Consider the following 72,089-nt stretch of genomic DNA (forward strand, 5'->3'; position numbering starts at 1 on the left):
AGGTCAATGCAGCTGTCTCCATGGCAACGAGCAACTCCTGCCAAACTCCGCACGTACTAAATTTGGCAGAATCCGTGTTGTTTCAGAGAGCGGTGTTTGAGTTTGACTTCAATTAACGCATAGATGCATTTAAAAGAAGTACACTTTCACCAACATCTCTCTCTGTCATCAGGACTTCTCTGTCAGCTGCTCTCCAGTCAAACTACATGCAAAGGTGAGTGTGATACCATATGGTGTGAGGGTTACATGCTGCATGATGCTACTGAGACAGAGAATGAAAGGGTAGAGGGACTTTCGTTTTTGCAAGCATAAGCACTTTTTCAACCCCATCAGCTGTGTGGTAATTGACTCTTCTTAGACATCTCCAGGTTACTAATTAACAGCTCTTGTTAAGGACTACCTGCGTTAGATGCAAACATATGAATAAAACATCCAGTTGTTAGGAAAGACCAAGGTCATATATTGAGTCTTTACAACCTACTGTCCTTTCCTCTGTAGATGTGATGGTGAAACAGGATTCTACAGCACGCTAAGGCAACTACAAGCCAAGCCCACAAACTGTTTCTATGCTCTGCAGTTTATGCCCATATATATATATATATATACATCTGAATCCTTTGGTCACGTAATGTCACAGGCTCAAACTGGTGCTGAGTGCCCATGGAATTGATTGGTTGTACACATTTATACACATAGATTTCACCCAATATCGTTCAATTTACAAATGAGAGGTGCCATCGAGCTCAGATGGCTACAACAATGTCAGGACTTCAGTGGCAACAGGAGAATCTCAACACTGGTAGGCTTTATTCGCGGCACAGCGTCTTTGCATCTGTTCGCGTCTTTGCATCTGTTTGCGTCTTTGCATCTGTTTGCGTCTTTGCATCGACTGTAATCACGCTTCATGTTTGGTGTGAACGCCGCCATCAGAACAGAACATAGGCACATCTGTGCATTGAGCTAAATGCTTACATTGGCATGCTAACTTGCTCACAAAGTCTATGCTAGTATGTTTATCACGTATATCAGCCATCATCAAACATGCTAATTTGCACTAAACACAGTGAGAATTTCACTGTGTTTTGCAGATATTTTATCATAAAACAAAGCAAATGTTGATTTGACTAAAATATCGGGATCAATACAGTTATTAAAATTCAGTCTCAAAGAACCATAAAATAAAAGATTTGTACTAAGCCACCTTGGAGATGTTGACCATAGTAGTAGTATAGTAGTCTGTAAAATATATGTAATATTGTAAAATATTTGCGTATGATGTTTTAATACTAAAATTTTAAATATACTAAAATATGTGTTCTACATAAATATATACTGTTGATAGTAAATGGTAGTTGTATGGTGCTTTTCTCGTCTTTCCGAGCACTCAAAGCGCTTTCACACTACTTGTCATCATTCACCCATTCACACACTGATGGCAGGGGCTAAGTGCCACCTGCCATCAGACTAACTAACATTCACACACTGTAGGCACAGCAAAGGAAGCAATTTTGCCGTTAAGTGTCTTGCTCAAGGACACATCGACATGGACTAGCAGAGCCGGAGATCAAACCGACGATCCTCTGATTTAAGGACGACCCTGCTCTCCACTTAGCCACAGTCGCCCTAAAGCTGCATCCTGTCTTCTGTTTTGGTCTGACCACAGCACCTCATCAACTCACCAACATTCTCTCTGGCCATGTAGTGGGGGAAGTTACGCCTAGCATGGCATATCCAGCCCTGAAAAGCCTCTACAGCTTTGTCTCCACACACGTCTTCCATAGCCTGCATAACCCAGCCCAGCAGAAACTGAGGTCCCAGATGCTTTAGGCCAGCTATCTAGTCTGGTGGAATGAGCATGTTGCGTAGTGGGTCCACGAATGTGGCAGATGGGCAGTATTGTAGGGGCCATAAGGGCAATGGACACAACTCTAAAGCGCAAGTTCAATGCGTTGGCGGGATTGCATTTCACTGGAGTTATAGCTTACCTTGTATGATTGCGTGTGACAAAACCAGCTTCCTGTGAGTATTATTAAATTGCCTGAAATCTGTCTGATTAGAACAGCCTCATGGAAGTGATATTTGACTATCTTTCGGTGTTTAAGCAAACAGTATTTGTTAAAGCAAGTAATTTGATATTTTCAAAGTCATTCTATGAAGCTGAGATGGATTTTATGTTCTGTGTGTGCTGCCCTGCTTTACACCGGGCACAGCTGTACCGGGGTCAGGTATTTTTGTATTTCTGTAGTGATACCTACATGCATGTGTTATTTATTTTGGTTCAAGCCTAGAACGTAACTAGTTTATCCCCATTTTCTCGTTATATTTTCTGGGAAACGAGAAATAGTTTGGCTGTGTATTCCCGGGAAAGATTGGCTGCACCACAATCGTCCTGGATAATTGGATGATTGTGGTTTTATCCTCAAATCAGTCAACTGTCAATCCATGTTAACTAAGTAACTAGAATGTGACAATCGTGACATCAGTGACCACTTCTACTGTGCGTGTTGGACTGCATCGATCTGAAAAGCTGGGACATCATGACACTGATTTTTTAATGTCTCGGCGGTGAAATAATATTACCATACTGCCAAAAGGGTCATGGATAAGCAATAGTTTGTTTGAATTTCTGTTAAAGATGTATGCGATGACCATATATGAGTCAGAGAGCCCGTGCTGAATTCCAAACTCAATATTTGGAGCCTGAAAATGGAACCAATCTAACAGAATTGGATACTAAATCCCAGCGCTGAAGTTAGCATAACTTAACTGCTGTAATTTAATTTCCCATTTGGCTTATTGTGTCAGCCAGCTGGGGCTCTTGTGGAATATATAGTATGACAGAAGCTGCAAATGTCTCCAGTTAAATCTTCCTTTGTGTCGGCGCTGGTGTCACCTCTGCAGAGGTGTCTTATTCACACCTTAGAGAGGAGATGGTGAGGGTGGGTAACACCGAGGGTGAGATATAGAGCAATGAGATTACAACAGATGATGCCAGCAAAATGTCAATTTAAAAGAGAATATTTCTGGATATGACCTGGGAGTTGGCGACCCTGTTGTATAGGTAATTTGTTTGAATCAATAGCTTCCTTGAAAACGCATCATAAAATATGAATAATAATAACAGTCCGATTTTAATAGGGTCTCCAACAGTCGACTGCTGGTTGGTGCTCGGGCCCTAATGTGTGAACTTCTACATCAGGGGTATTCAATTAACATTCCAAAAGGTTCAGATTGAGAAAATCTCCTCAGGCAAAGATCCGGAACATTACAATAATATCTAACTTGCGCTATTTAGTGCCATATATATATATATATATATATATACAAGAAGCCTAGTAGTAGTAACGTCTCTGTGTAGCCAACAACTGTCAAATCAAATAAAGAAAGTACACATCAATTATATTTTAACAATTATTATTCTCAGTTTTCAAATTTAAGTGGATGGATTACAAATAATACATAGAAATACAAAAATAAATGTTCTTCTCATTTCAAGTAAAATAAGGGCTGGATTAAAGGATATCGCATGCATGAGCTAACTTCAAAAAACATTCATGAGACAATTTGTCTAATTACAGATGGGATTTTAGAGGAGATGGTGCATAGTTACACAATAATTTCACCTCAGGTTAATAGCAGACCATCTCAAGGTGTCACTCAGAGAGAACCAGGACATTCTGATGTAGCATTTCAAAATTAAAGCCCTTCAAAATCCATTGCATGAGCTAACTTCAAATCGCATTCATGAGACAATTTGTCTAATTTCAGATAGAATTTTACAGGAAATGGTGCATAGTTACAAAATCATTTCACATAGAAAAATTAATTTCACTGAATTGCCCTGCAGCTTTAAATACAGTTCATTCAGGTGTGAAAAAGCCACGATATTATATTTGTCTCATCTTCTAACAAGAGAAATGTGTGAGCATGGACTTTATCTGTGGTTATTAAACTACTTGTTTCAGCTCCATTATCTCTGTTAACATCATAGTTGGTCAGTGAATTAACATGTTAGGATTCTGATCATAATGGGCTCTTAGGTTTGTCTGGTTAAATCTGAGCTGGTTATCTACTGTCTTCATTTCAGATGTGAGTGGGTACGTCTGATCTAAAGAGTTGTGCTTTGTCTCGTAGTGGTGCTTCACATTACCGCTCTTAATAATCGTCACGGTCTCTGAACATATGAGACATACTGGTTTTAAACTGTCTGTGGGAAGAATTAACCTATGAAAGAGTCTGCTCATTCTTGGTTAAAGACTCTGGTCTCTCTGGTCTCTCTGACCACTTTTCTCTCTTTGGAGAACGTCATGTGAAATAACTTCTCTGATGTGATGTGATTTACGCCGCTGAACAAGTGCCGTAAAGGCTGAAAAAGCTGCGCCGGTTAAAATACAAGCCCTCCGTCAAAATGTAATAATTCTCAATTATCTATCGGTTTTAGGTCCTGGGTCCGGATACAACGGCGTCTGGGTCCGGATCCGGACCGTGGTCCGCCTATTAGTGACCCCTGTTCTACATGATAACTAGCTGTATGTTTGCAGACAAAATAGCATTACTAAAACCAAAGACCAGCTAATCCTGACAGTATAGCTGAAGTGCAGGGGCAGCTACATTAGTTTTATTTTGAGTCTAGGTTCTGAAAAGTGAAGCCGATGCAGAAGTGTGTTAAAGCTGCATTCTCTCTAGTGACCACCAGGGGACGACTCCTCTGGTTGTATAGAAGTCTATGAGAAAGTGACTCTTATTGTAAACATGAGTTTATGTTCTCAATCTCTAGTTTCAAGTCTTCTTCAATACAGCATGATGTTCATTTAGTACATTATGGTCCATTTAGAGTCAAACAGACCATGAAGCAGGAGATGCTTTGCCGTATAAGGCATCTATAAGTCACTTTTCCGAAGTCCAAATATGGTCACATCCGTTCACTGGTTGCAAAAATCCAAGTTGACGTTGGCCAAGTGACGAACTCGAGGCTTCAAAACCGCAGCCAACAAACCAATGGGTGACATCATGACGACTGTGTCCATTTTTTATATAGAGTCTATGGTTTCTTTGCTTGACAGTGTCTTCTAAAAATAGATAGCTTTTGTTGTTTTAAGAAATTGCAAAAGAACAAGCTTTGATATCCGCAAATTAAGCTTGAGAAACACTTGAAAAGAGTTTTGCATTTGAAGAGATTTGTCGAAAGATCTACGTAAAAGTGAGGCAATTAGTTAAACATTGTTAGAAACACTATTGAATTAGTAAAAATGTATCCTTCACAGTTTATCCAAAACTGCAAACTTCACTCACAAAAAAATTAACTGATTGCATTGAAAATTAGATTTTGACATTTAGACATTCATAGTTCCTAGGCAATGAGCCGTAATCGTGATCTTGCTTCAACCCGAGGTACTGAGCAACTACCATTGGATGGATTAACATTAAATTTGCTTCACACGTTCATGTCCCTGCAGGATGAATCGTGATAACTTTGGTGGTTTATGACCAAATTCCTGCCAAACCGACATTCCCATCAGCCTCAATTCAGTGTTGGAACCCACAACCCCTTTGGTAGCAAGGGGCTGTATTTTCAGTGTAGCCAGCTGACGTCCGGGCCAAGACCTCCTGTTCTGTACGTTGCTCATTGTTTACCGTCTGATTAGCAACTTGAGAGAGTTGGAGTGAAATTGAGTTAGGAGACGACGTGTACAACCAGATTATATCCCAAGTAGCCAGTTTACAAGCTATTTTTTTAGCAATAAAATCTAAATCATCGACGTCTTCAACGTGATCAATACTACTTAGACTACAAACAGAAACCACAATGCTTCTGATGGCAAAATCTTGACCTATTGCCTACAGATTCTAAATGTGAGTGAAGAATCTGTAGCATCTTATATGCTCAACTGTACTTTGCATGTTGTGCTAATTAGCAAATGTTTTTATACCAAACCAAGAAAGCTTCCATTTATTTTACCTTCCTCCAGATCAGCCAATAGCAAAATTAAATCGCAATAGTTGCACTCGCTATGCATTTTTATAACACAATATATATAATTCAAATACTTTGCACTAAAATATCAAGATTTGCACCATCATCGTTACTAAATAACCATATAAATTGGTTTTCAGCTGTTTTGGTGGTTTAGTTACTCTTCAACACTAAAATGAATCAGTTCCTCGACACGTTAGCATGCCGTTCATTTACAAAAATGAAATTCACACACTGAAATTCTACCCTTTTAACAGTGGAATGACTAAATGCTACCCTTTTAACAGTGGAATGACTGTAGGTTTACTAGATATGAAGCCAGAGAAAAGGAAGGTTGCCTATTAACGATATAACACAACACATAAGCCCATGTAGGAGCCTCATGCTCATGTATACTCCATGTAGGAGTATGCATCATGCAAAGCCCCACTGGAAAATCTGGCAATTTGTCTCTAATTTTAAACAAAGGCAGAAACCGTTTCTCTGAATCGTTGCCTTCAACCATCTGGTGCATCAGGCAACATTTTAAGGCTCGGTATTGACATTTTCTATTCTAATAGTAACAGTCTTCCATGCACCTCTGGCATTGATTCATAGTGGAGTTGAGATACACTTTTGTGTCATGCTCTATGGGATGACAATATATCTCATTGATTTTTGAAAGGACACATGAAGATTTATTGCCTTTGCTTTGGCCGTGAGAAACCGAGCCTCAGGGGAATACTCCCAAGCATCTTTTTCGGCCGAGGTCCACCTAAAGGCTAAGTCTGGCTGCTTGCCTGTCGGTTACCATGGGAACCCCATCCCCCATCCCTCCCTAACACACGCTGGAAGTGAGTGGAGGTGAGTCTATTGGATGGCCTTTGTTCTTTTAATTTTGCTGTGTGTGTGTTTTATGTGTTTTAACGTTGTGAAACCAAGGAGGGAGGATTTTCTGGTAATACGATAACATCATCATATCATTTCCTTGGGCCCACTGTCCTGTTTGTCCCCTTATCTTGCTGTTGCATGTAACACACAGCAAGAGACAGCAGAATGTTGACATAAGTGTGAACAAGCCACCAACGAGCTCTGATTCCCCACTGAGACCGATGAGTGGGACTCCACTAAATAGATATTATAGAATATCTGCTGTGTCTGCCTCTGTGTCATTTTCTCCTTTTCCTCACCACATATCCCTTTCTTTTTGTCTTCTTCTCTTTTGTCTCCAGTTGGGTGTATTTTCTCTCTCCTCTAACCCTCGGTGTCTCCGTAGCTTCAGGCTATCGCAGCGAGGTGTTGAAAACAACTGGTGTCAACGGAGGTGTCTGACTACCAGACGACTGTCACACCAGATAAACTCTACTCAGTGTCAGAGACAACACCACGCAACAAGGACATCTACCGAAACTTACTGACAGCAGACAGACATGGACACACACAGACGGTTTGATAGTTGTGATAGTTTCGGGGCACTGACTCAGTCACGGATTCTCTCGTTGTGTTGCTAACGCAGTCTCAGCTGAGTGCAATTCACTGATAATTAGTCATCGGCTGTGTCCTATCTGGCACTTAATACTAACTATGAGGCAAAGAACCTCTGTCTATCTGTCTGTACCATAGACTGTATACTGTATAGGAAGTGGATTTAGTCATAGTGACCTCAGCCATTGGTTTGTGGACTGATGTTTTGAAGCCTTGAGTTCGGCGATTTTGCAAACAGAAGTGACCATGTTTAGAATAAGGAGGAGTGACGTATATGTCTCTGGTAGAGACCTGGCAATCACAGTAGCCCCACCTTAAAGCATCCCCTGCTTTATGGCCTGTTTGACTCTAAATGGAGCATAATGTACTAAATGAACATCATGCTGTATTGAAGAAGACTGTAAACTAGAGATTGAGACCATAAACTCATGTTTACAATGTTTACTGAGGGAATAAATCAAGAGAGAAGTAGAGTCATTTTAGACTAAACTTCTATACAACCAGACTTCTTTTTGCAACAGCTTCTCTCGGCAGAACTGGAGGTTGTCGCCTGAAGGCAATACGATCACTGGCACCTTCTTCAACAGGCCAGGCTACCGCTTGTGGCGCTTCCACATCCACTGTGAACCCGGTGTAAGTAACTGTCACGTCTTGTTCTGAAGTTACTGCTTCAGTAAGATGTTTGTAGGCAAGGAGGATTCGTCTTACTCAACAGGTACATGGATGGCCATTCATAAAAATGACTTATGGACAACAAGGCAGTGGAAACTCTGCACTAAAAATTGGAATTTGCATCAAACTCTCAAATGTGCTCGCATTGGAATTTGGATTGAAATTGCTTTAGGACCCTTGATGGCACAGTTCTCCATCTGTATTGAAAGCAGGTAGGTTCTATCTGACAACTTGTACAGTTTCTATGCTGGTCATGTTAAAGACAGCATTTTATGCTATGCTTGCTGGAGCAGCTGCTGGCCATCTTGTTACTCTGACACATTACACGACGGGCAGTATACAGTATGGCAAACGGAAAACAACTGTGATGGAGACAGGAAGCTGCTACTCTCTGTCCGTGCCTATCGACTTGACAGCTTTAGGAGTCCCAGGGCTCCATTAAAAATACCACAATTTGATGATAAAAAGACATTTTAAAAAAGAACGTGATTACCATTGAGGTCTACACATTAATTAGCAGTGCTATGAATTTCTGTGACAGAAGGGAATACATTTTTCATTGTTCTAGACATAAATGAACATTTACTGCTTTTGTTGGGAGGAAACACAAGTTGGAATGTGTCCTGTTGTGAATGTGCTGGTGTATAGCAGTCTGTGTGAATAAATCACAACCTTTTACTTTTGATGGGCAGCATGAGGTTAATACAGAAGGTAATACAATTGCAACTTCCTGAATGCTTGCTTGGAAACACATACTTTAAAGTTACAACCTCAAAGATCTTCGTGTTCCTCTCTTTGGCAACACCTGTGGCTATAAGCGGTAATTGCAGGTGTGTTTTTGGATCTGACTTTCCAGAGAGTCTCCATTGTGTTATCATTCAGCGAGGCATTTATTTACATGGCAATCTTTGAGATTATTACTTTAACAAAACTATTAGTTGTCACTTAAATAAATGCATTTCTATATTAGTACATCAGGCTTTGTCAGGTTTAATATTTGTCTTGTCGTGCCATTAAATATACATTATATATTTTTTATCTTTTTAGAAACCCTTTTATACAGTACCTTCATAACACCTTAAGCTTGTTAATGAAGAGCTTTTCAGAATAAGGTATTTTCAGCAGTTTGGTTTTCCCCTTTTCAAATGAATAGGGAAAGACTACCATACTGAGCACTGAGTTTGTTAGGGGTTAATTAAGGACCAATACTGTAACTCTGAGTGAGTAACAAAGTCATCTTATAGGATGCCTACATTCTCAACCACAGGGGATCACTGAACAATACAATGTTGTTGTATGTGCAGGTGAGGTGAAAACAAAAGACCTTTTACGCACACAAAAGCTTAATGCACAAATTTGTTAATATCCGTGTCAGTGAACACTTTCACCTATCTACCTGAAAGGTGTGGCATATCAAAATGCTAATTAGGCAGTGCCTCGATCTTGACGCAAAATTATATTTATTCGGACTTCAAATGACTAGAAATACAGAAATGCATTTTTTGGTCACAGATACCCTAAATCGACAAACATACAAATGAGCAGAAATTTGTGAGTTTGTGCAGAAATTCTTTGGTCGTGCAAACCCACAAAAAAACGGATGTGGAGGTGCTGGGCTGGTGTGGTTACTCATGGGGTTGTGAGGCCGGTGCAATATCCATGGCAGTGTGTTGTGTAATAAAACATTTTAGAGTGGCCTTTTATTATGAGCAGCCCTTCAGCGTCTTAATAAGCCACACCTGTTAGGTGGTTGGATTATCTTGACTAAGGAGAAGTGTTCACTAACATGGATTTTAACAAATTTGTCCGAAAAATTGACAGAAATAAGCTTTCTGCGCGCATAGAAAAAGTCTTATACTTCATTAGAGCAAATAGTGTTGCTTTCATATTTTTGTTGGGTGTATGTATCTGTGTTACGTGTGGGAGCGCCGCTCATTGCAGCGTTGACCTCAGACTCCGATGCCTCTAATCTGTTGAGGTGATCATGGCTCAATAGGCAGCGCCGCGCCACACTGTACCGGACGCTCAGCGTTAACACTCTTGTCTCTGTCATCTCCAGCAGCAGCTGCATCCGTCACGCAAGTCCTCTGCGAGTGGGAGGTCACGCTGCAGTCTGCATGAAGCACTGTCACCTGCTCAATGCACAACCATTTGTTTTTGTCGCTCAGCTTTTATCTCAGTTTTCTATTTGTTCCCTGTCGTTGTCTTGTCAAAAAAGATGTATATATTGTGTTACATGCTAAAATGTCAAGAAGACTAGCAGCAGTGATCTAAAGCAAGAACATCGCACACGTGGCAATTTTGGATTATAAGCAATTATGCATAAGAAGCGTTTGCTACATTGGAATGTTTATTTATTTGGGGATTTGGTCCCCAATCATTTTCCATAAAATACATTTGTGCTAAGAGTATAGGGCCAGAATGGAGAAGACTATTACTGTTACAAAGAAATCTACAAATATTTGTTCTTTGAGCAAGATACTTTAAAAAATGCAGCCACCAACATTGTTGTGCAGCAAGTTGCTTGCTTTTTATTTTGGGTGTAATGACAAAGCGGGTTCAGTTCTTCCAGCAAAGTCCCCTCCATATTAGTGAGTTTGTGGATGTACATTGTCTCACACCTTTGAAACCTTTGTTCCTCTGTTATTTAAATCTTTATCTCTGCTTCCCATTTTGCTTTTATGTAGAGCGTTGTATCCCCCCCGCTTCCCCCCAGAGCTTGGTAGAAAGCTGAGATGACCCGAGACCCCTTCTATTTCTATGCATCCACAATCATGCCACACTATTTGAAGTTTCATCTGACTCCAACCTTATCTCTTTTGTAAAGTAATCTCTTAACTGCAAGTATCTATTGTGTTTTCGAGACGTACTTTGCCTTTAAATCTTGAAAGCTCACAAGTTCACCATTTTTTTGAAACCGTACACATTGCCATTGTGCCTTTTTGTGCCATTCTTCGAATGTTGGCTCATACACCCTGGTTTAGATTTTGAGTCGTACGCATACCACTTCAGTTTGCCAACTCTTCTCTTAAATCCGTATTTTTCTGCTATACCATTTCACATTTCTTGCGTAAATGCAACTATTGGGTCCAAAACATGTTTGAAAAACCCTGTCAAATATTTGTCTCCCACCAAGACCTGGGTCTGAAAACCCTCAATTTCCCCCTAAATCACTTTTTTGGGCATATGGACAGCAACAATCCAAACCACATTTGGATGTGGTTGGAAATGCAATTCTAATTGTATTTCTACCCATCTGTCTCAGTCCGGACGCTCTGGCCGGACCATCGCATTGTATACAATATAATTCAAGTGGTGTCGAATAATGTCGTCCGTCAGAGAATTGAAGTGAAATACTTTGCTCATCTGGTGTCTCAGTAGGGTAAAGCAACCCTTTAAAAGTATATCCACGTAGCATTTCTATCCGGGTCTGTACTAAAAAAATATAACAATGTTAAATGTGGTATTTTTCCAGCCTCCCTAAATCATAGCCCTTCACTCCTCCTCATATATTTTAGTGCACAGACATGAAACAGGACCATGTCTCCAAATGACTGATATGTTGATCCTCCTTTATTCCAATACTCCCTGTAGCACATAGAGGTGAAGACGCCCTGACCCTGACAACCTCTCATTTGTACCTCTCACTACTTCTTTCAGCTTTCCCTCTGTCTCTGCCTCTCCCAACAGAGTTATCAGCACCACAGACTGTACTGAGTTATGATGTGGCGTTAACCACTGAACCCTGACATGTGAAAGGTCACGGCCAGGGGATAAAAAAATCCCTCCCGGCAGGGGAGATAAGTCCACTGGTCTGGCATGTGGCCGATACATCAACGGCCCAGTAGGAGAAGATTTCTGGAGCCTTTAGTAAACAGAGGTACAAACATTCTGGACTGCTGACGCAGACAAATGTAGGCTTCTCACTTTTAGAAGCACATGGTTAATTATTGTGTAGATTGACGTCATTGTACCGTCCCAATTTTTTTCCTACTATCTCAAAGGCATGACCCGCCCTACTCTGCCTCTGATTGGCTAATACTTGTTGCCATCGTTGATTTGGTTGGTAAAGTTAAGGCACCAGGAGTGAGGTCATGCCTTCATCAAAGTACGGAAAAAGAGTGTTTTTCTTTTCTTTTTTTGTGTTTTTCTGGCAACCAATGAACCGAAGTTACCATATTTGGAATGAGGAGGAGTGATGTAGAGACACTGTATACATCTCTGGTAACGGAAGCAAACTGTCAATCACAGTAAGCCCGCCCTAAAGCATACCCTGCTTTATGATCTGTTTGACCTAACTGGACCATAATTTACTTTAATTCTACATACATGATGTTATGCCCACTCAGCACTGTGTAATGATACAAAAAAGACTATAGACAAAAGCTAACAGGTCACAAGTAAAAAGTTTGCATCCTCACCAGTTGTGATAAGTCATGGACATACTTCAAATATATATGTATTTTCAAAGAATCCTTAGCCTAACATCTCAAGGTCAATGCTTAACCTCAACCAACCGTCTCTGCCTCATCCAGCTACACAGGGTCTTGAGGAGGGTCTTGCCAAGAAATGCAGATGGAGTCAGTCTACGCAGTGGTCAGACCTGAACCAAAGAAGAGCTTTCTGGAGCAGTTTGTTGAATATACATTTACAGCCTTTAAATTGTCAAAATTTGCATTTGCGAATCATATTTCTCATTTGCTGAGACTTGACCGAGTCTGTTATCTCACATCCAATTGGTCTTTGTTGATGCAAACATTTTTAAGTGTGATTGTACCAAATGTCACAGCAGTCCAAACCAGACTTTTTAGTACTCCCAGAAATTAGTTTTTTGATGTTATTTGTAGATAAAAACAATTATACTGGACTTGCCATTGTGAATCACTAAAAATACATATCTCATATGTTATTAATAAATGTCTAAGAATTAGTTTTTCTTCCTGAATTAAAAAAAATTAAATGTTTCAGTGAGCAGGCTTTTGGGATCTTTTTTTCTTTTTTCTCTTCTCCTCATTGATATGCAGTCCTTTTTTAGGCCACAACAGCTCCCAATACATCATTCCTCTCCGCCTTGCTGTGACAACTAACAGCTTGTAAACAACCTAGTCACAATGCAAACATCATCACATCAATTCTCTACAGCCCTCACTTCTACATTGTAAGCGCTCAACTCCTGTCTCCTGTTATTTCCCCAATGAGGAGAGGGGGAATTGCATTAATGAAGGAGGCCAAACTGATTTTCCATGGAAATCTTTTTCACTCCTTCTGAGAAAGCACCTAGAAGGCAGACTGATGGCTCCTTAATTAATGCCTCAAATGCTTAAAGAGAGCCCACGAATGAAAACACAGATAGAGGGTGTATTTGAAAGTAATTGAGAGCACAGCTATTGATCTGGTGACCTTCGACCTCTCACCTCATTGTTTAATATTGATCATCCCTAAGGTTTGACTAGGTGTTCTAATATAGAATTGCCAATAGTGAGGCAAATTCACTGTATTCATAAAAACAAGCTTGAAAGATGCAGTAATTAGAGAAGAATTCTGTACATGCACATCAAACGCTGAAATTAAAATTGTCACTTTTTTAACCAAGTGCTACTAAATGAAAGGTTGTAAGCTGTGTGTGTCCATGTCTTACATGAATCATGAATAAAAACAAAAGTGAACTGGCATTGCCCATTTGTGACCCAAAATGTAAAGGCAACCTTTTGGTGCAACTATTGTGATGTAAATATTCAAATTTCAAAAAAACATATGAACTTTGCAAGGGGAGCCTAACCCCCCATAGGCCTCCCCCTTTTCCCCATCAATAACCTTCTTACAGTCCATAAATAAAACACTGTTTGAATGCCTATTTTCAAATTTCCAGCCCAAACAACTCAGTAATGTACAGTAATTATGATGCCATCTTGGATGATAAGTTGTTCAAAGTATATTTCTTCTTCTTTTTTGTTAAGACTAACTAGCCAGGAGCCATCTGGTGTGACATCACTGTGGACAGTCTTCCATGTCAAAGGGTCACTGCAGCGGTTTGTGGTCTATTGATCTCAAGTAGGGAGTATCCATCCATCTTTATAAAGATGTATAGGTTTAGTTAATGAGGTCAAGACAGAGTCTAGGTGGCCATTAATGAAGAATGTCTTTCTACACTCTCCTGTTTAATGCTTTAAAAGTGCCCAAACTGTTTATAGTAGTTCCGATTTTAATGGGAATGCAATGTATTTATCTTAGGGTATAAATTTACTGTAAATAAATAATGCTGATGATACACTATTCAGTCAAAGGGAATATTTGACCACACGGGGGAAAACACTGTTAAATGCAAATTAGAGCTGCAAATTACAAATTTCATAAAGGAACTCTATACAACGTTCAGAGAATATCTATGATTCAGAGATTGCCTCCACACGGCTTTCAACATTGCGGAGAGAAGCTGACGGTGCCAAGGGACTCACCACAACAAAGGACAGAGAAGCTCAGATTAAAACCATGGACTGTATATAAGAAGTGGACGTAGTTAAGGTGACGTCACTAATTAGTGTGGACTGCCATTTTGGAGCCTCAAGTTTGGTATTTTGGTCATGGCAAACTTGGATTTTGGCCGTAGCCATCTTGTTTATTTTTGTATTTGTCAATCAGTGAATGGAAAGGACCTTATTTGGACTGCAGAGGAGTGACATGGTATGCGGAATGCGACGGTATACGGTATACGACTCTGGTAGCGGTAGCGACCTGTCATTTACCAATAGCCAGCCCTAAATACCCTGCTAGTCTATTCACTACTAAATGGGACCATAATTTACTTTATTGAAGAAGACTTAATTGAGACCATGAACTCATGTAGGTTAAAGTAGATTAATTTTCTCATAGACTTCTATACAATCAGACTTCTTTGTGCAACCAGAAGAATCGCACCCTGATGGCCATTAGAGAGAATGCAAGTTTAAGGCACTTCAGCATTGGCTTCACTTTTCAGAACCGGAGGTTGCCGCCTGACTATAACACACAGGAAGTGTGACTTAATTCTCTGCTCCGGTAGACATTACATTACTATATCTTTACATAGCACACAATGTTTGCTGCTATATTAATGTCCTGACTATTGTGTAGTGAACCTTAAATATGCATTATGTTGAAATTCCTAGTAAGATGGGGTCTATTAGTCTGTTTCCTCAAAAGAAATAACTGCCTTTGGCCAGTGGCCAAGTGGTTTCGTATTGCTGCTTTTTAATTGGTGGAGGAGCTTTGGTAAGGTCCTATCTTTCCCCAACACATTCTCATTCCCAACTGGTAACATACGGATTATTACGGTCAGGACCCCTTGGCAGCACATTTTCACGCACTGGGTACCTTGGTCTTAGGCAACAAAACTACTCGGTGTAGTTTAGGAAAAGTTTGTGGTTTGGGTTAAAATAACCATATTTTTGATAAATTGACACAGATATTCATGATGATTGTGCTACTAACCTTTTAGTAAAAACAAATCTGCAGCATTGTAGTTACAGGCTGCTTTTCCCATAGAAGCTCCATGTTGGTGGTCAACTTTGAATCCATAGTTATTAAAAATGAAATGTGTGAAAATTAGGCTTAAAAGTTGAGAAATGATGAGAAATCCAAGGGCAGCAAGTGAAACCTGGAGTAACCTGCAAGGTTGACACTGGTAGCAGAAGGTCTTTCCTCCGTTGGTGTGAAAGTTAGTAAAATATCTCTTTTCACTCGAATTAACGGTCTGAAACGCTAAGCTTTGTGAAGATTGTTTCCCCCCCACCAATACATTTTTATACTTAGCTCCAAACATTTGCAATCATAGCAGGTCTGCATTTCTCCAGAAATAAATATTATTTTTTATATTCGTTGACAGGCAAAGCTGGTAATAGAAAGCCTGGAAACGTTGGCAAAGCAGGTATGAGCCAAAGGTGAGAATCAAAACAGCTTGTGAGAACATACTGTATCTCACCGTTCAGACAGGATGCAAGCTCTACTCACTCTGCAAGGCAAGAAATAGGGAGCAGAGAGGAGAGGTGAGAAGGAGGGAGGCTGATGTGTAAAACTTGAGCAGTGGGAGATAATCTGAGAGAAAGAGTGAAAAGGAGGAGGTGTGAGAAAACCAGTCAACCTGTGAACCAGGGGTTTGCAACATTTTTGGTATGAAGTGCTATTTAAAATGTTCACAATCCAAAAAGTGTGTCACATCAACATTAAAGTTAACATTGAGTTTAATTTTGACAACCCATTCAAATTTAAATCTCACCATAAAAGGTCTTTAATTTGATCCCATCCATAAAGGCATATCCCACACGGCCATGTGGTTAATGTTGTGAATTCAAACAATAAGACTTAGGTTAAGGCAACAAAACTCTGGTCTCTTGGTTCAAAGTATTCTAATTGTTTGACTCATCCATCCAGAAATTGCAGGCCTCACAGCGCAACCCTGAAGCAACCCTCACCGCTTTTCTGTGTTTCTTTAATGATGGCATGTTGCAAATTGCAGGATTTCCTGGAATCAGTTTCGAGACATGGTCTCCTTGAAAATGCAAAGGAAAATGACTGCATTTTCGTCACTTTCTTCACAACTGTTGCCATCATAAATGACCAAATGGCGTAACCACTGACTATCACATACTACAACAGAACCACGCTTGAAGTAGATGTTCTTGATCATATGTCTAGAAAAAATACTCAGTGAAAGCATCCACACATAGATGGCCAGTGGCTGTATTATATAATATGTTTGACCTGGCTTCCATCCTGTTCAAGATGCAACACTGATGGTGCGAAAGCCACACCAGATGAAGAGGAGAAGGCAGCGCAAAGTACGGAGAAACTGCAATCCATCATTTGATTTTTGAAATTTAGTACATGGATTTTGAGCTCTTCCTCAAATGGCTTGGGTACTTTGTAAAGTACGCTCCTGAGGACTCCTCCTGACTATATTTACCACCCCCAACAACAGGTAACGCACTAGTTAATACTATGATAATTCATCCTCTAATGTTATTTGGATTAAATTGTAGTGTGCTCATGAGTTGTAACTATGCTTTACTAATTAATTGGTGAGAGTGCTCCAATCTGCACACCCTAATGCCACTCCATCCACAGCCCCCATTACTCCCTCAGCCACAACATCCAACACTCCATCCACAGCTCCCATTGCTCCCTCAGCCACAACATCCAACACTCCATCCACAGCCCCCATTACTCCCTCAGCTACAACATCCAACACTCCATCCACAGCTCCCATTGCTCCCTCAGCCACAACATCCAACACTCCATCCACAGCCCTCATTACTCCCTCAGCCACAACATCCAACACTCCATCCACAGCTCCCATTGCTCCCTCAGCTACAACATCCAACACTCCATCCACAGCTCCCATTACTCCTTCAGCCACAACATCCAACACTGCATCCACAGCTCCCATTACTCCCTCAGCCACAACATCCAACACTCCATCCACAGCCCTCATTACTCCTTCAGCCACAACATCCAACACTCCATCCACAGCCCTCATTACTCCTTCAGCCACAACATCCAACACTCCATCTACAGCTCCCATTACTCCCTCAGCCACAACATCCAACACTCCATCCACAGCTCCCATTACTCCCTCAGCCACAACATCCAACACTCCATCCACAGCTCCCATTACTCCCTCAGCCACAACACTCCATCCACAGCTCCCATTGCTCCCTCAGCCACAACACTCCATCAACAGCTCCCATTACTTCCTCAGCCGCAATATCCAACACTCCATCAACAGCTCCCATTACTTCCTCAGCCACAATATCCAACACTCCATCCACAGCTCCCATTGCTCCCTCAGCTACAACATCTGTGGGATATATATAAAAAACTGCTTTTCAGCTACTAGGCGTGGAGCGCTTTCAGCTTGATGGGTTTTATATCTTCTCATTAAGGTGTTAAACCCATCCCTTAATTTTGCCATGTATCATTTTCTATATGCATGTCTTTGCCTATGTGCATTCTACATTGAAAAAATAGAGAAATGTGCATTAGGAGTCATTTGTCCTGCAAAAACCCAACAAGCAGAACTTGTTAAAGCTCAAATTTATGGAAGTCTCAGCAAAAGCAGAACTGCCGTACATTTGCAGCTACATGAAAACATGGAAACGTGTACCGCAGGACATATCGCTGTGTAGTTTACCTGTGATGTTACAGTAGAAAATGAAATGGCTGCATGTTACCAACTTGACAGCTTTAACTATGCAGTTATCAACACTCCTTAGAGAACAGAGGTAATGATGGCTGCAAATTGTAATTTCTTTTTTTTTTTGCATTGTAGTGTACGCAGCATTGTTGAAACGGCCCTTCAGCGCGGCAGAGAGTAACGCTTTGCAGTGCTCATCACCCGTGTGTCTTTACAAGCCTGTTTGTGTCAGCGAAGGCCGGCGAACAATCTCTCAAAGGTCTTTATGACTGCACTCGGCTTCATAGATCTTCATAGATGGGCGATCACAGCCGGTGTGTTCTTTCATTTTATTCTCCCTGGGTTTGTGTGTGTGTGTGTGTGTGGGTGGGTGGCTTTGGAGTAAAGCTTTATGCTGGACGGAGACATAAAGAGAGAGGAAGAAATAGAGACATAAAGAAATTACAAGGGGCTTGAGAACAGGATTGTTCCCAAGCTCCAACAAGCAGATGACCAGAGGTCATAACTCCTGCACTGATGAGCATTTTTTTTTGTTTTACAGGACATTCATTTAGTGATTAAGAGGCAGATTCTGAAGGCAATAAATGAAGTGTTTCCGCTACATGTGACGGGATTCCACAACCATGCTACTCCTGTCAAAAATGTAAATATAATGATAAATGAGTTCATGACTGTGCATACTGTGTTTGGTCAAAAACATCTGCTTTTTTACTTGAAGATGAAGTACATTACTTTTCATTTGGTGCCCCCTGTCGTTCTGCCCAGTATTACCTTCTAATTCAACAATTAGTAGCAAAACCAAATGAGACATTTTGAGGAAAACAACAAAACCAGCTCTAATACCAACCAGTACAAGGGAAACACTGTTTGCAATTACAGCTTCAGGGCCGACATATAATAGACATTTCCTCATTTACTGACCCGTTGGCTGCAGTAAGCAACATTGTTTCTTTATGTCTCTGTTTCTGTCTCATTCATGTCAGTGCTTTAGCTCAGTGCTTTGCAGTCACACCAGCCAAATAACACAAGTTTTACATTGGCAATCATTGCTTTGCGGTGAACAGTGTTGGCTGTTTTAAATCGTGCTGCATAATCTCATTTACAAAGTGGAATAATCTAGATGGGGCCCTAACATTTACCTCTTAGGGTCTTTTCACTTCTTTTCAAAGACCGACTTCGTATTAGCATCCGCATAACAAGATCACACTTTGAGTCGAAATCAATGTTGCAGTGTGTGCATTAACGTGATGAATACTAATGTCTTTTTTTGACATTTAGAAATACTGAGCTTCATGATCAGCCCATATTTTCTGATCTAGATGTCAACGTGAGTCAGATATACCTCATTATGGTCTGGTCAGTGAGAAGAATGACATCATTGGGGTAAATAATTGAAGTATTTCAACAGAAGCCAAGTCCCAGTAACCCCACGCTGATAGCAAATAGCTGCAAGGGATTGTGGTTTCACGAATGTGAAAAGCTTCGGATGCACATCTGAAGGTCAGTCTTGTTGTATGTGTGGGCCTGTCCACCAGTGTGTGTTCATGTGCTGCTCTGTGGTTGGATCACTGTGTGATAGACTTGTAAGTAATCTGATGCCATTCAGCCAAATTTACACTAACAGTAAATGACATTGGTGACAGCACAGAGCTGGCCCGCTGACTGGCAAAGACGCCCTGCTATTGATCCATGCTCACGCATTCTGCCTGTTGTCAGAGCTTCAATTTCACTAGAAATTAGCTGGATGACACCTTGAACATGTTCCGAGCTCTAGAAATTGCTTTGGAGAGGTGAGGGCTTACGAGTGAAAGCTGAATACTAAACACGGTCGGGCCCACCAGGGCTCTTCTCCGGCCCTCTCAGTCCCAGCATGCATATATGCAATGCTGATGCCCAAGTGGGTTTAAAAACTGAAACAAGTTTCCCTCAAAATGTAATTAACCATGCAGTTTAGTTCTATGGGGACGTCATTTTTGGGAGACCAGGCTGCATTGACAGTATCTCACTGGTTGGTCAATCCAACACAAAACTGTACATATTTCACATCATTTATATTACGAGTATTATGATATTTCAGGTAAAGAAAGGATTACGCTCTATGAGATAATGGATCATTTCAAAAAGTTGTAATGTTCAAGCTTTCAGTCCTGGTGGGCAACACCAGAGGTGACTGGTGGTAATGGCAAGTCAGTCCCAGAGTTCAGTTAGGAAATCACATGTGAGGAAACATTATTTTGGGATCAGTGGCTCTAACCTCCGTCTTAACACATTTCTGTGTCTGTTTCATAATAAAAGCCACACAAAGGCTCGTCAGTTGAACGCTCTTAATGTGAAGCAACTGTAGAGAATGATCATTGCACACTTAGAGGCCAATTCACAAAAGGATTGGGCAGCTTTTGTCAAAAAAAAAAAAGAAAGTCCAAAAGAAACTGTGTAATTCTCAAAGCACCTGCAAAGGGCGAAATACACTGCGCTACCTTTCTCAAGGGCTATTTGCACATATTTAACCGAGGTAATGTGCAGACATTTGGAGCAAAATTGGCCCCTTTCTAGGCAAATGACCACAAACCATACATTACAGAAACAGTCTAATTTACAAAGTCAGCGCTAATAGTCACACACAGATACAGTGGAATTGTCACATCTGTAAAGTGTTGGTGGTATACTGTATGTTGACAGACCGGGATATTAAATCCCAAATACCTCTGCACCTTGTCGGTCAGGACTGTATTATTTGGCCTACTGTGTTTATGGCACAAGGGCAAACATTTATACTTTGCCGCATGGAAAATTGTGATCAGACATGAAAAAAGGGTAAAGCAGCAAAACGTTTGTGGGCGTTGTCCTTCGTTTTGCCATAAACAGTGTAAAAAAAGGGTATGAAATGATGCACATTTTAAGAACTTTAATGTGAAAGTTTGCATCAAGCAAATTACAGGGACATGTCTTGCTTAAGTCCAATTAAATATACTAATAAATCCGAGGAAATTAGTAACAAAGGCCTGGATCTTTCAACAAAAATGTATCCAAACCAGACATCTTGATATGATATGATGAATCCATAGTCTCTTTTACACTTACTGGTCCACGATGACTTCGAGCTAATGCATTGCTATTAAAAGACACACATTTAAGGCTTTCTGTCTCCACTTTTCTTTGTGAGACTTTTATGACACGAAAGCAGTCAGTGGCCAGTTGGCTCGTGGGACATCATGGTTATTAAATTGATCTTTTATTGTGGACAATGGTCGTAGTTGGTCGGGTGAGCAGCGTCTCATGTGACGGAGTGATAAACAGACACTGCCAGGGAGGAAGAAAACAAGATTGAGACAGAGACAGAAGAGGAGGCAGCGAGAACGAGGGGGAGAAAGACAGAGACAAAGAAGTCAACAGTGATCATTACTCAGACGTCCTGAGTCACGTATTTCAGTTTGATCACATCTTCCTTTGGTTTTTAAGAGCCTGTAAGCTTAATGCACCCATATACAATGCTCTATTCTTCTACATGTGTCAGTTTTATAGATTGGACGTCTAACCAGTGACTCTACACATTCATTTAGTGCTCTGCAAATACTACTGACTGAACAGTGTGTGCCTCTCAATAGTACGTTTGTTCTGTAAAACCTATTTATTTTTCAATTTTTTTATTTCCACTTTTAATTTGTACCATTTTATCGCCCTCTTACATTTATCTTTTGTTGTCATTTTTTTCTGCAAGCATTCATGGAAACATGGTTGTCTATTTTTGGTCTTTTCCTCATAGTATAGAGCAACTGTCAGGGATGGTTAATTAATCTCTCTGTATCATTTAAAACAGAGGCGTTAGTTCAATATTACACGGGTAGGGATACATGGGCTCAAACAGTATGCAGCACACGCACCACCATTGTCTATTGTTTCGGCAGCAGCCAAGTTTAACACTGCACTAATCAATTTATTTCAACAATGTAATAAATGACTTTGTGTAAGCTGAAAGGTGTTGCTTTGTCCTTTTAACAATTGACAATTATTGTCAATGAATTGAATTATGTATAATTAAGTATACACATATTGATGTGTTTTGTATTTCACATTATTTCTTTGTTTGATTGTTTTTTCGCCAGGCTTTTTAAATATATAATAATAATAATATATGCGCTGCAGGTGTTTTATCCTTTTGGGTTGTTAGCAATGCGAAAGCAAAGCAATATTTTTTATTACCATTTACCACTGAGAGGCAGATGTCAATACATTGTTTGATGGATATGTGTGTGGGGGCTAACTAACATAAAGACAAAAATGAAAAATGAACAAGAAAGACAACCACATCACGGGCAAATCATAGAGTGATGTTGTAGAGTCTTCAGAGTCCCAGACACTTGCAAATGGTAAGGCTGTGGTTTTATTACAGTCACATACAACAATTTCAATTCAATGAAACAGTCTTAGTGGTACAAAAGCTAATACTCTCAGTCCTGGTTGAACAGTTTTTGTCTTCCTTTTGTTTTTCATGCTGTCTTCTGATAGCAGAAGTACAGTCTTCCAGTCTCCTCTAAGGGGACCTTTAAGCCTAGTCTTCTTATTAAAGAAGTTTAGTCCAGACTCTATGCTGGAAAACAACTCTCTCTCTCAGTTTTACTGCTGCTTTTATCTGAGGCTGGAACCTCCCTCAAAATCAAGTCATCTTGTTTGTAGGTCAACTTACAGGATGTAAGAATGATACAAAGTTTGATTGACTATTTACATAAAGCGTCTATGCAGTTTATACGTTAAATCACTTCTATCATGAAATAAAACAGGTTATATGTTTCAACGGTTATACTTTTAAATCAAACAGGTTCTCATCTCATCTCATCTTCAACCTCTTATCCGGGATCGGGTCGTGGGGGCAACAGCTCCAGCAGGGGACCCCAAACTTCCCTTTCCCGGGCCACATCAGCCAGCTCTGACCGGGGGATCCCGAGGCGCTCCCGAGGCGCTCCCAGGCCAGTTTGGAGATGTAGTCCCTCCACCTGGTCCTGGGCCTCCCTCGGGGTCTCCTCCCAGCCAGTTGTGCCTGCATCCTTACCAGATGCCCGAACCACCTCAACTGGCTCCTTTCCAAAAAAAGAGATCAAGATAAGAAGGAGAGAGAGAGAGAGAGAGAGAGAGAGAGAGAGATACTGGGAGTCTCGCTTCACTGTTGTCATCCAAGCAAATTGAGATGAATCGTCTCTACACAGAGGGGCAAAGGCTCAGTAACGTTTCAAAGGAATCGTGGCGTCAAGCAGACTGCAGAGCCTCAGCCACCACGTCTTAGATCTTGTCTCCTCTGTTTTACTTTCCATCATCCATCCTGTCCTCCTTCACGTCTTCTTTCAGTCATTTGAACTCTCGTTGTCTTTCATCTTCTCGCCGGATTTTCTCCATTTCCGCCATCGTCCATCTCTTCCTCACTGATTGGAATCTTTGCTAAGATGCTTCTGTAGTCGCATGCGTTTCATCTGAGGGAACAGGGTGACCAAGGGCAGAGGAGAAGAAGCTCTTAGTCCAACACCTTCCTCGCACACAGCACAACATGCACACCGATCAAACACGCAAAGGAGTCCATCTTTCCCTCATGTGCCGCGTCTCATTCTTTACCAGCGAGGCGTGTGTCTCACTGAACAGCTTCCAATCTAAGTATAGACACATAATAAAGATCCCAGGAGCTCACTCGCCAAATGAGGCAGCATCAGATGGCAACTTGGCTGAGAAGAATTATTGTGAAGCCCCCAAGATTCCCTCTGAGAAGGATGCATCATGGGATACATTGTGGGACCGAGACAGCTGTGTTGAAATACCTATATACCTATATAACTATATTATAAATCATCAGTGTGTGAAGCTGATATTGATTAATGACTTTAAATTGCTGGATTGACTTTGATCCCCTTACCCACCGTACTGTCAAATTGTTTAAACTGCACCTTCAAATACTGATGGCTCCATTTGTTAACAACACACCTTAAGGTGTATCATGCCAGTCCTTTTCTAAAAATGTTAAACATCATCATACAACATATAACTTTAAGTTAGAACAGAAAAAGCAAGACTAATGCACAAGGCTGGCGCCATTCTATATTTTTCCTGTTCACAAATCCCCATGAAATGACCAGAAGCAACAACTAGTTAGTCCGTCTCGCAGTGCTATCTGACTGTAACCCTGTCGGCGGTTCTCAGACCCAGGCTAATTTGCTCCCACACAAATGTCAAGACCATAGACTATATAAGAAGTGGACGTAGTCATGGTGACGTCACTCATTGGTTTGTGGACTGATGTTTTGAAGCCTCAAATTCTGCGATTTTGCCGTCGTCATCTTGGATTACGACCGCCGACATGTTTTATTTTGGAACATATGAACATAAATTACAATATTTGATAACGTTGTGACGCCGTATGCGTCTCTGGTAGCGGCAGCGACCTGTCAATCACAATAAGCCCGCCCTAAAGCATCCCCTGCTTTATGGTCTGTTTGACTCTAAATGGAGCATAATGTACTAAATGAACATCATGCTGTATTGAAGAAGACTGTAAACTAGAGATTGAGACCATAAACTCATGTTTACAATGTTTACTGAGGGAATAAATCAAGAGAGAAGTAGAGTCATTTTAGACTAGACTTCTATACAACCAGAGGAGTCGTCCCCTGCTGGTCACTGGAGAGAATGCAGCTTTAACACACTTCTGCATCGGCTTCACTCTTCAGAACCGCCGTTTGCCGCCTAAATGAAACCAGACTGAAGTAAAAACTAGACTCAAAATAAAACTAATGTAGCTGCCCCTGCACTTCAGCTATACTGTCAGGATTAGCTGGTCTTTGTTTTTAATAATGCTATTTTGTCTGCAAACATACGGCTAGTTTTCATGTAGAACAGGGGTCACTAATAGGCGGACCGGTTACAAAGTCATTTTAGACTAGACTTCTATACAACCAGAGGAGTCGCCCCCTGGTGGACACTAGCGAGAATGCAGCTTTAAGACACTTCCACATCGGCTTCACTCAGCAGAACCGGAGGTTGCTGCCTGGTCAAGTCTCATTTTTAGAAATATTATTTTCTAAAACGTTCTAAAGCAGTCACTGCAGTTTTTTTAGCAAACGTTACTCTAACACGAGGAAAGGGGGCAATTATTTGGGATTATTTTCAGCAGCGGATTAATCTACATTTGGTGCTCTTGTATTTGTGGCAGCAAGATGGCGTAGAGGGGATTGACTCAAAATAAACTACAGTGTGTTTGTACATGGTAATGAAGGAGCATGTCAGTGCAACAACGAGGCTCATTGATGTGTTTTGACAACAACAATGGAGCTCTGTGCCACAGAGGAAAAAGATGTATCAGGCTGGATACACAGACACACACACACACACACACACACATAATAATAATAAGAAAAGTGGGGACTTTTACCAGCTTTATGGTGCGTTCATACCAAACGTGCCGCAAATTATTCCCGCCGCGTTAATTGCGTGATTCGCGCCACCGGTCTCGTCGGGGACCATTTGTGTTCATTCGCGTGAACCGCGCTAGACGAGCCGGAGAGGGGGCGTGGCTTATCGCCCTGGAAGCCATTCAACTGTCCGCCATCAACCATGGACAAAATAACCTCTATTTCTGCTTAGTACGTGTTGTGGAAGTCCCAGATATCCCGGGAAAATAAACGCCGTCATGTCTGGGTTCATAACATAGTCCGGAGGAGCTCCGTGGATTTTATCGAGCTGTATTCACTGTGTCTAGCAAGCCACACGTCGGCTGGTTTACTACAGCTGTATGAACACAAAATAAACAGATTTGGCTGTGATTTAACTACAATAAACAGACAAATAGAGATGCCGAAATAACTATGTAATAATGCCGATTTGTAAAAAGTCTGAATTCATGTTCTCTCCGCAGGACGACAAGCAAATCACTTTTAAAATGCTTGTTTTCTCAATGGAGCTCAGATCGATCAGTGCTATGCTATGCTATGTCATTAAAATACGTCTAAGAATTGGCTGTTTTGATACTTTAGCTACACTGGAGTCACGCAGTAGATTGATTGAAGTGTTAGGGTTATTTTACTACCAAAAGTATTAAAATAGCCCTTACAGTTGCAACGCTACACTCATTATCGTATGGGTATGCTATTTTCGAGCCGAGGGCCTAAAAATCGGTCTAGGGTCCAAAAGGTTAAGAGAAATGATCTCAGCTGTTCAAGCAGAAAAACTCCTTAAAACACAATTGCTGTTTGTATTGCCGTGCCTCTTCTGTGATGGACCTGTGTCGGTGAAAGGTTGTGACTCCTGAGCTATGCCCCAGGTCTTTGCTTTTTAGAGGATAACTCAAAACCTTTTTGTGTGCTGTCAGCCTGCACTGCATTTACTGGCAATATTTTCACCTCATGAACATTATCTTTGGCCAGTCCACAGCAGTAAAATACAACTACAACAAATTGGGAGAGTGCATCAACAGTTGCTGTTTTGAGTATTGCAGATGGGATTTTTTTTGTCTTTTTAATGAAACAAACCACCCAGAAAATCCCTCTCTGTGCTTTCAAGTCATAGGAATACATCTTTCTGCTTCAAATACGACGATGCGGTGCAATGCGTGGATATGTAAATGTTAGCATTATATCAGCCCATTCATCACACCACCCCCCCAGTGTGCATTTGTGTCAGTGTGTATGGACACGTGTGCTCATTCAAGGGTAAAAATCACTGTGTATTTGTGTGCGAGAGAGAGAGACGAAAGGCTTACAATATGGTCACTGCACTTGTCATCGAGCATTGCGTTGTAGAACATGAAACACTGAGCATGAAAGAACGTTGTTTTATGCTGCTGTTGCATAAAAACCTTGTAACATCAGTGTGCGGAGTAACATTTTGGATTGTCCTGTAATTAATTGCCTTAAACAATCTAAAGACATTGCTAATTGCACTAGGCATAGCACCCTTAGTAAATGATGAGCATGTTTGTATATGGATGCAGAATAAAACAGCGGGGCACGGATAACGTACTTTTGTAGGCCAACCCCACAGAAAACACTGATTGGGATTTTCAATCGGATTTGGATTATTGCAGAAAATGAGCAAACACAAGTTTATGATACAAGATAATCTTCAAGTGAAAAGAAAATGTTAGGCTACAAGCAAACGTCTCCACGGTAGAAAGAGTGTGAATAAAGTCAACAAGGCTGTGAAGGTGGACTCGTTGGTGTGATGTTTTGTAGTCTCATTGAGACACTTGTTAGCAACTGCCTCTTATAAGACACGTATTAGAGTTATTTGTTACCGTATTTCATGCATTAAACAAAATGTTAAAACATCTTAAGCTTGTGTTAAGCACAGACCTTATTTATAACACATAACCAAAAACCCATTTACAAAACCCATGTTCTTTCAGACGAGGGAACTGGAAACTAATTTCCAGGTTTTAGGACTCGTTCCAGCACCACTCTATTCTCTAAAATAACTGCTCACTCTCTGGGACCACGAGCATTGTTTGAGAAACTTAATATTAACCAACGGCACCAGATTGAGATCATCAAACGACCCCCACAGGCTTTCTCAATGGCCCGACACAAACCTCTCCATCTCTCCTAATAGCCTAATGTCCTGTGCGGGTGGTTTGCAGAACGCTAAGCCAAAATTGTAGCTTGCGAGAGCCTGGAATCACAGTTTGACGTCTCAAAGGTATGTAATAAAATTTCAAGTTGGAGGCATAGGCCTAGTCGATTTGGCACCGAAAAACACAGGCAAGATGACATTTTCGATGTGTAACTCCATAAGAATGGAGATGAGAGAGGCCTAGGTCACAGGCACAAAGTTAAAGAATCAGCCTGGCATTTGGGGAAACACGTTTGCCAATAAACCCATAGTAAAGTGGGCGATGCTTATCATTCCACAAACCAGTACAAACTAAATCAATAGGCCTATATTACATCACAAATAAGTTACAATGTATTACATGTACAAACTATCAGAGGTGTTAAACCAGGAAGATGTAGATGACCCAGGAGCCCCATCACACACTCACACTGTTTACATATTATAGTACTCTCCTCCCCTCCCCAGGGGAAGCGTTAATGCGCTAACGCAGCATTTTCTGCAGCCTTAGACCAATTAGGCTTGATTGATATGGCTGAGATTACCATCCTAACTGTCGGGGTGGGGTTAACGGGAGGTAAGAGCTCACCCTCCCAAACACGACGCTGTCTGTGGAACCTCAGGCTGAATAGCAGCACGTAATGGAAGATGGCATCTGCCTTCATCGAAGGGAGAAGAAAAGCAAACCAGAAATTGCACGCCATCATCTGAAGGTTCTTTCTGAAGTCTCAGTACCACTAAGTGACACAGTGATAATGACACGCCATTGCTTATTTGGTGGCGCGTTTAAAAATAGAAACCAAGCCTGGGATTTACCAGGAATCCAGCTGTCATTGACCAGGAATCCCACAGCTTGTCTAATCAAATGTCTTGCTAACAAAAAGGAGCTGCTCCATTAAACGTGTGGAGCTCTGCAGCTATTTTTATCAACCACCCTGGTGTGTGTGCACATGTTTCTAGCATTTCAAACCTGCTAATTACAAACTCAGTAAGCATGCCATCGCCTCGAAAATAAAGATTAGTTTGGCTTTCAGGTGGTTACATCAAGTACATTTAGTATTAAGAGGTTATTAGCATTAGCTACCATTAGCTTTAGCATTAGCTTTTTAAAAGGGGATATATTAAAACAACTTGTGAGCATTGTTAGCTTTGCTTATTAAAACTGCTATGGCACTGTAATGCTTGCGCGGATGCCTGTAAATGATCATCACTTTTATTTTATTTTAATTTATTTTATACATTACATTACAGTCATTTAACAGACGCTTTTATCCAAAGCGACTTACAATTCAGTATCTGTGTATATATGTGTGTGTATATATATATATATATATATATATATATATATATATATATATATAGGGCTGGGCAAGTTAACGCTTTATTATCGCATTAACACATTCATTAATTAACGCCGACAATTGTTTTATTGCGCATTAATGCAGTTTTTTTTTTAAATGCAATACACACTGTTGATGTCAGCAAATCACCAAACAAGCGGTGGAGGAGTTAATCAGACTACGTTGATGCAGCGTGTGGAGAAGTAGAGACAAGCTAACAAACGCCACAGAGAAGTGGAGAGATACAAACTGCAGGACGACTAGTGTTGTGAAGATGTCGGTCTGAGGAACGTTCTCAGGATCATGAATGACGTCACGTAGGAGCCTCCCTCCAGACGCACCGTCACCAGAAGAACACACGAGTCGTATGAAGAGGAGGGGACTACAAAAGAGACGGAGTCACAACGCACACCGGCTGTTGCTCTCACCGGAGACTACCGGACATCTCCAGGTAACCGTCGTCACCTCGGAGTTACGGTGCATTATGTCGATGAACAGTGGGAGCTGCGTTCACATGCTCTGACTGTCATGAAAACAGAAGACACACATTTTGATGAAACGTGTGGAACATTGTATTCATGTTGCACATCAGCGGAACTTTTGAATAAAGTCACACACTGAGCACAGATAGTGAAGAAATATAACTGATACTGTGTAAAGAGTACTGCTGTTAAAAAGAACCTGATCTGTTTAAAGTGTTTCAAACTAAATGTTATTGTATTTTTGTTCATATAGCAGTACTTTAAAATAAAAGTGAGCAATACACTACTTTTGAATTCATTATTGAATTTTGCGCATAACAATGCGATTAATCATGATTAATGTTTAATCGTTGCCCAGCACTAATATACATACTATATATATATATATATATATATATATTTTTTTTTAGGGTTATGTGTGTAGATGTACAGTATTATTCTTTGTATGTGTAGATTGAAATGTGTCCCATATTACTACCTAACCTCTTTCTACACCCTTGTTTTGTACTCACTTTTCTACACAATAAAAAAAAGAAGATGATAATCGTGCTGAAAAATCACCAAAGTTGAATGCAAAATATGAGTTTGCTTTGCCAACGAATATAAATGATTCTCCACTTCTTCATCCTTCCTTCTCGTATTTCTGCAGAGATCGGACGGAACTCTACGTGTATAAATGTATTTGTAAAAATCAAGCCTGTCTACAATATGAGCATAGCTTAGCAATGATTGATCCAAACTCCATTTAAAAAACAAGCATTTGAAAAGTTCTTCTCTGACCTGACAAAGCATGAATTCTGACTCATCATGATGCAGTTATTTCGGGATCCTTTTGATCCGTTTATTGCAATAAAATCCCAGCAAAGTTTATTTTTGATTGATACCGCAGAAGTAACATGTCAGCTGACATGTTACTTGCAACATACAGTGAATGTGAGCTATGTGCGCCTCTGGATAATATTATGAACCCAGACAGGACGGCGTTTGGTTCTGTTTGGTTTTTGGTTTCGCAGTCGTGGTCATTTCAGTCATGGTTGATGAAACATTTTGGTATTCGTGGAAGTAAGCCCCTCTTCCTTTCTGGTGCGTCTTGCATAAGATATCACAAGCTATGTGTTAAGAGTGAGAAATGTGGAAGTCCGACCTTGAATTAGTACGTACTCGGGCTGTGTTCAACCTCAAAAAAAGATATTACTCTGAAAAGTGTAAATGTTAGGATTGGGTATTAATCACGATATTAAAATTACAATACTACTGCACTTGTACAATGGATATCAGTCATAATCGATCAAATTAAAGCAGTATTTGTACCACATGTAACATGATAACATGCATCAAGTAGCTAACTATATCTTATCTTGAGTGGTACAGACTGGGAAAGGACCATCATGGAGCCCCATTTGGGACTACCGTCTCATTCACTGCATGGAGGATCATCCTGGGTATTTCCATTGTGTGCTACCGTTTAAAGGAGGTGGGACATTTAACCAAACATACATTTGCCCAAGCTACTTCATCCTTGAAGTCTTGTCTCTATTGTTATACCCTGCAAGCCAAAGATGACCGATCTTCTGGTATCTGCATCATCATCTAACACTCCTGAACTTGAGACAAAAGCCATGGCACTTATTAAATCTGTATCAGTCATGTACCAATCAGTGACTTCAGATTGTGTTTGGCAGCCCCTCCTGGGACAGAACCACCGAAAGAGGAGCTTGTGATAGTGGTGAAGAAAATGTCAGCTCTCCACATCCCCGTGGTCTCATTCATTTTAAAGATTACTTTTATAGCATTTCCGCCTCATCTGACAGTAATGACGGGAGCATGACAGGAGGACACATGGGACTGAGGAAGTGCATGGCGACGAAGTGGGACAAACGCCAGATCTGATCCTGCGGTTCCCTGCTTTTTTCCCCGATGAGTGGGAAAGAGTGATGGAAGAAGGCAGGACAAAAGAGAAAGGAAAAGATGAACTCAGAGATGAAATTGAAGGAACATATAGCCGGCAATGCCTAGATCGGTTGATGGATGGCATTACAGGTTGATGAATGGACTGAAATGCACATCTAAAAAGCAGCACATTAATGCAGCAGAAGGTCGAGCCGTTCTGAATGCTCTGTGGCAGATTGTCATTTAAAGAAGTGTCTTCTCTGCTAAATATCATACGTCTCTCTTCCTCTCTGCATGGCTGACCCATCAGCAGCCAGAGCGGTTGAATGGCATCGTTTGTCATGATTACCTCCTTTTCAAGTCACTCATCGCCGTGCTTGACTTGGCATCAAAATGTTACCTCAAGCAAAAACACACACATGCTGCACACACACATGCTAAAAAATATGCGCACACATTGATGCATGGTGATCCGCAGTTTTTCAGTCCGACACAGTCTCACAGCAGTTCATGAAAGAGTCACAAAATGCAATCCATTGGTTTCGTGTAGAAGGACACGGATCTTTAGTGTCGCTCAACACGACTCCTTTTCTGAGACATTTATATCAGTTTAGGCAACAAATGCCGGAAAGGTCTATGAAAAACATCCTTGTGGTGCTCCAAATAATGGCGTACAGTTTTTGTTTAGGCAACACAAAGAACGGTCACGTTAGCATCACTTCACAACGATACGTTGGGACACTTGGAGTGGAATATCGACCTCACGGTTAAAAGTCCTGTCTTTGTTCAGGCTGGTCTCATCCAGCATCCGTGGCAATACCTACGAAAAATATTGGGCCATAATTCGTAGATATCCCACACAACAAATAGCGATCGTTCAGCCAGGAGACCGCAAACGTTTATCGCTTCAATCTACACAGAGCAGATCGACCCAGACAGGAAGTCAGACACCGAATAGGGATAGAGCATCCGGCCATTTTTCAAAATAAAACACTATGTGCAGCCGGATCGCGGCGCACACGTTCTCGGTGGAATCAAATATGTACTTTACCTATGTGTGTGTAAAGAATGCTGATATGAAATATGAAAAACAACCAGTAGTCAATGTGTAAGCTGCCCATTGAATGGTGATTTAAGGTGATTTGAGGATACGTCGGTTTGTTGGACCCATCCACCTTCCCTTCCGCCCATCATTTAGTAGCGTGTGGTCCATCTGCTGTCTTAAACGGGTTGATAATGAGGGAACTCCCCGCTGACCACGTGCCATGGACATGGCAGGCCATGGGGCAGGTCTGGGTCAGTGCAGGCTGACAGTGTTAGTGTCTAATGAGGGATACCGAGATATACAGGCGAGGTTAGGAGAGCGGTTGGAACACAAACTACTTTTGGGGGCGACCGTGGCTCACTGGGATAAGAGGGTCGTCTGCAAGGTCGGCGGTTCGATCCTTGGCTGGTACGAGTCCTGTGTCAAAGTGTCCCTGAGCAAGACACTGAACCCTTAACTGCTCCCCGGGCGCCTGTCATGGGCAGCCCACTGCTCCCTGTATACAGGGATGGGTCAAATGCAGAGAGAAATGTCCCCTTCCGGAATGAATATAGTGTATTCAAAAAAAGTAGTCTTTTTCCAAGATCTAATACTCTTCTCTGACCATTGCATAGTCATGTCGAGGCATGTCATTTGTGTTTCCACCAAGTATAAGAATCCTAATTGGCATTACACTGGCCTTGTTTAGTGCTGAGTGACATGAAAACATTGACTACCGTACACGTTGTATTGACTTATTCTTTCTATATGACTGCGGTCAGAGGAGTGTTTTATTGTAGTGCCTCCTAGGAGGAAAGGCTTGTAGTTTTTAGTTATTTGATTAATAAAACAGTTGACAGTGAGCGGTCCAAGCAATAGTAATAAACTTTGAATAAACAGGTGCTAGTGCTCTGTGCACTGTGGGAGGGGGGGGGGCTTTAGGGCTCTGCAGAATCCGGTGTGTCATCAGCAGCTGTCCGAGACTCATTGACTTCTGTTCACTTTTGCAGCTGGATGCTAACATCGCAACCAAACTCTTCTTCACGTCCCTGGAGTCATTGAGCGATGAGCGGTTAACGCTGTAAGCAACACTTCCTGGGGACAATCGGGCCCCCTGAATGGCCTCATGCTCCAAATACGTAAGCACCCTTACAGCTGGCAGCCAAGCAATCAACTCGTTCCTAACAGGCACGCCCCAAATGGCACTCTGCACTAGTTAACTTATGAAAATGCATGCACTGTAACACCCCGTTGCTCCTTACCTCGCATGTTTTCCCTGTGACTTAATTATTTATTTTTTGATCTTATCCATTTATTCATTTAATTCCCTTTCAAACATATCTATACCCGTTGTTTTTGCATTCTCAATTTGTCTATATTCCTGTTTCTGTCTGTTCCTATGTACGGTATGTCACTATCACTGTTTTGTGTACCGCCCTTTCCACCAATACAAAATATGAAATACATAAATGACATAATAAAAAAAAAAAAACATTGTACAGGGTAAGATGTGACCATTTTCATCACAATAACATAATCAGTTATCTAAAACTCTGTAGTAACCTTGGGATGAGGACTAATTCACAAACATGCTAAAGGCTTTTATTGTGAAAGGTAAGAACTAAAGGAGTGGTTCTACACTGCCTTTGTCAAAGTTGACTGGAGTAATAAAGTTTGCTGTCAAGGCTCGGCTATGGAGCATCCCTGTTGTTGTGAGGTGACTGCTCCACTACACCACCGTGCAGCGACCAATGCAAGACTTATCTCTGGGAATTATACTTACTTTGTTGTCATTGATTCAGCACTCACCTCATTATCAATCAGATGAGTCACAGCTGATGACTGACATAATCCATCAAACAAAGTGAATAAGCATATTTCCCATAAGGATGAAGTACTCCTGTAAGGAGGTAGATATTATCATCCAAATAGTTGTTTTAGCACCAGGAGGAATGCTGCATGGACCAAAGGTTGACATCAAAACTAATGAGGGAGAGAAATTGTACCATCATCACAATTTATGAAAAGCATTACAAACTCTTGATGAGGATGAGTCTCAGATTTATTTAGATGAGAAACCCGTAACGCCCCTCATTATACATAGGCTGATGGGAGACACACAAGCACACTCTTCCAGGAATAGAAGCAGACAGACTAAAACTGAAAGAAATCCTGAGAAAGTTCAGATAGCTCCTCTCATCACAGCTCCTTTGTGTTATTTATTTTTATCCCAGTAAGACAAGTCCATGACTCGAGTCGAACAGGAAGGAGGGAGTGTGTCTCTGTGAGGACAGGAAGCGATGTGGACTTCCGAAGGTGCGCATTGGTGGTGGAACACGAGCAATTTCGGATCCATCCCTAAAACGACTGTTATGACCCAGATCAAGTCAGATATTTTTATCCTCGCTGCCGTTGCCACATTATATACCCTAGTTACAAAGTGGGACCAGGCGAAGAACAGGCCATAGCCTTATAGATAATAGTATAGCTATTGTGTTAGTTACATTGACTTTGACTATATGCATTGTCCGTTAATGACGAAGCATCCATCCGTGCGCGGGGGTTAAGGTCGGACATTTGATTCTCTGTTTGGGCTTTTGTTTTCTTTTACAAAGCAAGTATTATGGTCTGGATTAATGTGGATTGTGTGTTGATTGCTTCAGCCCTGTTCTACACTCTCCCAGAGCAGCTAAACGCTGCAGTGTAGCGTGTTCGCTGCTGTTGGATTTCCTGCTAAGCTAGTTTAGCGTAGCCTCTCAGGCCACACGCGCCGTACCAGGGTACGTACAATGCTGTGGTTCCGGGGTGTGCGTGTCAGACAGCATGTTGCCAGGTTGGGCGCAGTGGCTCCACCGAAAACATTATATTTCCCACAAATTTAAGCTTCTGCAGTTTCCAAATGCATTAGTATTATTCAAACGTATTGTTGGGTTCGTGAGCCTCGTACCGAACGGTTCAATAGGAACACGTGTATTGTTACACCCCTAGAAACTAATAATAACCATAGCTGTGGCGTCATAATGAGGTTATTAGGAGGTGGTTCAACTGTAGTAGGACAGCACTGAAGGCCCAGGTATAAAACACACGGCCCACCACTGCTTTACTGTCTGTGTTTCTGGTCATCTTAAGTAGTCTGGCCGGAGTGGCTTGGTGGCAGTTAACTTAGCTTAACTTAAATAAACTCAACTCATAAAGGTAACTTAGCTAAACATACCATCACATGCACACAGCTACATGCTGGTGTTCCTCCCCTGTAACAGCCAAAGCCATCTGCTTGTACACAGCCTTCATCAGCAGGATCTAGTTCGTACCATGAGTGCAGGCGACACCAATCACTTCCTCAAGAAGGTGACAAAAGCTATACCTTACTGCACACCTTCAGGTAGCACACTTTTAGATAGTTTACACATAATAGATCACAACTAACCTAAATACATACTTATACATAATCTACCCCCCCGAACTTGGTCAAACCCCATGACATCCCTGCTGTAAAATGTACAATAAAATATAGTGCACAGACAAACAGATAACAGTACTTTAAATATGAAGGGATGTGCAGGGGAGTGTATCGGTAGGAAACTGTCCTGGGGATGTCAGAGTCAGTGGCGGCCGTCCCAAAGCTCTTATTTCTGCTCTGAGGAGCGAGGAGAGAGGAGAGAGGAGGGATCTCTGAGGAGCCATGAAAATATGTGTTCATTGTAGACTGAACAACAAAAGGACCACAAACAACTTTCTCCATTTATTAGAAAGATTTCCCTCAATAACTTTTATTATGAATACAATTAAAGTGAGAGAGATCTTTTTACATCATATGTCATCATTTCATTCAGTCACGTGAGGCTGATCATTGTGAGTGTTTGATGAGTTTTATCATTTAAGTTTAACCTGAAACATGGAGCCTAATACATTAATTCAGTATTCAAGAGAAACCAGAATCATATTCCGGGTTATTTAATAATAATGTCACTATCAAAACATACAAACACATTTAATTTAATAACATAATTTAATAAACTGTGACAGCACATTTACACTAGACTTATCAATCTGTTTCTATTGTCTGACCACTCAGTGTTTTGGGCCTTTTTGCTTTAGTAAGGTTAATGAATGTCAAACTCTCAGGTTGAGTAGTGTTGTCTGTGTGTGTGTGTGTGTGTGTGTGTGTGTGTGTGTGTGTGTGTGTGTGTGTGTGTCTGTCTGTCTGTCTTAATCAGGGGCATGATGTTGTCGGCTTAGATGAGGGGCTGAATGGGGATGCAATCAGTGGGCCATTCAGTGGTTAATCAGTGAACGGTCACTGTTGTCCAGATGTCTCAGTGATGAACTCCTCCTACCCCACCATGTGCTCAAGGCCTTTATGAGTCGTACACAACCAACACTCTGGGTTCTTCCTCCCTCAGACCGCATTGCATTCTGTGTAACGAGTGAACCTTCTTTTCTCAATGTTCCTTCATTTCAGTATCACAGGACTCACTCGATACTGTTAAATAGTTTTTTTCCCACCACAGAACACAGTATAAATACTCAACGAAGGTGAAAGAAAACATCTCTACTCTGGCTGTGATGATTACTGTGTCTTTATTAGTAAAAGTACAGTGATGGTGTGTGCACGATCCAGCTGTTAAAGCCAACTGACAGCTGGTCCAGGTGTGATCAGCTGTGATCAGCGTCATCAGAAACAGACAGAGGAAAGGACGTCTTATATCTCTTCAAACATATATTTCCTCGATTCCTCTCTCCTCGTATTGGAAAAGACGCAAGTGAAGGAAACAGGGATGCAATTAAGACACTTGGGCTGTACCCTATGAGCGCTGAATGAGGTGCAGTAGTAGAGGATCGAAGAGTTGACTTGACATTTGCTACCATGTGGGACCTGTAGGCGGAGCTCTCATGGAAATCAGTGGGTTGAGGTTGCGATGAAGAGGAAGAGGAAGAGGGGGTATCCGTCTGCTGGCTGTTTGTGTGAAATGATCACAGTGGATGACTGCAGGATAGCCGATAGCATGCGTTCGCCCCTCTTGTTGGGATGGATCCCGTTTCTTTTAAACAGAGAGGCAGAGATCCCAGAAGAGGTGATGGGGAATGGCCCTGATATCAAACCGGCTTTCCACAGTCCTTTAGAACGTCAAACAGGAGGTTAGAATATGTTTTGGTGCGCTAAGACTCCCGGTGTGTTGTGTCATTTGTATAGTTTAGATTGCGTTACATGGAATTTGAGTGTGCTTGTGATAATCCATGAACTACAATGGGTTTATAAAGATGCTCCCATTATATTCCTTTGAGTCATTTCAGTGGTGTGTTTTCTTAATGCAATAGAAAATACAATTAAAATGGACGAGCAGCGCTCAGATAGCACACGAGCCGTGATGATCTGCTCTCTGTGGCTTTCTTTGGTTCCACTAACCGCTAATCTCCTCCCGCCTTTCTCTCCAGCCTTCTTCTGTGCCCCCATCCAAATGAAGACAGAACGGATAATTGGCCCATGTTGACGGTGTTAATAACAGCGAAACATATCTCACGCTCACAGTGCGTCCCACCCCCCCCACCCCCCCACAAATGTCACATTCCAGAAATGACTTTTTAATGGGCTGCACGCGCTGGGGGACGAACGCCTCGACACTTTAACGGACGCCACTTTTCCCCACCGTTACTCAGAGTGCAGGATGAGGCAGCGAGTGGCCTCTGACAGTGTGATGTAGTAGACATAAGGAAAGCGAACGAGCAGTCTTAATTAGAAAGGAGGAGGCGTCCTATCTATCAGCTCCCTGCAGGGTTGGAGGGATGCGTGGTGATGTTGCAGTTGATTTGTCAGCATATACGGTGTTGCTGAGCAGTACAGCACCAACATATGGGATAACCTTTGACCTCCAGTTGGGGGGTCTAAAGGTAAACATCCATCAGTTCACAAAATGTTACTAATCTGACGCACCCAGAGCAAAGCCCAGCCGACATCCTCCAACCAGCAGTCCAATCACACATTGCATCAAGTCCGTTCAGAGAGTAACCTACAGGTAGATTATTCAAATGAAAATAAATAAGTAGACCAGACACAAATACTGCAATATAATGCTTCCGTCTACACCGGCAGGTCTAAACTGCTGCGTTTACTTTTCCACAGACGAATCAGGGATGTAGGCAGTGTGCGAAATACCCGGTCCAAACGGGGTCCAGTTAGGTCCACAATCAGACATGAAGAAAGGCTCTCACTATACATATTTGTGAATCAATGTTTGGCAGTTTGATTAATGAAAACTGCTGGGCATTAGTAAGCGTACAACATTTTAGTGACAATTGCAAGTTATAAATAACTGTGTTATGATTCAGAGACCCCTGAAATGTTGCGATTGGGGTTTTCAGGGGGTCTGAAGTGTCAATCAAGGGGTGTCTGACCCCCCTGAGACCCCCTGTATTTTGCACACTGGTTGTAGGTGTTGGTTAAAGGGGTTACATTCCAAATTCAGAGTATATCTATGATCGGGGGATTGCCTCCACACGGCTCTCAACATGGCAGCTAATAGTGGTGACAGCACTAAACAGTGCAAACAACAACAGCAGTGCAGACGGAGACACGTTATCAGTGTTAGAGTAAGATTTACTTCTTTCTCTGCTCAGGTAGACATTGCTTCACGATATCTCAACGTATAGTAATGTGCTGCTAGGTACAGTATGTATAGAGTTTTACTTTTTAATTGCTTGTGTGAGGAAATGTGTGGAGATGTAAAAAAAAGTTTGAAACATCACTGAAACAAAGGCTACACTCTAAAAAAGTGATCAATGAAAACAAGTCCACTTTTAATTTGACCTGCAGCCTCCCGTCAAAAAATAGCTTAGAGACAAAACACGGAAAGTAGTCGCACCGGTAAATATTCTGATGTACAACACGATAGGTAAATATTCTGATGTACAACACGATAGGTAAATACTCTGATGTACAACACGATAGGTAAATATTGTGATGTACAACACGATAGGTAAATACTCTGATGTACAACACGATAGGTCAATATTCTGATGTACAACACGATAGGTCAATATTCTGATGTACAACACGAAAGGTCAATATTCTGATATACTACACGATAGGTCAATATTCTGATATACAACACGATAGGTAAATACTCTGATGTACAACACAATAGGTAAATACTCTGATGTACAACACGATAGGTCAATATTCTGATGTACAACACGATAGGTCAATATTCTGATATACAACACGATAGGTCAATATTCTGATATACTACCCTTTTAACAGCCATATGCCTTTAAATACTCAGTGAAAGGCCCCTGACTATGTTTGATCAATATGACGAATAATGGAGACTTCAGAGAAGATGGCTTAAAAAAAAGAGGGGGGGGGGGGGGGGGGGGGGGGGAGCTCAAGCCCCTTGATGAGCGACTTCATTGGAGAATCCCTCCGGAGACGGGTAAGAATGGAGGTGGAGGGGTCACGGATATGAAAGGTCCTCTGAAGATAAATATCATAGACCGTCCGTAAGAAGTGGACGTAGTCACCATGACGTCACCCACTGGTTTGTGGACTGCCGCCGTTATGAAGCCTTGACTCTCTACGTTTTGACAGTCGCCATCTTTGCTTTTTTGCAACCAGTGAACAAAAGTGACCATATTTGGAGTGCGGAGGAGTGACGTAGAGACGTCGTATACGCTCTGGTAGAGTAGCACCCTGTCAACCCCCTACGGTAGAAGAGCCGCTTCATGCACACCCGGGACTTCCTGCCTGTTGGGTGACTGACTGATGCTTCACCGTTACTCCTCTCAATCAGCATCCTCAGCGAGGACCAGCCCGCACAGGCAGGCAGCTGGGGGGGGGGGTCCATGGGGACCGGCCTCAACTAGTGATGTGTCAAGCTTGCACTGCACACACAGATGCAGCCGTACACACACACACTCACACACAAGAGCCATGACAAACAGCATTGACCTTCCCGCTGCCAAGATCAGGTTAAGAAAACGCCTTAATATGCTGCTACCAATTACCACTCCATTAAAGCGGCTATAGTTCAGAGAACCCCCCCCCCCCCCCCCACACACACACACACACACACACGCAGCTGTCTTCCTGCCACCCACACTATCACCATTACTACTACTGCTAACACACATACACACACACCAATGTGGAGGTGGGTTCCCGATCTTGGAACCCATTGGCTGTCAGTCTGATGACGAATAAGCCTCTGGGAGGGGGGGGGCTATGTTTCTAGGGCTCCGGTGTAGCCAGTAGATATCGGGTCCAAGACTTACCGTCCGGTTAGAATCTTGAGATGCGGGACAAGTAGCCAGTTTTACGAGCTAATTTCAAAGCAATGGAATCTAAATCATTGTCAAGACTGCTCGTACGTGATCGGTCAATACGACCACAAACACAAAACCACAACACTTCCGATTCCCAAAATCGCGTCCGGTCGCCTACAGATTCTACATGTGAATGCAAAATCTTTTGTTAAAGAGATTACAATGTGCATATTCATCCATCGGTGCTGAATAATGAATAATATGTGAAAAGATGGTGATTTCTTACCCACAGTCTTTTATAATACCAATGGAGGGATATTTTGAAATATAGGAGCCAACGAGTGAATTTCCTTTTCCATTTCAATGAAACAAACACATGATTGTCATCATAATTAATATTGATGAAGTGAGAAAGTGTGGCACCACTCTCTCATAAGCATAAGGAGACGGATTGCTTCCCAAATCATATCAATCCTCCTTGATTTCAAACAGAATTCCTTCCTTTTCATTGGCAGAGGGATTATGTCATCGGCTGAGACCCGAGAGGAGAGGAGGCTTTGGAGACGCAGCCGAGCATTTATTCCTAATACTCCTGCTGCCCTCTTGTGATTCAACCTGCGTATTACAGACAGCATCATACTGTGCTGAAGGAATGGCTTGATGGACACTCACTCATCAACTTTCTCCAGAGAGAGAATGCTGCTAACCCTATGTTGTACTCTCCGAGGTCAGGGACTTTAATTCTTAATGCCTATTTGCTCACGTGTGCTGAATGTGAAGCGTTTGTCTGAACATTCGTAATATCATAAATGCCGTTAACATGAATTAGAGTTCTTGAGTGTTTATCTAGAGGTGCATCTATAAGGACAAAACCCCAGGAAACATCTGGTACAGGACCTGGAATAGATGTTGTTTGAACAGGGCAAACAGAAATAACAGTGGTACAAATTACAAGATGGAGAATTGATGGATGGATGGATGGATGGATCAGAAACACATATGAAGAATATCTAGGGAGGATGTCAAGCAACCACCATGGACACCTGGGAAGAGGACGGACACAACGTCCCTACAAGCAGGACGACATCATCTGTCTGTGCATTCCAAAACCATTAGAAATCATTAGAAACCAATATAAATCATTAGAAATCATTAGAAACCAATAGAAACCAATATAAACCATTATAAACCAATAGAAACCAATAGAAACGATTAGTTTGGTTAAGGCACAAACTAATTAAGAAAACATGCATTCAGACATTTATCGTTGGAATGAAAACAGTTCCATTCAGTTATTTGTAACAAAAGAAATAAGTATTTGTAGAGAGTAATTAAATGACAGACAGCAAAACAAACAATTAAAACGGGCGTGGACAATATATTCTTCAGATGTCATGATGAAATTGTCACAAATATTTCGATGGGACACAAATATGCAGTTCTGCAATGCCGTATGAGTTTTGTAGTTTAATACTGAACAAAAACTTAAAAAAAAAAAAAAAAATATATATATATATATATATATATATATATATATATATATATATATATATATAATTTGGAGTTTGATGTAACCAATTTGTGTAATTCAAATCCTAAATAAAATAATTATATTTAAAAAAATTCAGTATTAAACTACAAAACTCATACTATATAATATAATATTTGTGTCCCAGCATAATATTTGTGACAAATTTTTCACGACATCCGAAGAATATTGCCCATGCCTGTTTTATTTGTCCGTTTTGTTGTCTGTCATGTGATATTAGTCTCTACAATTTCGACCATCTGAATAGCAATAGAATGACTTGTGCACTGCATGTTAAACTTAGCCCAAACGTCCACGCTCACTCTCTTCACTCGGGAGGCCTCCTCCGCCTCAGGGCACTGATTGCCTGGATTGATTTCAGCTGTGGAGCTCACACCAGACTTTCACCAGGCCTCAGGGCCGGTGAAAGTCTGCTCGTCTGAGGGAGAAAGGAGCTTCTGTCAGACACCAGCAGCAGCAGCAGCAGACACGAGCTGCTGGTCTTAATGTCGCCGGCACTCTGAACACACGGCGTGGAAATGGCTCGCGGGTAATGTTTCTTCACGTTTCACTTTTATCAGAGTTTTTTGGATCTTAAAGTCCACCTTAAGGAGAGATCCTTAAGGGCAAAACATTGCACTTCATGCACTGGTCAATTGTTAAAAATGTTGCGGTAATTTGCTTCCATAACGTGTGTTCTTTCAGACTAGTGGAAAGAAACCTCTAAAATACACTTAAGTTTTTAATTTTACTACTTTTTGTCTATTTGACAAATTCACCAAAAGTTACTGTTAGATAAAGCTTCATTTGCAGATTTAAACAAAAGATTTTAAAAAATGTGTAATACAATTGATGGGGAAAGTTTCATCCATTAGTTAAACCCGGGTAAAAGTGGATCTACCTCATCTTAAATACCAACTCAGTTTGAAAACTACATGCAATTCACACTCAAAGCAGGTAAACAAGTTAACCATTAGATGTTACCATATCCCCAGGTGATAACACGCATCAATATGCATTTTTCTATAACAAGTTTTCTGAAATGTTATGTTTAAATATGCAAACGAGTCATTATCTTATTAAATGTGCTTATTCGGACACAATTTACACAACAGAAATCTGAACATTGGAAAAAGCCAGAATCAAAAATTCATCTAATTTTGTTGACATGTTAGAGTCAAAGGTTTTTACAGAGGTGTATGTGGATATCTCTGTTAACAGCCATTAAAATAAATAAAATGTTCTATAGATCAGTCTATGAATGATATATGAACAAACCCCTCTGTGAAAGCCTTCAGAATATAGAGAGGATGGAACTGGAAGGTTTGGGGTTTTTGGTGGTACTCAAGTGGAGATTTCTGACAAATTCTCAGAAATGCTCTTAAAGATGATTAAATCCATACATTTCGAAGACACTACAGGTGAAAAGGGGTTTACAATTTAACCACCAGGTGGAATGTTTTTGAACACAGGCCAAGCAACTTACCAACCAATACTTCCTCAATACAATGTTTACATATATGTAATTCTTGCGTTATCTTTGTTTCTTTACATCGATGCATTCTGGTTCTAAGAATCACTTTTGCCAAAGTGTTACGATTCCTTCGGACCCTGACCCGAAAGAAGCCTCTGAAGCCCGAGGGCGAGGTGTCCAACTTCTGCCGATCCCTGACTGCCTTGGACTTGGTGGGCCTGGGCGTCGGTAGCACGCTCGGGGCTGGCGTCTACGTGCTGTCCGGAGAGGTGGCCAGGGAGGTGGCCGGCCCCAGCATTATCATCTCCTTCCTGGTTGCGGCGGTGGCTTCCGTCTTTGCCGGGTTGTGTTACTCTGAGTTTGGAGCCCGGGTCCCCAAGACGGGCTCGGCTTATCTCTATAGCTATGTGACTGTGGGGGAGGTGTGGGCGTTTGTGGCCGGCTGGAACCTCCTGCTGTCCTACGTCATTGGTAAGTGAAAGTGCACAATGAAGGTGGATGTGCTGTGGAGGATTAATTAACATGCAAAACTTGCATTTTTTCTACGGACCAGCAGAGGGCGACTCCTCTGGTAGCAGAAAAAAGTCTGATTGTATAGAAGTCTATGAGAAAATGACTGTGTAGATCTTACTCATTAAAGCCTCTGTGTCCAGAGCAGTAATGACATCATACCTCTTAAAGCCATCTTGAATAAATTCAGTCAGATCTTGGAGCTCAATGAAGATGATATACAACACGTCAGTTCAGCAGGTTCCTGATCTGTATGTTCGTGAAGTCACTTGTTCATCCATTGGTTGCAGTCAGGCAGCAACTTCTGGTTGTGCTGAGTGAAGCCAATTTCTTAATTAAAACTTGCATTCTCTCTAGTGTCCACCAGGGGGCGACTCCTCTGGTTGTATAGAAGTCTAGTCTAAAATGACTACTTCTCGCTTGATTTATTCCCTCAGTAAACATTGTAAACATGAGTTTATGGTCTCAATCTCTACTTTCAAGTTTTCTTCAACACAGCATGATGTTCATTTAGTACATTATGGTCGATTTAGAGTCAAACACAACATAAAGCAGGAGATGCTTTAGGGGCGAGGCTACACAGTGATTGACAGGTCTCTACCAGAGCCAGATACTGCGTCTCTACGTCACTCCTCCTCATTCCAAATATGGTAACTTCTGTTCATTGGCTGCAAAAAAACCAACATGGCGATGGTCGTAATCCAAGATAGCGACGCCAAACTCGAGGCTTCAAATCGGCCATCCACAAACCAATGGATGACCTTGCATGACTACGTTCTTATTTACAGTATGTTTTCCCCCGAATTTGGCAACGGCCCAGTTTTGCAAATGTATGACTAATTATTTATCCAATCACTATGTATAGAGTGTTCGATCCCCAGCTACGCTAGTCCATGTGCCCTTGGGTAAGACTCTTAACCCCTAAATGCTTCCGTAGGCTGTTCTTGCAGTGTGTGAATGATGACATAGTGTTAAAGTGCTTTGAGTAGTCTGAAGACTAGAAAAGCACAATACAATTAGTCAGGTGGCCAGAAAGTACTCTAAATGAATGTTTATGCCTGCTGGATGTCTGAAGAGTAATTATTTGCTTTAAAAAATAGAAAGGCAGTCAATATTTACAGAGCAGGACAACGTCCTGCAATAATGCCGGCTTCATGTCATATTAGTTATTGCAATTCAAAGTTTCCAACCTGTAAATAGCAGACGTTTCAACATTCAAGTCTTAATTGTGACAGGGAGAATTTTCTGAAAGCGCTTAATGATTATGATGACTAGCACTTAATTTCAAAGTGCCTGAAATTCACGAAAAAAAATAAATATAATACTTGTGTTTTATTGTAAGTTCCCAGTGTTTTTAATTCTCTGTAATCGACAACCGATTTGAAGACATGAATACTTGCAAGTCATTGCCATGGACATTTTTTACCATCCATCCCATATGACATGAACACAGCATTGGACAAGTTCAGTCCCGAAGTCTCTCTGTTGGAAGATTTTGATTGTCACATTGTGTAACTTTCAAGTTATTAGGGTACAATGGTCTTTGAGTTATGACAAAGCAGAACATAGTTCAACAGTCCTGATTTTTTTGATTGTTAAAAAATGTACCAACCTAAATGTGTATACGTCTTTGTTCTTCTCAGGAACATCTAGTGTGGCCAAAGCCTGGACCGGTACCTTTGATGACCTTATAGACAACATTATAGCTCAAACTCTGGAAAAACTTACTCCAATGGACTCACCTGGCTTGGCTCCATACCCAGACTTCTTTGCTGCTGGGCTGATTATGTTGCTCGCTGGTAATATCATTTATTTGAAAGTTAAGAAAAGATGCAGAATGTTTTGCGAGCAGAAATTTGCTGACTTTTTTTTCTTCCTAATTTCAGGGATTCTTGCGTTTGGCGCGAAGGAGTCGGCAGTCATCAACACAGTTTTTACTGGAGTGAATGTAGTCGTGTTAGTTTTTATCATCGTCGCTGGCTTTATAAAAGGAGACCTCAACAACTGGCGCATCAGTCGGGAGAGCATCCTGAATGCAACTCTAGCCATGGAGTAAGATTTCTCCTTTTTACACTTTTACACTAATTTTGTATTCAAATGGTTCTGTTACGTATGTATTATATTGTCTAATTATAAATGTATTTGAGGAAAAATATATTTGTAAAAGCTTAAATGATGCATCTTTCATTATTCACCGACTAATACTTCAATGGATATGTCCATTGTGACCAAATGTCCATGAATCATCATAGAAATCAGCCAAATAACTTATTATAATAATTAATATAATAACTGAATGACGGTTTTCAGTATCAAAGTACCCCAGTGATAGTTTTCTGCACAACTATGTGCTAACAGGAACTACAAATGGCTAGTTGGTATAGATTTAGTGGTGCCCAAAAGATAAACTTTTGCTTAGTTTAAAACAGGAAATATAAAGTATTCAGTGTGTTGGCTGTTTACCTCATTTAGATTAGGGTATTATAGTTAAAAAAACAAAGAGGATCCTTGAAAAAGAAGACAAGGAATAATAGGAGTGACAAAACTCCATTAATTTTTTTTTTTCATGTTTCACATAACAAAGGCTCAAAACGCCTCATCATCATGGTTATATTCACTGATATTCTGTTTTATCATTCAAAAACAGTTAAGTGTCCACTACTTGAATACGGGCTCTTTCTTCACTTGAAGTGACTACCTTTTTAATAACAAGAGGTCTGTGGATTCTATGAATTATCCCAAATAACCAGGACAGTGATTTTGGAAAGAGAAATTGTCATTGAGATTTTCAATTGTATTTTTGTTCATTGCCTTTAGAGGCACAAACATTGAGCTTCATTTACCAACAGTTCTTAAGATATTTCTTCCTAAAACCCACTGTGCACAGTATTCCTGATGATTCTGACATTCCCCAATGTCGTCTTCTTCTTCTTCGTATTATTATTATTATTATTATTATTATTAAGTATGGAATCTACGCAGACTTGAGCAAACTTCAGGGCTGATATGCAATTATTTATTGTTTGCATTTTTCTGCAATTCTACTGTGTAATAGGATTTAAATGCATTCATATTTTTTTCTTAGAATATTTTTTTTTAATTTTCCTATTTTACAAAGCATTATGAACTTTTTATTTATTAAAACACAAATTCACATCAATATTGTAACTGGTAACCACGCCATCAATAATTAGTCATAGATCATGCAATGCAAACATGTTTTTTAGCTGCTCCCTTGCAAATGGGAACAAATGAATTACATGAGGTACATTACACTCTGAATGGAATTGATATAGGTATTTTTTTTTAATTCTTTAAAGGAACATTACGTCGACACAAAATGAAACCGTTGACTTTGGCGTTGGTGGCTTCTTCCCCTTTGGTTTGGACGGCACATTAGAAGGAGCGGCCACCTGTTTCTATGCTTTTGTAGGATTTGACTGCATCGCCACAACAGGTATCGTTGAGTAGTACGAGTAAAGCGCATTTTGTTGACTTGACTTCAACAGCAGTGATGCAGGAGTATCGCCCCAGCTAATGGAAGTGCTCTTTCTAGGGGAGGAGGTGCAGAACCCGCAGAAAGCCATCCCTCTTGGGATCGTGGCATCGCTGCTCATCTGCTTCTTGGCCTACTTCGGCGTGTCAGCCGCTCTGACTCTTATGATGCCCTACTATCTGCTCGACGGCCACAGCCCTCTGCCTGTGGCCTTTGAATACGTTGGCTGGGAGCCCGCCAAGTACGTTGTGGCTGTTGGATCCCTCTGTGCACTCTCAACAAGGTACTGGTCTGTAGTTCTGCATCAAACATAAGGCATCCATTTGTTTCTGTACAAAGTTGTAGGAGTTCCAGTTGCTAGTCTCATGTCTCAAGTTGCCTTTTGTAATTTTACCACCAGCCTAAAATGTCGTAGCTGTTGTTGGGATGCAGAATTACTACTTGCATGATAGAAAAGTGAATATAATTACTGTAGTGCAGCTATTACTGCACTATTTACATGGTGTGAGTTGGCTCTGTCCTGTGACTTTTGGCAGTCCATGTTTGTCATGTATACTAGTGCATATAGAATTGAATGTCTAACCTGGTTGGTGTTGGCGAGCTCTCCATTCGCTCACAGTGAAGCGTTGCTGTCGTGTTCCACAGTCTCCTGGGAGTGATGTTTCCAATGCCGCGGGTGCTCTTTGCCATGGCGAGAGACGGCCTGCTCTTCAAGCCCCTTTGTTACCTGAGCTCCAGGCAAAGTCCCGTTGTTGCCACGCTGTCTTCAGGAGCAGTGGCCGGTAATCCAGTTGCAATCATACTTACAGTTTGTTGGTGTATGCAGTTTGGCAACAGAAGTACAGCGGAGTGCAATAGCTTGTCAGGCTATGCAAGGCAAACCATTCACAGCTACTGGACAAAGAAATGACTCGTAAAAACCTTGCCGATGCAAAACATTATTGTCTGATGATAAGGTTCGAGAAGATTAGGTGCATCTTATTAGTCCAAATGCAGTGATATTCTGCCCAAGCGGCAACCTCCGGTTCTGCCGAGTGAAGCCAATGTGGAAGTGTCTTAAAGCTGCATTCTCTCTAGTGTCCACCAGGGGGCGACTCCTCTGGTTTTATAGAAGTCTAGTCTAAAATGACTCTACTTCTCTCTTGATTTATTCCCTCAGTAAACACTGTAAACATGAGTTTATGGTCTCAATCTCTAGTTTCAAGTCTTCTTCAATACAGCATGATGTTCATTTAGTACATTATGCTCCATTTAGAGTCAAACAGACCATAAAGCAGGGGATGCTTTAGGGGCGGGGCTACACAGTGATTGGCAGGTCTCTACCAGAGACGTATACAGCGTCTCTACATCACTCCTCAGTCCAAATATGGTAAAAAAAAATTACTACGGTCGTAATCCAAGATGACGACGGTGAAATGGTCAAATTCAAGGCTTCATAATGGCAGATTCTTATCATAGCTCTGCAGTTTTTGACACAAATGTTTTTCTTGAGCGTAAAGACTTGTGAAGATGAATACTGTTACTCAACGTGAGGCTTTTAAAAATATATATTGCATCAGAAAGCTTTTACTAAGCCCCCCTCTGTTATCCATCTTGGCATGCATTCCCACAGACTCTTGATTGGTCAGTAACATATTTGGTTCTCTTTGCAGCTGTCATGGTCCTGTTATTTGACTTGAAGGCACTGGTTGACATGAGTTCAATTGGGACCATCTTTGCCTACACCCTTGTTGCAGTGTGTATCCTCGTATTAAGGTATGGACACTTGGAGTAATTTAATAGGTTCGGTAAAAAGCTGCAATTTAAAGTTCCCAGTGAAATGGAATATTTGAGCGGCGTACAGTTACAATAGGGATTTAAATCAAATCTTTTGTGTTTGATCAGTGACGAGAGGTTCGTGGCTGTTGAGGCACTGACACTACATAAGTCAGATTTACAAATGTATGAACCCAATCCAGTAGCTTAAATCACCATTCAATGGGCAGCTTGCACATTGACTACTGGTTGTTTTTCATATTTCACATCAGCATTCTTTACACACACATAAGTAAGGTACATATTTCCACCGGGAGCGTGTGTGCACCGCGATCCGGCTCCGGATTTTTGCGGTCAAAGTGAAATATAAGAGAAGTGTAGAAGAAGAGCAACGACAGAACAAGCATAAACCCGACCCGTGGGCTCTCGCACGCCCATTTCAGTGAGGCAGAGGTACTGTTTGCCTCCCCTCTGTGCTTTTTCCCTGCGGTTTAATGTCAGATCAGCAAACACTAAATATGTTCTACACATACGTGAAATACAGTACCTACTCTATGGAAAGGACATATAATGAAAGTGTCTACAAATATTACAGTGGTGACAAACAATGAGAAAGCAAAAGACACGCGCTGAGGTGAGGCTCAGCTTGTCACTGCCTCACCTCGCATGTCTGAACAGGACATGCGCAAATTCATCGATTTTTGACTGTTGAAATGATTGGAATCATACAGAAATTACATTTATAGCACAGATCAGTAGAGAAATAGTAATTTTATTTTATCATTATTTGTTTGTTTTTTTACCTTTCATGCTGACAGAGCCTCCCCTGACCTCATGTCCCTGCATCTGATTATACAGTTTAAAAGTTTAGAGTGCTGACTGTGGGCTCCACACACACCTCAGTCACCTGTTGTCAAAGTCGTGTTTGATTGGAGGATTTTTTTTTTTGTAAACGTCCCTGAATGCTGGATGAACTATCAAACATTTGAAACTCTTTCAACAAAGAGAAAAGGCAGCAATTTGATTTAAAATACTCTGTTATAAAAACAAGGCAATTCAAAGGGACACAATATTAAAACTATAGGAAGTGTATTTTTCATTTCACTGGGTCTTTTGGAGAGTTTTAGACTGAAAGGAGTAACTTGTTTTTACATGACTCAAGTTGGTAGAACATCAACCGTAGCTTGTTAGCATGTTGCTGAGTTTTTTTTGTTTCTGCCAGGTACAAAGAAGACCCTGGTCTTATTCGTAGGCCGGAACCATTTAGTGTGATGGGTCTGTTGAGGCCTCCATCGCAACCCACCCACCGCACCTCCAAAAATGTCAACGTAGTCATCATCATTATTTGTAAGTAAGCTGTCATTGTTCTGCTGAGCATACTTAGCGGCGTCCTGACACCGGTGCACAAGGCGTCCGTACGCGACAGGTATTCGGCTAACACTGATGTAAAACCATCCGTGTCGTCATTAGACGCTCGGCGCAAATGATGTAGAATAAAGTCCTCTAAGGTGGGGGGGAGGAGGTGGATTGGTCAAACACAGGACTTTCACTCAGGGGACCGGCGTTGTCAAATGAAGTGTGTAACTTGTGTAATGTTACAAGCATACTTATTCTAAGCCAAACCATGTTTTGTTTTTTTCTAACCCTAAGCAATTGGTTTTGTTATCTAAACCGAACACCAACGATAATCACATGCAGCTCTCAGGGTCCAGATAATAGGTGGAAAGCTGCCCCCACAACTTTTATAGATTCTGCCCAAGCAGTAAAATATGACGTAGAAATGATTTCTCATTGCTTAGCTCAAAGTATGATAGTTTTCTGCACACACTTGTTGCCTACTATAATTAATGTTGTGTTCAGTTTGCCAACAGTCACTTTCCAGAGTTACTGAAACAGAATTTTTAATTTTTATTTACCCACTAGAAATGTAGGGTGCTGAACAAAACTCCAAATGTGAAAGTTTTCCCTGACGGCTCCGATTCCTCCTCAGTGTTCGTGGCGATCGCTTTAAGCGTGCTGCTGTCCGAGGCCGTGCGTTCCCTCCGCAGACGGGAGTTGTGGAGCACGCTGCTCGTCTCCGTCCTCGTGCTGACGCTGGTCCTCGCTGTCGTTATCGTCTGGAGACAGCCGCAGAGCACAACCAAAGCAGCTTTCATGGTAAACCAAGAGGGGATGGCGGTGGGCAGGATTTCACGCATTCTGAGGATTTGCACCTTTTCACAGTTCCAATGGGGATATCTTGTTAGGGGGGGTCAGTTAGCGGGCCTTACTGAGGTTATTCTGCAGGGCACAGAGAGTTTATGGCAAAGACGCGACGTGCCCGTTGCAGAGAGGCCAACCCAGTTTAAACCCACAGCGAATGGTCGCCGTTTAAAAAGCACGGTTTTTCATTTGAAACTTACCTTTTTAAAACTTTTGGGGATTGAGATATTGACTTTTGCTCTGTAATTATGTGTAGAAAGGTATATTGATGCTAAATAGTGAGCGTTAGAGGTGCTGGTAGGTGGGTTCTGTAACAAAGTCAAGCTAGTTGTTTCTCCCCGTCTCTGGTGTGTGAGGTAAGCTACCTCGCTGCGGGCTACGGCTGCATAGTATGGATGGATATGAAAGAGGTATGAATCCCATCATCTAACCCTTGGCTTTGCTGCAACACAGATATTTGCGTAATGCCAAGATTACATCATCGTGATTGATGTGGCGTTCAAAGGGAGAGGGTTTGATCAAAAATGATTCCAAGGGGGGGGGGGGGGGGGGGGGTGGTACCTCATGCAACCCTGTTCAAACACATTCAAACTATAGCTCTTTATCATACTGAATGATGTCATGAGTTCATGTTTTTGCAGGTTCCCGGTGTACCCGTAATTCCAGTTTTAAGTATCCTCATGAATACCTACCTGATGGTCCAGTTGGGAGGAGAAACTTGGATCAGCTATGCTGTCTGGATGGCATTAGGTAAGAGTGCCTTAAGTCTTAAGTGCCCTACATAACCAGCTCCATGTGGAATGTTTTTATTCTTTCAGGTGTTCTGCATCATTTGTAGACGGTGGAGGGATCTAAATGCACAAAGGTGTCATTTCTTTTTAAGTTGACTCTTAAAAGGCCTCACAACTCTTTCCTCAGGCCTGATCATCTACTTTGGCTACGGGGTGCGTAATAGTGTCCAAAAGCAAAGGCTACAGGAGGCTCGCATCCAGCTAAATACTACTGTGAACCGTGACGTTGCAGCTTGATGTGTGTTGAGTTGTTGCTGCAGCTTGATGTGTGTTGAGTTGTTGCATGTTGCTGACCACTTGCATGGAATAAGCTGGTCGAGGTCATCAAGGAATAACCTTGAAACCATTTTAGCATTTTATTCCGGATTCAGTGAGTTGGACCGACTGATTTTATGCTAACAATTGCTTTGTTAAAAGTATTCTAACAGTATTGTATATTGTACCTGTAATATAAGTATTATATATCGTCATATTATCCATTATGGCTCATCGCTCATTCAAGACTATGGAATCTTGTATGTTTTTGTCAAATGTCTGTTTGAAACTGACAACTTTAAAAAAAAAAAAAAAAAATCTCTATATTGTGGAATTATTTAGATTGGTAAAGAATGTTAATAAACTTGTAAAAAAATAAATTTCACTGAGTGGATAAAGAGTTGTAGTGTCTTGTCTTCCATGCATTTAGACTAATTCAAGCTGCATTTTATCTTTTTATTGTTGGGGGGGCGGCTGTGTGTGTGTGTGTGTGTGTGTGTGTGTGTGTGTGTGTGTGTGTGTGTGTGTGTGTGTGTGTGTGTGTGTGTGTGTGTGTGTGTGTGTGTGTGTGTGTGTGTGTGTGTGTGTGTGTGTGTGTGTGTGTGTGTGTGTGTGTGTGTGTGTGTGTGTGTGTGTGTGTGTGTGTGTGTGTGTGCGCGCGCGCTACATAATACACCTAATCTTTAGTCTATTAATATAAAAATATTGATTAATACAGCTTTAAAAGCCTGAAAAAGATCATGCTTCTGCTGTATTTCATATTAAAGTAATTATAAACATATATCCTGATTTGTGCGTGATGCTCCAAGGATTTGTAATCAGCCCTCGGAACCAGTGGCGGCTGGTGGAACATGTTTTAGGTAGGGCTGAGTCTCATCCAATCAATTTCAGCAAACATCCCAGTTATGATTTAATATAAAATAAACTAAAGTATCAATCACGCATTACTACTTTGCAGTTAAATATTTAACATTTATTCCAACACGTAATAACACCTTTGACAAATGCGTCAGTAAATCTTATTTTTGGCACCCTCACAGGCAATTCAGTATGAAATAATATATCAAACACAATTAAACTGTGTACAAAACCATGAATTCCCAGCAACTTAATGCAGCGACTTTATGAATACATCGCATTAGAAAATGACAGATTTAATGAATACATTGCATCAGACTGACAGATTTAATGAATACTTGTGACACCCAGGAAATCTGGGCCGACGCTTTTGAAACTCTAGATGGTTTTGATGTTCCTCCAGGACATCTAGAGTTGTCCTGGAGGACAGTTCACATCTCATCAGATGATGACAGACTTCATGATTACCTGCGGCAAGCAGGAATTGGATGCTTTTGAGACTCAAGATGGTGTTGACGTCCTGGAGGAAGAGAACCCCTCCATCTCTCCACCCTCCCTCCCTCTTCCATCTCCCTCCACCCACCCTCCTTTTTATAAGAGGGTATTTAGGAGGAAGAGGTGTGACAGAGATGTAAACGAAGAAACAGCTGTGGTAGCGCTTCCTCCCCCCTCCCCCCCTCTTCCGTCTCCCTCCACCCGCCCTCCTTTTTATAAGAGGATATTTAGGAAGAAGAGGCGTGACAGAGAGGTAAATGAGGAAATAGCTAGTGTAGCTCTTCCTCCCCCCTCCACTTCTCCACCCTCCCTCCCTCCATCCCCCACAACCATCGGTCCACCCACCCTCCTCCCTCCAATCATGAGTCATGGGTGACAGAGATGAAATTGTGGCGGAGGCGAGTCCCTTCCCCCCATCCACCTCTTCACCCTCCCTCCCTCCTCCATCCCCCACACCCATCCATCCCTCCACCCGCCCTCTTTTTTTATAAGAGGGTATTTAGGAGGAAGAGGTGTGACAGAGAGGTAAACAAGGAGACAGCTGTGGTCGAGCTTCCTCCCCCCTCGACCTCTCCACCCTCCCTCCCTCTTCCGTCTTCCTCCACCCGCCCTCCTTTTTATAAGAGGATATTTAGGAGGAAGAGGCGTGACAGAGAGGTAAATGAGGAAATAGCTAGTGTAGCTTTTCCTCCCCCTTCCACCTCTCCACCCTCCCTCCCTCCTCCATCCCCCCACCCTCCTCCCTCCAATCATTAGTCATGTGGTTGACTGGGTGATGGGTGACGGAGATGAAAACGTGGAGGAGGCGAGTTCCTCTTTCCCCCCCTCTCCACCCTCCCTCCATCCCCCACACCCATCGATCCCCCCACCCTCCTCCCTCCAATCATTAGTCATGTGTATGACTGGGTGATGGGTGACGGAGATGAAATCGTGGAGGAGGCGAGTCCCTCCCCCCCATCCACCTCTCCACCCTGTTTAGTATTCAAGCCCCTCTTTATCACTATGATTATTGTTGTTGTTTTTATTTTTTTTAAATAAAGTAATCTGCAGCATCAGTCAGCCATGAAACATGAAGGCCAAGTCTATCCATTCATTTAGTCCATCCAAGTCCTAATTCAGCTCTCACTGATTTCCTCATTTGTCTTTTGAGGAGTTTTCTTTGTCACTTGCTCGGCAGAGGTCGCTAATCTCATCAGCAGGACTGAGGACTGTTTATGGTGTTGAATCTGTTTAGAAGTTGAAATGAAAGGAAAGAGCCACGTGTCACTGAATGGAATTTCCTCGCAGAAAATTTATTTATTTTTGTTATAATATACAGACTTGTACTAATGTGTGTTCTCACTGTATATTCTCTTTATCTCAAAGGACAGTATAGAATAGAAAATATTTGTGAGCACAAAAAAACCTTTTCTTAGTATGTTTTCAACAGGAAGAAACTGATCGCTCTGTTACAGCCCATGACTAAACCTATGCTAAACATGCTCTGAAGACTTACCCTGTATACGATTGTTCTAACAGTAATACCAATGGAGATAATTGAACATATTGATGTAGTTAGGATTTTTTATCTGATTGCTTGATTTCCACCTTGCATGCAATGCTAATAAAACAAACCCTATTGAACATGTTTACTGTGTAAGAATCATAAAAAAAATGTAGTATGTTCTAAAAATAATGCATTGGATCCAAATCACGAGAGGTGATTTAAAACAAGTAGCTTGATTAACATGCAAATTAAAATGTAGTGACTGAAAATATGTATTTTATGGCTTTCTAAACAGTTACAAAGCTATAGTTGAAAATAGGACGGTTAAAACCAGGTTTGTTTTTGTGTATCCGTGCAGAGGAGTTTGGAGATTTGGACAGTGTATGGAGCAGAGTATTGTGAGAGAACTCTGCTTGATGAGCAACATGTGATGACAGTTATTGGATCATTAAATTGCTTGTCTCAGTGCTTTAAGTCCGTCTTTTATGCAATTTCAGTCATGGTAAAACAATATAATCTAAGTGTCAAAACACTGTAATCTGGGGGCTATTATCTTCACTTTGCACTTATTTGTGTTACTGGGAGGAAAACAAAAAAGATTTACAGTTTATGAAAACTCAAGAGTCGATACATTATCTTGAATTGATGTAATTTCATTGTTTGAAAAAGGGGGGAATGTTAAATCCCAAATGACTGAACAAGTACGTTAAATAGTTTTTCATGGGTTGCCTCCTTGGTGTGTGAAATACAGTAGCCAATGTCGTAGGTCTTGAGTTAAGGACCTTATTTATCCGCTGATATTTTTGTACATTTGTAAGCTGGCTGCCTATATTAATTTTGTTGACACAAATGCAAGTGACACAATTTGAAGTTCTTTTGAAATCATGTCTGCTCTCTGTGTTTGCCTGGAGCTTTGGTTTCAGGAGATTTGGAAGCTTCACTAGTTGGAGATTGGGCAAGCAGGAGTCACCTCCACCTTTCCTCTGGTGTGGTGTGAGCTGCATCTGTAGTGGCCAAGATTAACTTTGCTGCAATGACATGCAATCTGCATGAGATGGGTGAAGAACCTGATTTACAGTACCTTGCAAAAGTATTGACCCCCCCTTGGCGTTTTTCTTTTTTTGTTGCCTTACAACCTGGAATTAAAATAGATTTTTTCGGGGTTTGTATCATTTGATTTACACAACATGCCTACCACTTTGAAGATGCAAAATATGTTTTATTGTGAAACAGAAATAAGAAATAAGACAAAAAAAACAGAAAACTTGAGCGTGCATGACTATTCACCCCCCCAAAGTCAATACTTTGTAGAGCCACCTTTTGCACCAATTACAGCTGCAAGTCTCTTGGGGTATGTATCTATAAGCTTGGCACATCTAGCCACTGGGATTTTTGCTCATTCTTCAAGGCAAAACTGCTCCAGCTCCTTCAAGTTGGATGGGTTCCGCTGGTGTACAGCAATCTTTAAGTCATACCACAGATTCTCAATTGGATTGAGGTCTGGGCTTTGACTAGGCCATTCCAGGACATTGAAATGTTTCCCCTTAAACCATTTGAGTGTTGCTTTAGCAGTATGCTTAGGGTCATTGTCCTACTGGAAGGTGAACCTCCGTCCCAGTCTCAAATCTCCGGAAGACTGAAACAGGCTTCCGTCAAGAATTTCCCTGTATTTAGCGCCATCCATCATTCCTTCAATTCTGACCAGTTTCCCAGTCCCTGCCGATGAAAAACATCCCCACAGCATGATGCTGCCACCACCATGCTTCACTGTGGGGATGGTGTTCTCGGGGTGATGAGAGGTGTTGGGTTTGCGCCAGACATAGCGTTTTCCTTGATGGCCAAAAAGCTCTTATTTTAGTCTCATCTGACCAGAGTACCTTCTTCCATATGTTTGGGGAGTCTCCCACATGCCTTTTGGCGAACACCAAACGTGTTTGCTTATTTTTTTCTTTAAGCAATGGCTTTTTTCTGGCCACTCTTCCGTAAAGCCCAGCTCTGTGGAGTGTACGGCTTAAAGTGGTCCTATGGACAGAAACTCCAATCTCCGCTGTGGAGCTTTGCAGCTCCTTCAGGGTTATCTTTGGTCTCTTTGTTGCCTCTCTGATTAATGCCCTCCTTGCCTGGTCCGTGAATTTTGGTGGGCGGCCCTCTCTTGCCAGGTTTGTCGTGGTGCCATATTCTTTGCATTTTTTAATAGTGGCTTTAATGGTGCTCCGTGGGATGTTCAAAGTTTTGGATATTTTTTTATAACCCAACCCTGATCTGCACTTCTCCATAACTTTGTCCCTGACCTGTTTGGAGAGCTCCTTGGTCTTCATGGTGCCGCTTGCTTGGTGGTGCCCCTTGCTTAGTGGTGTTGTAGACTCTGGGGCCTTTCAGAACAGGTGTATATATATACTGAGATCATGTGACACTTAGATTGCACACAGGTGGACTTTATTTAACCAAATACGTGACTTCTGAAGGCAATTGGTTGCACCAGATCTTATTTAGAGGCTTAATAGCAAAGGGGGTGAATACATATGCACGCACCACTTTTCCGTTATTTATTTTTTTGAAGTTTTTGAAACAAGTTATTTTTTTCATTTCACTTCACCAATTTGGACTATTTTGTGTATGTCCATTACATGAAATCCAAATAAAAATCAATTTTAATTCCAAGTTGTAAGGCAACAAAATAGGAAAAACGCCAATCGGGGTCAATACTTTTGCAAGGCACTGTATTCCTGTGCTTTCATCTGTATGGATGACTTTGTTTTGTGACATAGTTCATGGTGCTATTTTAAAAAATATACATTCAGGATGTGTTCTGTACATAATAAGAAGAAAGAAATGAATTAATTATTTAGGATAAATACAATATAGGATGGAAATGAGTACAGAATTGGAGTTTGTTTTGGTATGATGTTTTTGTTTTATTTATCACCTGGCTGCAAACATCTGGCCTGGTGTAGACTTCCCCAGTGCATTCTACATTATCACATAATATATTTTAGTTTATGGCACATGCAATTTATCCTTTTAAAATGGATTTGTTTGTTTATCTGCTTATGTGTAAGCTTGATTCATAGCCAAACCAGTTGATCTTTTAACTCAAATAAATGCTTGAACAATAACTTATTATACAGACTGAGGCAGGTGAGATCTGTATTGAATACTGCGCTGCATTGGATACATTGGTTTTGAACCAAACTGATTTGAGATGTGCTTGCTTCTGGTGATTGCAAAATGTCTAATTATGTGTGCACAGGTTGACGATTGAAGTTACCTCATCTGAGCAGGTGCATCAGGAGAGCCAATCAAGCACAGTATGTGTATGTGTGTATATATATATATATATATATATGTGTATGTATATATATATATATATATATATATATATATATATATATATATACATACACATATATATATATATATATATATATATATATATATATATATATATATATATATATATGTGTATGTATATGTATATATATGGCACTAAATAGCGCAAGTTAGATATTATCGTATTGTTCCGGACCTTTGTGTGAGGAGATTTTCTCAATTTGGACCTTTTGGAATGTTAATTGAATACCCCTGTCATAGGAGGTAAAGATCAGAAGAAGTAAACATGAAGTGTAATTATGAAGAATGGTGTTAAATTAAGCTATGATGAGTTTTCATGTTAATGTCTCAATTCATTGTCAATGCCTCCATGACCAAGTTAAGCAGATGAGACTGAGGACAACTAGAAGAAAAGATGTTCACTTTGTCTAATATGGCTGCTGACAGAGTTCTCTCTCTCTCTCTCTCTCTCTCTCTCTCTCTCTCTCTCTCTCTCTCTCTCTCTCTATATATATATATATATATATATATATATATATATATATATATATATATATATATATATATATATAAATATAGATAATTATTTTTATATATAACTATAAATCATTTCTCAGAAAGGTGCTTCATGTCCCTCACTCCCTAACTGTCCATGCTGGATCTGTCCTCGTTGTTTTAAGCTAAATAAGTTCTTAGCATGACTGCATCCAGCTAGCCAAACCTTTCTGGTGCACAGCTCCTAGAGAAGTTAATAAGTATAATAAGTATAATATAATAAGTAGATGTGCTGCTTCCCTTTCCCGCTAGTCTGCTGTCTGATTGAGGACAGGTTGATCTGGGATCAGCTCTGTCACCTCCAGTTTCTCCCCAAAGTTCTCCTCTCAGACGGTCTTGGAGGAGTAGTGCTCTCTCTCGCTTGCAGAGACTCCTGACGAGAACGCACAGTTTGGGGTGATACAGATTCTGCCCCAAGCTGAATATTTGAGGACGCTGATTGGCTAAATTGTATGTCACACATTCATATCTTTAATCAGCAATTGGCTAAACTGCTTCAAAGACCCGCCTCCTGTGAGCTGCTGAGACGTGCAGACAGGAGCAGAGGATGTGCAAGAAAAGCATATATTTTGTGTAGATTTCATATTTTACACATATTACTGGGCGCATTCCATACTTCAAAAGCACAAATATTGACAATTTGTATAATTTATAATTCTTTTATTTTTTGTGGCTCAAGGGGGGGCGGACCTCTATTGACCAGCCGCCACTGCTCTGAAGAAACTGCAACCTCCCCAAAAGATCTGTTCACCCACGTTACAGAATAATATAAAAAAGACATCTTGCTCCACTCTATTGGAAAGTATTCTACCCCAATATTTTAGGGTAGTACATCTCATGTACATGCGCCGTTTTGATAGCAAATAAATATACTGTACTGTATACTATCCCAATATTAACCCCAGGTGTGTCCCATGCAGCTAATTACTCTCCAATCATGTGTGCCAAGCGCATCACGCAGAGGGGCTGTCACTCATTTTTAAATGTCGTAGACACCACAAATTAAATGTTCATTAAATGTTTTTTTAGTTTTTTTAAATAAAGCTGGATGCAGAAAACTCAAACTGTGGTCAAGTAAAACTAAAATACTAATTTTTGTCATTTAGGTGAATTGACCCTTTAAGTTCTGTATAGACCTTTCCATTGGATACATGGCCAGTTACCCCCCCCCCCCCCCCCCCACACACACACACACACACACACACACACACACACACTTAGAATGGTGTTCTCTGCATCTGTGACAACCCCTCCCTTCCACCAGGGGTCTGTGTCCTGTCTTCTCCTCAGTTTGTCTTTCAGGATGTTAATCGGCCACTGATGGGCAACACCTGAGCCTGGTTTGCTCCCGGCTATAAAGGCTGCCCCTCTTCTTTGGCTGGGGCTCCTCCTCCTCCTCCCCCTGTTTGGAGGACCTGGCTGCTTTGTTTGTTTAGTTTAGTTATTGGTTCCTTAAAATGTGTATTTATTACTTTTAACTCGTCTCGTCTCCCTCATGTTACGGCCTTTTGATTCGGGTCGTGACATATGGGGGCTTGTCTGGGATACATGCATCTCTTTGCTCTTCTCCATTTTGTCATCAATGCATTGCCTAATTCTCTTACTATTCCATTCATCCTCCATCTATTCTTTTGTTCTATCCATCCGCACCATCACCCCGCTCCCCCTCAATCACAGCTCTGATCGATGTGATTGCCGGGGCTGCGGTTGTTAACTGGTGGCCATATACGGAGGGGCTAATTTATGTAGCCAATCTTAGTGCTCATTTGTCAAGCATCACTCATCATTTGTGGAGCCCGCAGGACACGCGTCTGCCCGTCTCCAAGGGGCCTGACATATGTTGTTTTGTTGGTTTGATTGCAATTAGAGGATGTGTCTGCGTATTAAAGAAGCACTGGAACGTGACCGCCGCAATATGGCCACACCTTAGTGTTACTGGAGAGGGGGGGTAGTGGAAGTGGAATTCCTACTGTATGTTCTCCATGGCTGTGAGGAAGTTTATTGGAATTTCAAGAATAAAGATTGTCATTATAAGAAAAGATACATGTATTAAAACAAATGTTTTAATTTACCACTAAAGTAACCTCAGAAAAAATCACAACCGTATAAGACTCAAAATCTGAGACTGATGGGCGTGTTGTTAATTTTTTGTCATAAGTGTAGCATCACTGGCATAATCCCTGAAACCAAAGTGTTGATTAACAATTTGACATGGTGTTGCACAGAATAAGTTGCGATCAAATCTGATTGATTTTTTTAAGATATACATTGGAATCAACAACAAATTAACAGTGAAAAGACAAAAATGTAAAAACATTTAAAAAATATATATTTATATTTATCTATTTTTAATTATTTTGTTTTCTTTTATTTGTTGCACCAAATAAATGAACACTTTCACCCACTGGTGGAAAGGTCAGGGGCTCTCCGAAGAGACTAGGATTCATCCTCTGGGGACCGTGAAATTCTGTATCAAATTTCATGGCAATCCATGTAATAGTTGTGAGATATTTGTTTTCTGACTTGGACATAATTAGCAATAATGCAACATTATGTACAACTTCATGGACATAATCCTGTACTTATGATCCTCACTGTTAACCATATTTAGATATTGTGTATATGTTGGATTTGTGTATTTTGGATTATCTATTTATTGATATTTGCACTATTTTCCACTTTGTACTGCAGCCGCTGCGTAACAGTTTTAGCTCTATCTAATATCTCATGACCGATATTACCATCCCTAGATCCTGCTGATGCCAGCATGGCTTAAAGCACCAAATGGTTTAAAGACACAGACAGTAAAGAGAAACACGATTTCACATGAAAGCAGAAATAAATGAAAGCAGGAGTGAATGAGCACTCTATCTACACACAACTGCACCTACCGGAGATCGTCGTGCTGCTCCATCTCTTCCACTGCTAGTACATTAGATGAGGATAATCATGATGTACGGCGTCTGGGAAATTCTAATTTTCACTGCTAGTTCTGAGTTTTGTCGAGGGCAGATTTCCACTCGTCCAACTGAATTAGTCAAAGCTCTTTAGCCTTTCACGGACACTGCTTTTCTAACTGGTTCCTCCACACGTGCGTACTGCTGTGGACCCAAAAACCCAAAGAACGTCATCTTTAATATATATATATATATATATATATATATATATACATATATATATCCAATGGTTTGCGGGTATACGAAGACATAGGTGGCTGATTTCACACCACTATCATGTTGTATGGCCATGTTCTACAAATGTGCATGACTTTATTTTACATTCTCAAGAGATGTCTACTTTAAAAATGAATGAATGCTACATTTTGGGGAGGTGTGTTGAACAGTAAGTCTAGATCATGGTGATATGGTATTGGACTATATTTCTATATAACACAACTGTTATAATTCATAGCATAGTACCAATTTACATGTTGAACCCTCGTCTGTAATTTGTAAATGTAATCAGTGAAATCATCACACAAACTCAATGAAGAGTTCAGACAAGTGTGCCAATCAGCGTGCAGATTTGTTTCTCACATTTTAAAGCCACTTCCAACAAAGCACAAGGAGTTTAAAGCATTTAACAAGTAAACTAAGGATGGATTTCTCTTTTGGATTCAGTATGTAAATACTATTGTTGACTGGTCTTAAAATGATGGAGATTTGCTTATCGATAATGGCCAACGCATTCTTACTCTCAACTCTTTAAACTCCGGCGTTGGTCGGTGGACACTCGACACGTATCCCTCTAGCCTCAGTCAGTGTCAGTCTTTTCAAATTAAACGTCCACGTTCACAGGAAACCCTAATGTTTACCCTCATTACATGCAGACAGAAACTTTTGCATATAGAAAAAGAAAGAAAGAAACTTTCAACGTAGCTTTACTTCGTAGGTAAACTCTTTTTGACGAATTGGGAGCGTTAGCGGGTGGTGATGGTACAACTGGCCCAGACACAACTGCTACACTCAGTCTGTGTCGTGCTCATTGCTTCACCTTGGCTTCAGTGTACAGCCACACCAAAACACAGGACGTACGCTCAGAACGTACGCTCAGAGTCTCGTACGTCTCCCCATCAGTCGGTGTGTCGTCCTGCACTTTTGTTATGCTGAACTCCTCCTGTCACTCTCTCTGTGGCTCACCTGAGCAGCTGCCACCACCGACACTGAAAATGAGTCCATCAGGGACACACTCACACACTCACACACCTACACACACACACACTGCTTGTGCAAACTTGCCTTATTAGCTGCTCCAGATTGGCCATCCTGAGGCCCAGATGCCCGTGACCTCCACGCGCCCCCTAAATGCAGAGTTATTGTGATTAAAGCATGATTGGCAGCGCCGGTTATTAATTCTAATCTTGGGCACATATGCGGGGCGGTGGGCAGAGGGCAGACAGCGGCGTGTGCCAGGCGGACGCCACGCGGAGGCTAATTCACTCTGACACGCTATCAGAGCACGGTCACATACACTCCACACACACCCCCCAGACACACAGACACCGCCTATAGGCCACACACACTTTCCCTCTAATGCACAGGAGAGGGGAGGCGAGGAGAGAAGGTTATCCTCTAACAAGACGGCACACGCAGATTTCAAAGCACTCCAACACAAAAGTGGCTTTTTCCTGAAAACCATTAAGGGCCCTCCACACCTTCAAGTACATCGTTTGAATGTAGAAAAGCAGCGCGTGTTAAGCAAATCATTTCCATCTCGAGACTGGCATAAAGGTCTTCCATTTTGCTACTACTTAGCAGGCAGAAACTCAAGTGATGGGTTATTTTGAAAATATATTTTCCTCCCTCAAGGTAAAAGCCTCGAAGCAAACGACGTCTCATCCGTCTTAATAAGTCTCGTCTCGGGTTAAGACGTCTCCCCGGCAGCTGGAGAGAGTCGTCCTGAGATTACCTCGGCAACAAGTCTGATCGCTCATTGGGGTGATATCGCATTATGATAAATAACAGCCAACAGAAAGTGCTTTCAAAGTACGTAGGTTCAATTGCTGTCCGTCACTTACTGTACTTGTAGTAATTTGGTAATTTGATGAGCGAGTGAGTCGTCTCAAAAAGCGGGTAAACAAGATTGAGGTAAACGTCCTGACCACGCTGGACATCGAAAGGCCAGAAAATAAAAGAAAGGCATTAATAATAGAGGCTGTACTGATCCACGTCAAATGTCAAAGAATACAAGGTTCCTTCAAATTCAGCACACCAGCAGGCGTGCAGTGGGTGTAGACTGAAATCCAAGCAGACGGTTTAGGTGAAGGAGGTACTCCTTTTTCTCCTGCAGAGGGCATTGCAATATCATGCAAGTGAAAGAGCTCTCTGTGTTGGGATGCCATGGCTGCACATTCACGGTGTGATCTGAAGGGACAGGCTTAGAGTTTCACTTATTAGCGAATTCTTCCCCATCCACATTGCATCATATTTGTCCACAAAATGTTTTTTGAGATCCCTAAAAGGTATATAACGCAGAACCAGACCTTTCTCTACAGCGACTGTGTCGGCGTGACAGAAAGGTCTGGCTCTGCTCGTTCTTACTCAAAACACACCGGCTTCTTTGTATTTCAGTGAAACCAATCGCAATTGCAAAAATATTTCTGCAGACGGCAGAAGCGCCACATGCGATAGGCTACATGGCCAACGTGACTGGCGTACAGATGATGAAAGTCTTAGCCCGGATAATTGCCATCAGGATTTCCACTGGCCACGACGGAACCCCCCGAAATATTGCCCCCAGGGTTAAATCGTCGTCAGAACGATAGCCGATGAGTTCCAGGATTAACGGTTCATCGGGGACGTTCTGTGGGTTCTTACTCTGTAAAAACCCGACATTATGAGTTGTTGAAGTTCCTTCAATGCATGTACACCTTTTATATATGGCACCGTTTGACCCATAGACTGTGTATAAGAAGTGGACGTATGGTGACGTCACTCATTGGTTTGTGGACCGATGTTTGGAAGCCTCCAGTTCAGCAATTTCACCGTCGGTGTGTTGTTTTTTTTCGCAGCAAATGATCAGAAGTGATCATATCTGGACAGAGGAGGAGTGACGTAGAGACGCCGTATACGTCTCTGGTAGAGACCTGTCAATCACTGTGTAGCCCCGCCCCTAAAGCATCCCCTGCTTTATGGTCTGTTTGACTCTAAATGGAGCATAATGTACTAAATGAACATCATGCTGTGTTGAAGAAGACTTGAAACTAGAGATTGAGACCATAAACTCATGTTTACAATGTTTACTGAGGGAATAAATCAAGAGAGAAGTAGAGTCATTTTAGACTAGACTTCTATACAACCAGAGGAGTCGCCCCCTGGTGGACACTAGAGAGAAGTAGAGTCATTTTAGACTAGACTTCTATACAACCTGACTTGTTTTTGCAACAGCTTCTCTCGGCAGAACCGGAGGTTGTCGCCTGAATGCAATACGGTCACCGGCACCTTCTTCAACAGGCCAGGCTACCGCTTGTGTTGCCTGGTTTGACCCCCCCCCCCCCCCCCCCCCCAGTCTATTTGTAATCAAGCAGGGCATCTTGATATCGCATTAACACAGAGAACACTACATTAGTGACTCCTGAACCATGAGACGAGTGCTGGATACGCGGGCCTAAGACAAAACCAGCAATCGGACTTCACCTGTAAGACTTTTCCCACCGCTCCTACAAATGTAATCTTCCCCGGTGTTTGGTGCACAACATTCAGAGGAGCCAAAAAAAAAAAATAGATTCTAAAAGGCGTCTTTTCTGGGCCTTCTTTTTGGTATTTCAGGACCGTAAGAGTTGAAAAAAGTTAGTAAGCTCACCTTTGATTATTTTGCTACACATACTGATCCCATGGGTCACAAAGGAATTTCCACTCTCAAAACTATTTATATATGAAAATGTAATTGTACGGTATGAATTTTGGGTAATTGGGCAAATGGTCATGCATCTCACTCACAAGTTCCAGATCAATATAAATATCTGTTCCTAGATTCTTCTTCATTTCAGTCAATATTAACTCCACAACCATTTTAATTTCAAAGCCCAACATTGTTATACTAATCCTACCTCTTCAAAATGACTCTCTCTTATTGAGGTCAATAAAACTCCTGCAGGCGACACCTCGGACAGTAGTTCACGATGCAAAGACGACGGCGGAGACGCAACTAAGACGGCGACAGACGTCGTTGAGGTAAGAGAGCGGAGGCTCTGCAGGAGAGGCTGCTGATTGTAATTGATAGCTGGCAGTGCATTATGGGGCATTATGGTGGGCTGGTCATAAACACTATGCTGTAGAGGACTGAGGTGAAAGCGCTTTTACGGGCTCCCGCCATCTGCACGTCAACGTTTAATGACAGCAGAACCGGCCCGGGTGACAGACAGAGAGCCCTTCTCTGCATTATTAAAGCAACACACACACACACACACACACACACACACACACTAAAAGTTATCATGTTTCTCTCAATAATGATTCCCGTGGGCTTGGATTAGAATAAAAGAATTTTTTATTCTTAACCTTTCTTATCATTACCCTTTACCGTCCTTTCGCTACTTTAACTTCCTTCTTCTTTTTTTTCTGTCTCCTCCTCTCCTTCTCCACTCGTCTCCTCTGCTCCTTATCTTTTCTCCTCCTCACTCACCTCTCCCATCTATCTCCCCCGTTCCCTTGCTTTTGCTCGGCTAAAATAAACTCCCACATCTTCTCTTTCCTCCTCTTCTCCAGCGCATCTGGAGGTGTCATTTGAAACACCCATCCCTTCAGGACCTGAGACACACACACACACACACACACACACACACACACATAGCATCAGCATGGACACCCATTACCTCTGGTGTCATTACTATAATGTTATTTTTATGCGAATTCAACATGAAAATAGGCGGGGGAGGACAGAAAAGACAGAGAAGGAACACCAGGAAAAAAAGAAAAAAGACAACAACTCAAAGCCAAAGGGACACACGATGCCCAAGGAGCAGAGAGCAATCTTTCATTTATTCAATTAGCTAACGAGGCGAGGGAGCCAGACTCCGACAGAGGATTGATGGCGGGGAAAAACTTCTCTCAGCAGGCGACGCTTACTCAGGACTTTTACTCCCATCTCTCTCTCTTTCGCTGCTCTCTGTCTTCCTCTTTATTCAGGAGGAAAAGTTCACCCCGGGGAAAGAAAGGGAGCTGAAGGGAGGAGACCTTGAGGATGGCCTTGAGCAGCTGCTTTCTGTCTTGGAAGCATAAAATAGAACAAACGAAAGAAAAACAGAAGCTTGTTTAGGTTTTTATGATATAGTGATTTTTTGTCTTTTTGGTTTTTGGATTAAAATGGGAAAAATCTGACAAGATCACTGTTGTAATCCGCGACTCAATTATTTACATGAGGTTATGACGTCATAGTCTGATAAAAACAACACATAGTTCAAGTGACTGAAGACAAACACTGATGAGGAGTCAAACAGGACTCAATAGTCTCTAACTTCACCTCTTTGAGTCGGTGAGGATGGAAGCTGTTCTCTGTACAGATTGTAAATCACCTCCTGAAGATACATGGTGATGTTGGACAGTGTAAAAATATGAACACACAGCAGAAATAGAGAAGTTAATGATAAGTAAAAACAAATTAAAACCATAAATTAGAACAAGATTAAAACAAAACAAAAAAAGACAATAACAGGAACAGCACTGCTGTTAACTGGAGAGCACAGATTAATTGCTGGGTTGAAAATTAAGTGATTTTGGCTGCACATAATAAAAATGAATATTTGAACTCATTCATTTGCTTGTTAGTCTGATGAGAAGATCACTCGTGCCAGTACCCTATATGCTAATTATTACGCTTTGCATAAAAAAAAAAAAAAAAAAGGGGACACAGCTAAGTTTTAAAATCTCACTAATTAGCATAACTTGTTTGTTTAGTACGTACACAAACAAAACAAAAACAAGTTGCGCTTTTACGCGGTGTAAAACCCCTGATTCCAGTCTTTACGCTAAGCTAAGCTAAGCTAAGCTAAGCTAATGGCCTGTACTGGCTCTAGCAGGAGAGCAGCACTGATCTAGTGATCTAATCATCCGCTCTAACATGAGCAGCAGTGGTGGATGAGATTCAAGTTTCTTTCATATTGTAGTTTTTTAGCAGTCGAGTGGAAACACTAAGCGGTCGGCGATAAAGCCGAACGGACGGCCTTCCTGGCTGACGAACGTCAAAAGCAGCTTTTTTTAGACACAATCCGGTGCTCTAGGGGGGTTGAAGCGTCGACCCCTTGGCCTGAGGCCGTGCCTTGACATTCAGCTTGACATTTCACGAGGACTCCGCCTCCATCGCTGGTAAAGGTTGGCGTCGCTGTCCTGTCAGCGCGAGGTCGTGAACTTTGACCCTCAAAGAGACACCAGGATGGAGATTGGACGAAAGAAAGAGCGGGAAAAACACGGTGTGCTTACGAACTGTTGATTAAGAGTGAAGAGAATAGTGCTTCTGTGTCGATCGAGGCATGCAGCGACACACACACACACACACACACACACACACACACACACACACACACACACACACTCACCAGTGGTCCCGGTGACCTTGAGGGGGTGTTAGATTTGGGTCAGGATCAGAGAGCCCATCTGTGCTACTCTGGAAACAGGTCCAAGCAAATCCACTGGGGGAGAGGGCACCTTTACTGGTGTGACTGAGTAGACCAATAGGAAGGCCCCGTGACGATCCTGTGACATCAGAGGACGGGGTTAGAGTCAGAGACAAAAGGAAGACAGACGAGTGGACGACAAACAATGTCCAAACAGAAAATGTGAGTAGAAATAGAAAAGAGTACAAGTAAATGACACACTTGAGATGAATAAAATGTGATTATTTGCTGGACATGAAAAGTGTGTGTGTGTGTGTGTGTGTGTGTGTGTGTGTGTGTGTGTGCGTGCATGCGTGCGTGCATGTGTGTGTGTGTGTGATGCTGGAAGGCTTTATACGCCCCATGACAGCACTTGTGACTTCTAATGGATTCTCCAGCCAGAATCTTCATTCAATCAACTTAGCCTACTTGGGCTGGAGTTATGCACACCGACACTCTCGCCTGGATGAAAACGAGCTTCAGGTCGCTCCACAAGGACCGATGCGTATTTATTTTTCTGTTTAACCTTTACTGAACCAGATCAAATTCCATTGAGAAAAAAAAATCTCTTTTACGACAGCAATCAAGACAAAAAACAAAGCACTCCACACAGAACTGCATTTGTTAAATAGACACAGATAGTGTGTGATGCATACAAAAGGCAACAAGACAAGACTAAAGTGTAGTGCATTGTTGCAACAACAGTTTAAAAACTTCTAGCCTGCTGCTAGCCCCAGTGCTGCTAAATGCACAAATTCTCATGCTGCGTTTTATACAGGCTGCAACCTGAGTGAAGCCAATGTAGAAGAGTCTTAAAGCTGCATTCTCGCTAGTGTCCACCAGGGGGCGACTCCTCTGGTTGTATAGAAGTCTAGTCTAAAATGACTCTACTTCTCTCTTGATTTATTCCCTCAGTAAACATTGTAAACATGAGTTTATGGTCTCAATCTCTAGTTTACAGTCTTCTTCAATACAGCATGATGTTCATTTAGTACATTATGCTCCATTTAGAGTCAAACAGACCTTAAAGCAGGTGATGCTTTAGGGCGGGGCTACACGGTGATTGACATGTCTCTACCAGAGACATATACTGCGTCTCTACGTCACTCCTCCTCAGTCCAGATGTGATCACTTCCATTTATTGATTGGGAAAAACATCAACATGGTGACCCACAAACCAATGGGTGACGTCACGATGACTACGCCCACTTCTTATATACAGTCTCTTCTCACTGGTTCTAACAGACGACATCACATCACCTCAATCCTGACTTCTGTTCATTTTAGAATTGATCTTACTGATCACTTTTAATGTTGCAGCTGTTGAAAGTGGAGCTCATTTCAAATACTTGAGAAAGAAGAAAAACTTGTTTTTGCATGTTTATTACTGGAGCACTAATATGACAGAACACACTTTGTGGGATGGAAGCGTGAGGATTGGATTAAGAGCAGAGGACTTTGAGACGATCACCGTCCACAGCCGACCAACCAGACGGACCAAACGCCCCCACACTGAGAGCTCAGACGGAAGCTAAGCTAACCCAGCTAAGACCTCAGGCTACTCCACTACCCAGCATGCTCCTGGCCGTCTGATGCCACAGAAAAAAAAGAAGGATGAAAGCAGCGGGAGGTCGGTGACTGTTGAGCCCACATCTTCACAGAGACCTGGAACCATCGTGGTCCAGGATCAAGCTCAACTTGATTGGACCTCAGGACAGAGAGCAGGACTCTGGTGGACCAGAGGAGGGGGACTCTGGTGGACCAGAGGAGGGGGACTCTGAGCACCAAGCATCATGATGTGAACACAAACACAGTCATGTTTTCCTCATGTTGACTTCTTAATGTGTAGATGTCGGCCATGTTATCTGACCAGAGAACTCATCAGTGTTTCTGTTGCTGCTGATCACATTCGGTACGATGCAGAAATGCACAACAGTGTTTGTGTTACAAATGGGCTGCAACTGCAGTTTGTTGTGCATCCCTGTGTTGCATAAAGACAATAAATGATGCTTGAATCCTTCAATCCTAAAGCTTTAAAACGTGTGAGATGTGTTGTACAGTGTGTAGTGGAGATAAAAGTACCATATTTGCCTTTGAGATGTAGTGGAGTAGAATTATTGAGTAGCATCTCAACACGACTACCTGCAGTTGAACCAATGGAATCCAGACACAGGACACCCTTCATCACTCTCCCTCTTTGTCTTCATCGCCTCCTTCACCAAAAGGGGCTCTTATTAGTTATGTGGGTAGAGTTTCCACTCTCCGGTTGTTTTTTATGCTGCTTTGGGGCTAGCTGCCGATAACTACAGGGGGAAACAAAAGCGCTGTCCTCTTTCTTTTGTGCTGGAAATGGATCTTTCATCTTCATGCCTGGTGGCAGACAGATGTGCACAGTGACAGCGAGGTTTACAGGGAACCGATCTAAGCACTGATGGTGTCTTTACTTCATTATAAGTTAAAGCAAAAGAAAGCTTTTCTGGTGAGAACACTCCTTCCTTTGCTCTATTCTCTTCCCTCCTTCTTTCTCACCTTCATACCCTCTCTTCCTTCTCTTCATCATCCTTCACTTCCACCCCTCTCCCTTATTTGTCTCTCTTTGCCTCTTTACATTCTCCCCTCTGTCTCCCCACAAGTTCCTCTTTTTCCTCCCATACCTCGCTGTATTCTTTTCTTTCCTCTCGTTCTCTCCCTCCCACCGTCTCCTCTCTCCCTGCCTCCTCCTCTGCGATCCTGCTGCGTTTCTTTCTTATTTACCACAGGAGCTGCTGGAGTTTTCCGGCAGGCCCTGACACTTTAGGCTCTGATGGATAGGCCTGCCAGTGGACGAGGGTGATAAACGGTAAGGTGATGGATAGATCTGCCGGGGCGGTGGAGACATCACAAGGCACTTTCACAGTTTCGCAGCTCCTT

General features: G+C 41.6%; 1 protein-coding gene across 2 annotated transcripts; it reads left to right on the forward strand.

Annotated features, from left to right (window-relative positions):
• The first annotated feature begins 42,865 nt into the window (after positions 1 to 42,865).
• Positions 42,866 to 53,257, forward strand: LOC137878151 (cationic amino acid transporter 2-like). 2 transcript variants are annotated; one of them, XM_068718304.1, is made up of 12 exons: positions 42,866 to 42,933; positions 43,958 to 44,328; positions 46,011 to 46,166; positions 46,254 to 46,419; positions 47,688 to 47,824; positions 47,924 to 48,146; positions 48,509 to 48,645; positions 49,516 to 49,618; positions 50,841 to 50,965; positions 51,609 to 51,775; positions 52,462 to 52,570; positions 52,739 to 53,257. In XM_068718304.1, the coding sequence occupies exons 1-12, from the start codon at positions 42,923 to 42,925 to the stop codon at positions 52,846 to 52,848; spliced, it is 1,815 nt and encodes a 604-aa protein (XP_068574405.1). In that variant the 5' UTR covers positions 42,866 to 42,922; the 3' UTR covers positions 52,849 to 53,257. The 2 variants fall into 2 exon arrangements, with proteins under 2 accessions (XP_068574405.1, XP_068574415.1); XM_068718314.1 differs by lacking the exon at positions 50,841 to 50,965 and having other exon boundaries at positions 52,739 to 52,867.
• Positions 53,258 to 72,089: the final 18,832 nt, after the last annotated feature.

The sequence above is a fragment of the Cebidichthys violaceus genome, unplaced genomic scaffold (genome assembly GCF_023349555.1).
Source record: "Cebidichthys violaceus isolate CVI_PGR_0920_01 unplaced genomic scaffold, fCebVio1.0.p SCAF_10, whole genome shotgun sequence".
NCBI classification, from domain to species: Eukaryota; Metazoa; Chordata; class Actinopteri; order Perciformes; family Stichaeidae; genus Cebidichthys; species Cebidichthys violaceus.

Excerpts from the sequence above, each read along its gene's own strand:
- LOC137878151 (XM_068718304.1), top strand. Across the intron at positions 46,167-46,253 it reads GCTGATTATGTTGCTCGCTG|GGATTCTTGCGTTTGGCGCG; the intron begins GTAATATCATTT and ends TCCTAATTTCAG. Across the intron at positions 48,147-48,508 it reads CTCTGTGCACTCTCAACAAG|TCTCCTGGGAGTGATGTTTC; the intron begins GTACTGGTCTGT and ends CGTGTTCCACAG.